The sequence below is a fragment of the Monodon monoceros genome, unplaced genomic scaffold, assembly GCF_005190385.1.
Source record: "Monodon monoceros isolate NGI ecotype Baffin Bay Population unplaced genomic scaffold, NGI_Narwhal_1 Super_Scaffold_7, whole genome shotgun sequence".
Taxonomy (NCBI): domain Eukaryota; kingdom Metazoa; phylum Chordata; class Mammalia; order Artiodactyla; family Monodontidae; genus Monodon; species Monodon monoceros.
In genome coordinates, this window is record NW_021703784.1 from 66,854,648 (window position 1) to 66,926,736 (window position 72,089).

The following is a 72,089-nucleotide window of genomic DNA, read 5'->3' on the forward strand; positions in this document are numbered from 1 at the left end:
CTGCAGTGGAAACATGGAGTGTTAACCACTGGACCACCAAGGAAGTCCCTCTTTGTTTTTTTCTTTTCACCTCTTTATCACTTATTAGCTACTATCATAATATATATTTAATTTGTTATGTGTATCTCATCCTGTAAACAGTGTAAGTTCCATATGGGCAGGAATATGGCTCTTTTGTTAATTGCTGAATCCCCTACACACTAAAGAGTATGCCTGGCATGAGGCAGTACTCAATAAATATTTTTTGAATGAGTGGAGTTAAGTCTTCTTCTCTTTTGTGTCTGTAGTCAACTCTCTGGTTCCTTCTGTGTCTGAGGTATTACATGATCTTAGCCATATCATGTCTCTGCTCTCTTGCAAAATAACCCATCGCTTGTTTCACTCCCAGCTTCCTCAGGGTCTTTGCATTTACTTATTTTTATTTATTTTTTTGCTTAAAATGCTATTCCCCAAAAGTCTGCATGCCTGATTCCCTCCCTTCCTTTAGAACTCTGATGAATCATCTCAGAGAAGACTTTCCTGACCACCATATACAAAAGTACATTCCTTCTCAGATTACTCTCTATCACCTGATTATTCAGTTTAATTTTTTATTCGTAGAACTTACCACTATCTAAAATATTATATATTTATTATTTTTTCTTTTTTTGTCTATGTCCTTCCACCAGCATGTAACTCTATGAGGTAAGTTACATGTATCCTTGACTATATCCCTGGAACTTAGAAAATTCCATAGAACATGATAGGCCCTCAATAAATATTTGTTGAGTTAATAAGTAAATTATGAAACTATGTAATGCTCTGATTTTGTTCTCTGAGTTCATCTTTAACCACTGACATGTTGATATGTAAAGATCTCATATTTAAAATAGTCTATACTTTTTGTTTTGATTTTCACTTTGACTCAAAAGTTATATAGAAGAGTATTTTAAAATTTAAAATAACTTTTAAAACTATACTTCACTTATTCAGTTCCAGGTTTTGCACTGAGGTTTGAGAAAGTAATATCTATTAATTTTTGACTTGGGAAATTAATTGAGATTTTCTATGAGGTTTATTATATGATCCTTTCCCATAAATGATTAAAAGGTATCAGAAAATGAAGTATTTTCCCTCAGGTATAAAATTTGGTAGCTGTAACTATCTACACGTATATCTTTGTTTATATGTAATTAAAGTGATTATGTTATTCATATATATTTTTTTTTGTCTGGGTAGAGGGCAATAAAGTTTCCAAGTATTATTCTATCTCTGTGACCTATCCCTCGCAATTCTAAAAATTGTTAGTTTACACATTTTGAACTTTTTTCTTATTTTTAAAATCAACTTACATAAGGTATAAGTTACTTGATCATCATGTATGATCATTCAGCTTGCTCAACATATCCTTGACAATGCTTGGTATTTTTAGTCTTTTAATTTTAACCATTCTTATGACTCTGGAATAGTATCCCATTGTAGGTTTTACTTTTTATTTCCCTAATGACTAGTGAAAATTAAATATCTTCTCATGTGTTTATTGGTCATTTGTTTATCTTCTTTTGTGTAATTTTCGTTCAAATACTTTGCCCATATTTTCTTGGGCAGTTTTTGTTCTTTTTACTCAGTTGTAGGAAATCTTTTATATTCTAGGTAATAGTCCTGCTTCCTTTACGGGTACTGTTTCACTCACCTGCTCACATTTCCCCTCCTGGATTACTTCCTCTGTGGGCTGCCAGATGCCATGTCATGAGGCCATTCAAGCAGGCTAGGGAGGGGTCTATGTGTCTAGGAATGTAGGTCTCTGGCCAATAGCCAACGAGGAATGGAGTCCTGTCAACAATCAAATGAGTGAATTTAGAAGTGGACTCTCTAAAACCATAATTTGAAAAGATACATGCTACAATGTTCACTGTAGCACTATTTACAATAGCCAAGACAAGGAAGCAACCTAAATGTCCATCAACAGATGAATGGGTAAAGAAGATGTGGTACATATACACAATGGAATATTACTCAGCCATAAAAAGAAACGAAATTGAGTTATTTGTAGTGAGGTGGATGGACCTAGAGTCTGTCATACAGAGTGAAGTAAGTCAGAAAGAGAAAAACAAATACCATATGCTAACACATATATATGGAATCTAAGAAAAATAAAAAGAGGTCATGAAGAACCTAGGGGTAAGACGGGAATGGAGACACAGACCTACTAGAGAATGGAGTTGAGGATGTGGGGAGGGGGAAGGGTAGGCTGTGACAAAGTGAGAGAGTGTCGTGAACATATATACACTACCAAACGTAGAATAGATAGCTAGTGGGAAGCAGCCGCATAGCACAGGGAGATCAGCTTGGTGCTTTGTGACCACCTAGAGGGGTGGGATAGGGAGGGTGGGAGGGAGGGAGACGCAAGAGGGAAGAGATATGGGAACATATGTATATGTATAACTGATTCACTTTGTTATAAAGCAGAAACTAACACACCATTGTAAAGCAATTATACTCCAATAAAGATGTTAAAAATAAATTAAGAAAAAGATGTGGTACATATATAATGGAATATTACTCAGCCATAAAAAATAATAAAATGATGCTATTTGCAGCAACATGGATGGACCTATCATACTAAATGAAGTCAGACAGAGAAAGACAAATAGCATATGACATTGCTTATATATGGAATCTAAAATAAAAAGTTACAAAGGACCTTACTTACAAACAGAAATAGACCCACAGACATAGAAAACAAACTTACGGTTACCAAAGGAAAATGGTAAGGGAGAGGGATAAATTAGGAGTTTGGGATTAACATATACACACTACTATATATAAAATAGATAACCAACAAGAACCTACTGTATAGCACAGAGAACTCTACTCAAGATTCTATAATAGCCTATATGGGAAAGGAATCTGAAAAAGAATAGATATATGTATAGGTATAACTGAATCACTTTGCTATAACCCTGAAACTAATACAACACTGTAAATAAACTATACTCCAGTATAAAATAAAAATTGAAAAAGTAAAATAAGTGGATTCTTCAGCCCCATTTGAGGCTGGAGATGACTGCAGACCTAGCTGACAGCTGGACAGCAACCTCAAGAGAGACCCTGGCTGCATAGCACAGGGAGATCAGCTTGGTGCTTTGTGACCACCTAGAGGGGTGGGATAGGGAGGGTGGGAGGGAGGGAGACGCAAGAGGGAAGAGATATGGGAACATATGTATATGTATAACTGATTCACTTTGTTATAAAGCAGAAACGAACACACTATTGTAAAGCAATTATACTCCAATAAAGATGTTAAAAAAATATTTAACAGCAAAAAAAAAAAAAAAAAAGAGACCCTGAGCTAGAACCACCCAGCTGAACCTCTCCCAGATAACCTGCCCTCAGAAACTGTGTAAGATAATAGATATTTGTTCTTCTGAGCTGCTAAGTTTTTAGGTGATTTGCCCCACAGCAATAGATAACTAATATCCATCCAAACCCTGATAACTTTGGTTCAGTCGCAAAATCTGGAAAGCACTTTCAAGATGAGCAGACCTGAGTCAAGTTGGAAGTCACAGGTCCCAGAAAGGATGCATTGTCAGACTTCTTTCCCCTGGTTCCCAAGCCCAGATCATATTAGGTGCAACGGCATAAGCTGCTCCCACTCCGAACAAAATTAAGTCCTTCTGTTCCTCCTCATTATTGAATGCTTTTTACCAGCAGCCTATTTCTTTCTCTGAGTTCTCAATGCTCTCCATCCTATAGCTACTCTTTCACATCATTCTTTCTGCCTCTAAGATTCTTATGGTGGGAAGAAACCATTAAGATCATGTAGAACAACCCTCATGCTTGAATTATTCTATAACATCCTGAGTGGTCTACTAGCTTATTTTCAAAAATTGGATGTCACTATCTCCTGATGTAGCTCAGTCTATCTTTGGATCACTTTGACTCTTAGAAAATTTTTCCAAATGTGAGTAGAATTCACATTCTCTTCTCTCTTGATTCATCTGGCGAAGAGAAGAGATCAAGAGATTCATACTTGGGCTGACTCCCCAGGGAGAACTGGCTATGAGTGAGATCACATTTCTGCAGCCAAGACTAGGTATTAATTGTTGGGGTTTTAAAGAAATCATATTTTCTTTACTATGAAGTCCCTAGCTGGACTTCCCCCTTCTTCATCACAATCAGATTCCCAGTAATCAAGCCTCACAGATTCCCCCATAATCCCTGTGGGAAAGACCAGAGTAGGGGCTCCCAGGAAGGGACCCCTCATGCCAGGAGATCTGGATGGCCACCGTGGGCTCTCTCTTCCACTGGAGGAACTGCAGGCTTAGGGGAGACCTCTCAGCATGGTGCTGCCCCAGCCTGGGGGAGGGGTAATGCAGTTGGCATGTAGCCATTCCTCTTACCCTTCTGATGTCATGTGTCCTGGTCTCCATGGCACAGTGTGGGTGCATCAGCCTCACCCCCATGTTCTAGGATTCTCTCAGTGGTGTCTTTGTTCACAAATAGTTGTTAGTTTTTCTTCTTGTGGGGGTAATGAAGTCAGGAATGACCTATGTCGCCATCCTGGTGATGTTACTCTCAACAGCGCTGCAGTCTGGAGGAAGACTTTCTTCTTCCTCAGGGAGATATCAGTGTTTACTTTTAAGGCCTTCAAGTGACTGAGTGAGGCTGACCCACATTATTGAGAATAATCTTTGCTTAAAGTCATCCTATTATAGAACTATAAAATATACCTTCCCAGCTAAAACCTAAATTAATGTTTGATTGAATAACTGTGCATTATATCCTTTCCCAGATGACACATAAAACTAAACATCACAAGAGGCTATTATCCCAGGGCATGAGTTGCAAGCCCCAAAGTTTGGACATTAGGCATGAGTGATGTGACTTGCCAAATAGTAAAATTATAGACATACACAGTAGATAAATGATTTCTATCTGCTGTTGTGGCTGAGGGTAAAAATGTTGTGAGCTCACAGTTCAGTGCTCCTTTCTCCTATTGGACATCTCACTCTATCGAGCTAGCCTTGTGCAAAAACAAGAGAGGTAATAGGCTGCTAACTCCCCCAACTTACATCCTTATCTCTTGTAAACCTCTGGCATTTCTTATTCACAGCCTCGGGAGTAACACAAAGTTAGAGGAAGCTGGAACCAAGGACTTGAGCCCAAGTTATCATTCTCATGAATTCTCAAACCTGGAGCAGGCTGGGGCCAGAGATTCTGCAATTCTGGAAACTCTAATGATGCCAATGCTGCTAGACTGAAGACCACACTTAGAGCAGCAAGGTTTAACCACATTATGATTATAGCTCTGGTTATATGATAGTATAGTTGGTGGACATTTATGTCTCCTCTCATATATTCTAAGAATCTTAAGGGCAGGGGTTGTTTTATTTTTTCTTCATAGCCTTCAGAGTGCCTCACATAGCACTCAGTACTTAGAGGATGCTAATTAACTTAATACCTATATTTTACAAAAAAAGAGAATGATGCACAGATTCCTTATACAAGCTGTTAGAGGTAAGTGTGCCTGTTTGAGACTGCACAGTGAGAAGAAGTTTGGAAATTGTACACTGAGATTGAGCAGAGAGAAGGTTTGGAATCAAAAAGGGGTAAGGGACAGGAAAAGAAGCCTTAAACCAGTCTCTTAAGATGAAGATCTAGAAAAGAGCCCAAATCAAGAATTACCTTTTTGTATTTGTTTGTTCTGCATTCTAAAGGTTTTGATCCTTCTTTTTATACCAAAGAAAGTCTCAGGTCAGTGCTAACTTATCTTTAATACCTAACACTGGTGATTCCTTCCATTTAAAAAACTTAGAAAAAATTGTGGTCAAATACACATAAAATTTACTATCAACTATTTTTAGTTGTACCATTCAGTGGTATTATATACATTCGTAATTTTGTGCTACCCTAACCTCCATCCATCTCCATAACTATTTTCATCTTGCAAAGCTCAAATTCTATACCCATTAAACACTAAATTCCCCTTCCCCCTTATGCCTAGCTCCTGACATCATTCTGCTTTTTGTCTCTATGAATTTGACTATTCTAATTACCTCATATATGTGGAATCATACAGTATTCATCTTTTTGTGACTGGCTTATTCACTTAGCATAATGTCCTCAAGGTTCATCCATTGTTGCATATGTCAGAATTTCCTTCCTTTTTAAGGCTGAATAATATTTCTCTGCATGTGAAGAAATTCTTACCATATTTTGTTTATCCATTCATCTGTCAATGGACATGAGTTATTTTAGCGATTGTGGGTAACACTGCTGTGAACATGGGTGTACAAATATCTCTTAGGGATTTAAAAGAAGATTCAATCACCTTTATAGTTATAGGAATGTGAAGATTTCCTATTTCTTTGTGATTTAGTCTTTGTAGATTTTGTGTTTCTAGGAATTTGTCCATTTCATCTATGTTATCCAATCTGTTGGCATACAATTGTTCATAGTACCCTCTTACAATCTTTTTCATTTCTGTAAAATTGGTAGTAGTGTCTCCACTTTCATTTCTGATTTTAATAATTTGAGTCTTCTCTTTTTTTTCTTAGCCTATCTGGCTAGTGGTTTGTCAATTATGTTGCTCGTTTCAAAAATCACTTTTGGTTTTATTAGTTTTCTCTATTGCTTTGTGTTAATTCCGTTTCCTCTTCTCTAATCTTTATTATTTCTTTCTTTCTCCTAGCTTTGCATTTGGTTTGTTCTTTTTTTTTTTTCTTTTGCTGCGCTGTGTGGCTTGCGTGATCTCAGTTCTCTGACCAATGATTGAACCCAGGCCACAGCACTGAAAGCCTGGAATCCTAACCAGTAGGCAACCAGGGAATTCCCTAGTTTGTTTTTATTTTTAGTTCTTGGAGTTGTACAATTAGTTTGTTGATTTGAGAACTTTCTTGTTTTATTATTTAGATATAACCAACATGCAACATATGTATGTTTAAGGTGTACACATGTTGATTTAATACATTTACATATTGCAACATGATTGCCATTGTAGTGTTAGCTAACATCTCCACCACATCTCATAATTATCATTTCGTTTTTGTGGTGGGAGTAATTAAGATCTACTCTCTTAGTTAAGCTGATGTCTATAATACAGTATTGTTGTCTATAATCACTGGACTGTGCATTAGTTCTCAAGGTTTTATTTATCTACTAGTTGCAAGTTTGTACCCTTAAACAACATCTATTCCTCCATAACCCAGCCCCTGGTAATCACCATTTTACTCTGTTTTTAAGAGTATGGCTTTTTTAGATTTCCACATATAAGTTATATCAACAGTATTTGTTCTTCTTTGACTGACTTACCTCACTTCGCATAATGTCCTCAAGGTCCAGCCTTATTATCAAAGATTGCAGGATTTCCTTCTTTTTCAAGACAATAATATTTACATTTTAGTAATGTGAGATCTATCTATCTATCTCGTATTATCTTTATCCATTCATTTATCGATGGACACTCAGGTTGTTTCTATGTCTTGGCTATTGCAAATAATGCTGCAGTGAACATAGGGATGACATACCTTTCCAAGACAGTGAGTTCTTTTCCTTCGAATAAATATCCAGAAGTGGGATCATATGATAGTTTTATATTTAATTTTTTGAGGAATCTTTGTACAGTTTCCCATAGTGGTTTCACTAATTTTCATTCCCATCAACTAGTGCACAAGGGTTCCCTTTTCTCCACATCCTTGCCAATACTTGTTATCTCTTGTCTTCTGAATGGTGTGAGGTGATATCTCATGATTTTGATTTGCATTTCCCTGATGATTAGTGATGCTGAGCATCATTTCACGTACCTGATGGCCATCTGTATGCCTTCTTTGGAAGAATGTCTATTTAGTTACTCTGCCCATTTTTTAAGTTGGATTGTTTGAGTTTTGTTATTGAATTTAATGAGTTCTTTATACATCGTTAATTTTAACTCTTCCAATTGATGGTTTGCAAGTATTCTCTCCTATTCTATAGGTTCTCTCTTGATTTTGCTGACTGTTTCTTTTGCTGTGCAGAAGCTTTTAAGATTGGTGTAGTTACACTTGTTAATTTTTGCTTTTGTTGTTTGTGCTTTAGGCATCATATCCAAAAAATCACTGCTAAGACCAACGTTGAGGAGCTTCTACTCTAGGTTTTCATCTAGTTGTTTTACAGTATCAGGTCTTATGTTTAAGTCTTCTATCCATTTCAAGTTAGTTTTCGTGATTAGTATAAGATAAGGGTCCAATTTCATTCTTCTGCATGTGGTTATCCAGTTTTCCCAACACCATTTGTTAAAGAGACTTTCCACATTGGGTGTTCTTAGCAGTCTTGTCAAATATTAGTTCTCTGTTTATGTGAGGGTTGCATTCTGGTCTCTGTATTCCATTCCATTGTATTTTTATGCCAGTATTACTAGAGCTTTGTAGTGTACTTTGATATCAGGAAGCATGATGCCTCTGGCTTTGTTCTTTCTCATGATTGCTTTGGCTATTTGGAGTCTTTTGTGGTTCCATACAAATTTTACGTTTTTAAAAAACATTTCTGGGCTTCCCTGGTGGCGCAGTGGTTGAGAGTCCGCCTGCCGATGCAGGGGACACGGGTTCGTGCCCCGGTCTGGGAAGATCCCACATGCTGCGGAGCGGCTGGGCCCGTGAGCCATGGCCGCTGAGCCTGCACGTCCGGAGCCTGTGCTCCACAACGGGAGAGGCCACAACAGTGAGAGGCCTCCGTACCGCAAAAAAAACCAAAACAAACAAACAAAAAACACATTTCTGTGAAAAATGCCATTGGGACTTTGAAAAGGATTGCACTGAATATATAGATGGCTTTGGGTATTATGGACATTTTAATAATATTAATTCTTTTGATCCATGAGCACAGGATGTCTTTCTATTTGTTTGTCATCTTTGGGTTCATTCAACAAAGTCTTGTAGTTTTTGTTATATAGATCTTTCCCCTCCTTAAATTTTATTCCTAGGTATTTTATTTTTTTTAATGTTATTGTGAATGGGATAGGTTTTGTAAAATTTCAGATGTTTCATTGTTAGTGTATAGAAATGCAACTGATTTCTGTATATTGATTTTATATCCTGCAACTTTACTGAATTCGTTGATTAGTGACAAGGGTTTTTTGGTTGAGTCTTTGGGATTTTCTACACATGAGCTCATATCATTTGTGGATAATTACAATTCTTCTTTCTGAATTGGATGCTTTTTGCTTCTTTGTATTGCCTAATTGCTCTGGCTAGGAACTCTAGTACTACATTGAATCTGAGTGGTGAAGCCACCCTTGTCTTATTCTTGATTTAGAGGAAAACCTTTTAATTTTTCACCAAGTATAATGTTAGCTGTGGGTCTGTCATATACGGCCTTTATTATGTTGAGGCATGTTCCTTCTACACCCAATCTGTTGTAGATTTTTATCACGAAAGGATGCTGTATTTTGTTAAATGCTTTTTCTGCATCTATTGAGATAACTGTAATTTTTATCTTTCATTCTATTACTGTGTTGTATCACATTTATTGATTTGTGTATGTTGAAACATCCTTGCATCCCAGGGATAAATCCCACTTGGTCATGGTGTATAATCTTTTTAATGTGGTCTTCAATTTGGGTTGCTAATATTGGGTTGGCCAAAAAGTTCCTTTTTTTTTTCCATAAGATGGCTCCAGTAGCACTTAGTTGTCTTTAACTCCATTTGAAACAATTTTGTTAGACTGTATTGTGACAGCTGTCGTATCAGCGTGCATTAAAAAAAAAAAATCAAAATTGATGAATTTTTGTGTAGCCATTTTAATGTTGAAGATGGAAGAAAAAAGCAACATTTTCAGCATATTATGCTTTATTACTCCAAGAAAGGTAAAAATGCAACTGAAACGCAAAAAAAATTTGTGCAGTGTATGGAGAAGGTGCTGTGACTGATTGAACGTGTCAAAAGTGGTTTGTGAAGTTTTGTGCTGGAGATTTCTCGCTGGGTGATGATGCACAGTCAGGTAAACCAGTCGAAGTTGATAGCAATCAAATCGAGATATTAACTGAGAACAATCAACGTTATACCACGTGGGAGATAGCCAACATACTCAAAATATCCAAAGCAAGCGTCGAAAATCATTTGCACCAGCTTGGTTATGTTAATCGCTTTGGTGTTTGGGTTCCACGTAAGTTAAGCGAAAAAAACCTTGACAGTATTTCTGTATGCGATTCTCTACTTAAACGTAACAAAAAATGTTCCATTTTAAAAACAAATTGTGACATGAGATGAAAAGTGGATACTGTACAATAATGTGGAATGGAAGAGATTGTGGGGCAAGCAAAATGAACCACCACCAACCACACCAAAGGCCAGTCTTCATCCAAGGAAGGTGATGTTGTGTACATCGTGGGATTGGAAGGGAATCCTCCATTATGAGCTTTTTCCAGAAAACCAAATGATTAATTCCAACAAGTACTGCTTCCGATTAGACCAACTGAAAGCAGCACTCGATGAAAAGCATCCAGAATTTGTTAACAGAAGATGCACAATTTTCCATCAGGATAACGCAAGACCTCATGTTTCTTTGATGACCAGTTAAAAACTGTTACAGCTTGGCTGGGAAATTCTGATTCATCTGCCATATTCACCAGACATGGCACTTTCGGATTTCCATTTATTTTGGTCTTTACAAAATTCTCTTAATGGAAAAAATTTCAATTCCCTGGAAGACTGTAAAAGGCACCTGGAACAGTTCTTTGCTCACAAAGATAAAAAGTTTTGGGAAGATGGACTTATGAAGCTGCCTGAAAAATGGCAGAAGGTAGCGGGACAACATGGTGAATATGTTGTTCAATGAAGTTCTTGGTGAAAATGAAAAATGTGTCTTTTATTTTTACTTTAAAAACCGAAGGAAACTTTTGGTCAACCCAATATTTTTTGAGAATTTTTGCATCTATATTCATCAGGAATATTGGTCTATAGTTTTCTTTCTTGTAGTGTCCTGATCTGGCTGTGGTATCAGTGTAATGCTGGTTTTGTAGAATAATTTTGGGAGTGTTCCTTCCTCTTCAATTTATTGGAAAAGTTTGAGAAGGACTGGCATTAATTCTTCAAATGTTTGGTAGAATTTGCCAGTGATGGCATCTAGTCCTGGTGTTTTCTGTGTTGGGGAGGTTTCTGATTACTGATTCAATCTTTTTACTCATCTGTTCAGATTTTCTATTTCTTCATGATTCATTCTTGGTAGGCCACATGTTTCTAGGAATTTATTCATTTCTTCTAGGTTATATAACTTTTTGCCATATAATTCTTCATAGTAGTCTCTTGTGATCTTATACATTTCTGTCATATTAGTTGTAACATCTCCTTTTTCATTTCTGATTTTGAGTCTTCTCTCTTTTTTCATAGACTCACTAAAAGTATGTCAATTTTGTTTATCTTTCTGAAAAATTAGCTCTTAGTTTCTTTCATCTTTTTAAATTGTTTTTATGCTCTCTATTTCATTTATTTCCACTCTGATCTGTGCTATTTTCTTCTTTCTGCTAACTTTGGGCTTAATATGGTCTTTTTCTAGTTCCTTGAGATGTAAAGTTAGGTTGTTATTAGAGATCTTTCTCATTTTTTAATATATATATTTATTGCTATAAACCTTTTCAGAACTTCTTTTGCTGCATCTCATAGGTTTTGGTATGCTGTGTTTCCATTTTCATTTGTTTTGAGATATTTTTTATTTCCCTTTTGATGTCTTCTTTGACCCACTGGTTGTTCAGGAGAGTGTTCTTTAGTATCCATGCATTTGCAGATTCTCCAGCTACCTCTTGTATTGATTTCTATAGTTTCTTACCATTGTGGTCAGAAAAGATACTTAGTATGATTTTCCTCTTCTTAAATTTCCTGAGACTTGTTTTCTGTCCTATAATATGATGTGTCCTGGAGAAAGTTCTGTGTGCATTTGAGAAGAATGTGTATTCTGCTGATGTTGGATGGAATGTTCTAAAGATATCTGTTAGGTGCATTTGGTTTAACATATGGTTCAAATCCATTGTCACCTTGTTGATTTTGTCTAGATAATCGATCTATTGCTGAAAGTGAGTTATTGAAGTCCCCTACTATTATTGTATTATTTATTTCTGCCTTCAGATCTCTTAGTATTTGTTTAATATATTTAGGTGCTCTGATATTGGGTGAGTATATATTTACAATTGTTATATCTTTCTGATGAATTGACCCCTTTATCATTATATAATGACCTTCTTTGTCTCTTGTTACATAGTCACTTAAAGTCTATTTTGTCTGATACTTTTAGTTTCCACTTGCATGAAATATCTTTTTCCATCTCTTCACATTGAGCCTATGTATGTCCTTAATGCTTCAGTGAGTCTCTTGTAGACAGCATATTGTTGGGTCTTCTTTTTTATCCATTTAGCCACTCTTTGCCTTTTGATTGGTGAATTCAGTCATTTTATATTTAGGCAATTATTGCTATGAAAGGACTTAGTAATGCCATCTTATTGATTGCTTTCTCATTGTTTTATATTTGCACTATTCTTTTTTCCCTCTGTTTCTACTTACCTTTGTAAATTGTTGATTTTCCATAGTGGGATGCTCTGTTTCCCCTCTTTTTCTTTTGTGAAGCCACTCTAGATTTTTGCTTTGTCATTACCGTGAGGATTTCGTGAAACATCTCATAGGTAAAACAGTCCATTTTATGCTGATAGCAACTTATCTTCGACCTCCTTCAAAGGCTCTACCCTTTTACTTCTCCCTTTTATATATATATATATATATATATATTTTTTTTTTTTTTTTTTTTTTTTTTTTGTGGTATGCGGGCCTCTCACTGTTGTGGCCTCTCCCGTTGTGGAGCACAGGCTCTGGATGCACAGGCTCAGCAGCCATGGCTCACGGGCCCAGCCGCTTCGCGGCATGTGGGATGTTCCCGGACCGGGGCATGAACCCGTGTCCCCTGCATCAGCAGGCGGACTCTCAACCACTGTGCCACCAGGGAAGCCCCTCCCTTTTATATTTTTGATGTCACAATTTACCTACTTTACATTGTACATTCATTAACAAATTATAGTAACTACAGTTATTTTAATACTCTTTATCCTTTATGCTATATTAAGTGGTTAACCTGCCATCCTATTATAGAATTAGTGTTTTCTAAGTCTGACTGCATATTTTTTTCACCTACACAGTGTGCTGTATACTTTCATGTTTTCATGTCACTGATTTTTGTCTTTTCATTTCAGCTTTGAGAACTCCTTTTAGCATTTCTTGCAAGGCAGGTCTAGTGATGATGAACTTCCCTGGCTTTGGTTATCTGGGAAAGTATTTCTTCTTTATACCTGAAGGATAACTTTGGGGATAGAGTATTCTGGTTGGCAATTTTTACCTTTAAGCTCTTTGCATATATCATTCCAATCTCTCCTGGCCTATAGAGTTTCTGCCGAGAAATCTGCGGATAGCCTATTGGGGGTTCCTTTGTAGGTTACACTCTTTTTTTTTCCCCGGCTACATTTAAGATTCTTTCTTTATCTTTGATTTTTCACAGTTTTATTATAATGCGTCTTGGAGAAGGTCTTCTGGCACTAAGAATTCAGAGTGATCTATTAGCTTCGTGAACTTGGATATACAAGTCTTTCCCCAGGTTTGGGAAGTTCTCAGCTATTATTTCTTTAAATAAACCTTCTTCCCCTTATCTCTCTTTTCTTCTGGGACCCTGGTTATTTTAATATTTGTCCTTTGGATGGATTCCCACTGATGGTGCAATCTTTCTTCACCCTTAAAATTCTTTTTTTCTTTGTTTTCCTCTGTGTTATTTCAAACTCTAAGCTACTTTTTCTGTCTTCCATCTGCTCTACTACACATGCTCTCAATTGCATTCTTCATCTCATTTCTTGAATTATTCAGCCCCAGATTTTCTATTTGTTTCTTTTTTATGGGTTTCTATCTCTTTGAAAAACACCTGTTTGATCATATATATATATATTTTAAGATTTCATTGAATTGTCTTACTGAGTTTTCTTTTAGCTCACTGAGTTTCTTCAAAATAGCTATTTTGAATTCTTTATCAGCTAGATCATGCTGTTCCACACCTTTGAGCTCAGTTGTTGGAGAATTATTGATATCTTTCGAGGATGACATATTTCCTTTATTTTTCATGTTCCTTGTGTTTTTGCATTGTTGCTTTCACATTTGAAGTAGCAGACAGCTCTTCATGTTTTTTAAATTTCTTATTTACTTTTTTTAACACCTTTATTGGAGTATAACTGCTTTATAATGTTGTATTAGTTTCTGCTATATAACAAAGTGAATCAACTATATGTATACATATATCCCCATATGCCTTCCTTCTTGCGTCTCCCTCCTACCCTCCCTATCCCACCCCTCTAGGTGGTCAAAAAGCACTGAGGCGATCTCCCCATGCGATGCAGCTTTTTCCCACTAGCTATCTATTTTACATTTGGTAGTGTATATATGTCAATGCTACTCTCACTTCATCCCAGTTTACCATTCCCCCTCCCTGTGTCTTCAAGTGCATTCTCTACGTCTGTGTCTTTATTCCTGTCCTGCCCCTAGGTTCTTCAGAACCTTTTTTTTTTTTTGATTCCATATATATACATGTTAGCATACAGTATTTGTTTTTCTATTTCTGACTTACTTCACTTTGTTTGACAGACGCTAGGTCCATCCACCTCACTACAAATAACTCAAATTTGTTTCTCTTTATGGCTGAGTAATATTCCATTGTATATATGTACCATATCTTCTTTATCCATTCATCTGTTGATGGACACTTAGGTTGCTTCTGTATCCTGGCTATTGTAAATAGTGCTGCAATGAACACTGTGGTACATGACTCTTTTAGAATTATGGTTTTCTCAGGGTATATGCCCAGTAGTGGCAGTGCTGAGTCATATGGTAGTGCTATTTTTTGTTTTTTAAGGAACCTCCATACTGTTCTCCATAGTGGCTGTATCAATTTACATTCCCATCAAGAGTGCAATAGGGTTCCCTTTTCTCCACACCCTCTCCAGCATTTATTGTCTGTAGATTTTTTAATGGTGGCCATTCTGACTGGTGTGAGGTGATACCTCACTGTAGTTTTGATTTACATTTCTCTAATGATTGGTGATGTTGAGCATTCTTTCATGTGTTTGTTAGCAATCTGTATATCTTCTTTGGAGAAATGTCTACTTAGGACTTCTGCCCATTTTTGGATTGGGTTGTTTGGTTTTTTTTGATATCAAGCTGCATGAGCTGCTTGTATATTTTGGAGATTAATCCTTTGTCAGTTACTTTGTTTGCAAATAATTTCTCCCATTCTGAGGGTTGTCTTTTCGTATTCTTTATGGTTTCCTTTGCTGTGCAAAAGCTTTTAAGTTTCATTAGGTCCCATTTGTTTATTTTTGTTTTTATTTCCATTTCTCTAGGAGGTGGGTCAAAAAGGATCTTGCTGTGATTTATGTTATAGAGTGTTCTGCCTATGTTTTCCTCTAGGAGTTTTATAGTGTTGATCTTACATTTAGGTCTTTAAACCATTTTGAGTTTATTTTTGTGTATGGTGTTAGGGAGTGTTCTAATTTCATTCTTTCACATGTAGCTGTCCAGTTTTCCCAGCACCACTTATTGAAGAGGCTGTCTTTTCTCCATTATATATTCTTGCCTCCTTTTTCAAAGATAAGGTGACCACTGTGCATGGGTTGTCTCTGGGCTTTCTGTCCTGTTCCATTGATCTGTATTTCTGTTTTTGTGCCACTACAATACTGTCTTGATTATTGTAGCTTTGTAGTATAATCTGAAGTCCAGGAGCCTGATTCCTCCAGCTCTGTTTTTCTTTCTCAAGATTGCTTTGGCTATTCGGGGTCTTTTGCGTTTCCACACAAATTGTGAAATATTTTGTTCTAGTTCTGTGAAAAACGCCATTGGTAGTTTGATAGGGATTGCACTGAATCTGTAGATTGCTTCAGGTAGTACAGTCATTTTCACAATGTTGATTCTTCCAATCCAAGAACATGGTATATCTCTTCATCTGTTTGTATCATCTTTACTTTCTTTCATCAGTGTCTTATAGTTTTCTGCATACAAGTCTTTTGTCTCCTTAGATAGGTTTATTCCTAGGTATTTTATTCTTTTTATTTCAGTGGTAAATGGGAGTATTTCCTTAATTTCTTTCAGATTTTTCATCATTTGTGTATAGGAATGCAAGAGAATTTTGTGCATTAATTTTATATCCTGCAACTTTACCAAATTCATTGATTAGCTCTAGTAGTTTTCTGGTAGCATCTTTAGGATTCTCTATGTATAGTTTAATGTCACCTGCAAACACTGAGTTTTACTTCTTTTCTGATTTGGATTCATTTTATTTCTTCTTCTTCTTCTTTGATTGCTGTTGCTAAAACTTCCAAAATTATGTTGAATAATCTGCTGAGAGTGGGCAACCTTGTGTTGCTCCTGATCTTAGAGGAAATGGTTTCAGTTTTTCACCATTCAGAATGATGTCGGCTGTGGGTTTGTCATATATGGCCTTTATTATGTTGAGGTAAGTTCTCTCTATGTCTACCTTCTAGAGGGTTTTATCATAAATGGGTGTTGAATTTTGTCAAAAGTTTCTCTGCATCTATTGAGATGATCATATGGTTTTTAATCCTTCAATTTGTGAATATGGTGTATCACACTGATTGATTTGTGTATATTGAAGAATAGTTGCATTCCTGGGATAAACCCCACTTCATCATGGTGTATGATCCTTTTAATGTGCTGTTGGATTCTGTTTGCTAGTATTTTGTTTAGGATTTTTGCATCTATGTTCATCAGTGATATTGGTCTGTAGTTTTCTTTCTTTGTGACATCTTTTTCTGTTTTTGGTATCAAGGTGATGGTGGCCTCGTAGAATGAATTTGGGAGTGTTTGTCCCTCTGCTATATTTTGGAAGAGTTTGAGAAGGATAGGTGTTAGTTCTTCTCTAAGTGTTTGAAAGAATTCACCTGTGAAGCCATCTGGTCCTGGGCTTTTGTTTGCTGGAGGATTTTTAATCACAGTTTCAATTTCAGTGCTTGTGATTGGCCTGTTGATACTTTCTATTTCTTCTTGGTTCAGTCTCAGAAGGTTCTGCTTTTCTAAGAATTTGTCCATTTCTTCCAGGTTGTCCATTTTATTGGAATATAGTTGCTTGTAGTAATCTCTCATGATCCTTTGTATTTCTTCACTGTCAGTTGTTACTTCTCCTTTTTCATTTCTAATTCTGTTGAATTGAGTGTTTTCCCTTTTTTTTCTTGATGAATCTGGCTAATGGTTTATCAATTTTGTTTATCTTCTCAAAGAACCAGCTTTTAGTTTTACTGATCTTTGCTATCGTTTCCTTCATTTCTTTTTCATTTATTTCTGATCTGATGTTTATGATTTCTTTCCTTCTGCTAACTTTGGGGTTTTTTTTTTGGTTGTTGTTGTTGTTCTCATTCTAATTGCTTTAGGTGTAAGGTTAGGTTGTTTGAGATTTTTGTTGTTTCTTGAGGTAGGATTGTGTTGCTATAAACTTCCCTCTTAGAACTGCTCTGCCGCATCCCATAGGTTTTGGGTCGTTGTGTTTTCTTTGTCATTTGTTTCTAGATATTTTTTGATTTCCTCAGTGATCTCTTGGTTATTTACTAGTGTATTGTTTAGCCTCCAAGTGTTTGTAATTTTTACAGTTATTTTTCCTGTAATTGATATCTAGTCTCACAGCATTGTCGCTGGAAAAGATACTTGATATGATTTCAGTTTTCTTAAACTTACCGAGGCTTGATTTTTGATACACGATGTGATCTATCGTGGAGAATGTTCCAAGAGCACTTGAGAAAAAATTGTACTCTGTTGTTTTTGGATGGAATGTCATATAGATATCAAGTCCATCTTGTTTAATGTGTCATTTAAAGCTTGTGCTTCCTTGTTTATTTTCATTTTGGATGACCTGTCCATTGGTGAAAATGGGGTGTTAAAGTCCCCTACTAAGATTGTGTTATTGTCAATTTCCCCTTTTATAGCTGTTAGCATTTCCCTTATGTATTGAGGTGCTCCTATGTTGGGTGCGAAAGTATTTACAATTGTTATATCTTCCTCTTGGATTGATCCCTTGAGCATTATATAGTGTCCTTCTGTGTCTCTTATAATAGTCTTTATTTTAAAGTCTATTTTGTCTGGTATGAGAATTGCTACTCAGTTTTCTTTTGATTTCCATTTGCGTGGAATATCTTTTTCCATCCCTTCACTTTCAGTGTGTATGTGTCCCTAGGTCTGAAGTGGGTCTCTTATAGACAGCATATATATGGGTCTTGTTTTTGTATCCATTCAGCCAGTCTATGTCTTTTGGTTGGAGCATTTAACCCATTTATATTTAAGCTCATTATCGATATGTATGTTCCTATTACCATTTTCTTAATTGTTTTGGGTTTGTTTTTGTAGGTCTTTTCTTTCTTTTGTGTTCCTGCCTAGAGAAGTTCCTTTAGCATTTGTTGTAAAGCTGGTTTGATGGTGCTGAATTCTCTTAACCTTCACTTGTCTGTAAAGGTTTTAATTTCTCCATCAAATCTGAATGAGATCCTTGCTGGGTAGGGTAATCTTGGTTGTAGGTTTTTCCCTTTCATCACTTTAAATATGTTCTGCCACTCCTTTCTGGCTTGCAGAGTTTCTTCTGAAAGATCAGCTGTTAACCTTATGGGGATTCCCTTGTACGTTATTTGTTGCTTTTCCCTTGCTGCTTTTAATATTTTTTCTTTGTATTTAATTTTTGATAGTTTGATTAATATGTGTCTTGGCGTGTTTCTCCTTGGATTTATCCTGTATGGGACTCTCTGCACTTCCTGAATTTGATTGACTATTTCCTTTCCCATATTAGGGAAGTTTCCAACTATAATCTCTTCAAATATTTTCTCAGTCCCTTTCTTTTTCTCTTCTTCTTCTGGAACCCCTATAATTCGAATGTTGGTGCGTTTAATGTTGTCCCAGAAGTCTCTGAGACTGTCTTCAAGTCTTTTCATTCTTTTTTCTTTATTCTGCGGTAGTTATTTCCACTATTTTATCTTCCAGGTCACTTATCCTTTCTTCTGCCTCAGTTATTCTGCTATTGATTCCTTCTAGAGAATTTTTAATTTCATTTATTGTGTTGTTCATTATTGTTTGTTTGCACTTTAGTTCTTCTAGGTCCTTGTTAAACGTTTCTTGTATTTTCTCCATTCTATTTCCAAGATTTTGGATCATCTTTAGTATGATTACTCTGAATTCTTTTTCACGTAGACTACCTATTTCCTCTTCATTTATTTGGTCTGGTGGGTTTTTACTTTGCTCCTTCATCTGCTGCATATTTCTCTTTCTTCTCATTTTGCTTAACTTACTGTGTTTGGGGTCTCCTTTTTGCAGACTGCAGGTTCATAGTTTCCGTTGTTTTTGGTGTCTGCCCCCAGTGGGTCAGGTTGGTTCAGTGGGTTGTGTAGGCTTCCTGGTGGAGGGGACTGGTGCCTGTGTTCTGGTGGATGAGGCTGGATATTGTCTTTCTCCTGGGCAGGACTACGTCTGGTGGCGTGTTTTATGGTGACTGTGAACTTATTATGATTTTAGGCAGCCTCTTTGCTAATGGGTGGGGCTGTGTTCCTGTCTTGCTAGTTATTTGGCATGGGGTGTCCAGCACTGGAGCTTGCTGGTCGTTGCGTGGAGCTGGGTCTTAGTGTTGAGATGGAGATCGCTGGGAGTGCTCTTGCTGATTGATATTATGAGGGGCCAGGAGGTCTCTGGTGGTCCAATGTCCTAAACTCAGCTCTCCCACCTCAGAGGTTGAAGCCTGGCACCCGGCGGGAGCACCGAGACCCTGTTAGCCATATGGATTTTGGGAAGTCTGAGGTCTTCTGCCAGCATTCATTAGGAGTTCTGTAGGAGTTGTTCCACATGTAGATGTATTTTTGATGTATTTGTGGGGAGGAAGGTGATGTCTATGTCTTACTTCTCTGCCGTCTTGAAGGTCCTCCTCAAGATATTTTAGACATGCCCATCTTTTGGGGCCACCAATGTAGGTGAAAGTAAAGGTGGGGTCTGAGTATCTGAAATCTGGCAGGGCGTGGTCATGGAGGGGCCAGAGGTGCTCAAGGCATGGGGCAGTACCATTGTTTACAGTGAAATTGATGAGTATCTTTGACAGTGGATATAAAGCAGGAATGTGGCAGTATGTATTGAGAATCATAAAAATATTCATACCCTTTGACCCAGTAATTTGATTCACTGTAATTTAAACTGAGGAGATAATTTTTTTAAAAAAGGGCAAATTCCTACGTATGAGGCTCTTCTTTCTAGCATTCTCTAAAACAGCAGAAATTGAAAGCACCTAAATGTCCAACAATAGACAGTAATAACAGTGAAGGAAATTGCAGTCCCTTAACTGGACAGAATATTCTGCATCTCTCAAAATAATAATTATGAAGAATGTGAAATACAGCAAGGAGATGTTCAAAACACTTTCATAAAACAAAATATCCAATTATATAGATGTTTTGATTATAACTCTGTAAAATATACCAGACAAGGACTTATAAGGGAGGAGAAAAAATAGACTGTGTTTGCTCCTGCTTCTTCTCTTCAAAATATGAAGTTGGTAAAGTTTCTTTCTGGCATTTACACATCACTCTAACTTCACTGCCACGTCTTTTTCATAGCTCCTTCTTACTCATTTATTGAGGACTCATGCTGCTTCAGGGTACCCATGTCACTTAGACAAAAAGGCAACAGATAAGTGTATTAATTATGGAGGCTGTATTCTGTGTTCAGCACTAGGATACAATCATCATTAAGACCTCTCCCTTCTGCCCAGTGAGCTCACAGTTTATGCACAGATAGATAAGGAGATATTTGCACTATACTACAGAAGGCACAAAGTGGTAGGGGTAAAAAAAGGAAACTAAGTGGAAACCCGAATCCTAAGGAGTCAAATATCTTATCTCTTTAAAGGGATATTACATTTAAAAGGGGCTTACGGAATTTGCTATAGTTATCCCACTTTCCTCCACATCATATATGTCCTTTTTTTGTCTCCTCCCTGAGAGACATACACACGCTCAAGTCTCTCTTCCATGGCAAAAATTACGTTTTGACTCCACACTCCCCTCTTATCATCTGTTCTATAACTCTCTTTCCTCTTTACTCACAACTCCATACTTCTTGTTTCTAATTCCATACTGACCAGTCACTGCTTTGCCCACAGCCATTAACATTGGTTGTGACAAATCCACAAGAAAAGATAGATTACACAGCAAAATGTAGGGCTCATGCAATCCAGGTGGAAGAGATAGAAACTGCACACGGAAGGATGGACTCAGTGTGTCCCAGGCTAGAGAGCAAGCCAGTGTGTCTAGAGCATGGTGAACACAGTGCGGAATGGCAGCAGTTGAACCTGGAGATGTAGGCAGGAACCCCGCCATGGGAATGGAGTCTGTAGATCTGAGTAGAGTTTGCCCTTTAAGTGCAAATGAAATGGCATGGGAAGCCATGGAGTGGAGAAACATCTCTGCTGTTTCTTCTCTTGCCTTAATACTGTATGCACAGCATCTTCATGAACCTGATCTTCATGGCAATAATAGGAAATGAGTAGATTAGGTGATAATACCCATTTGACAGGTAAGGAAACTGATACTTCATCAAGACCACATGACTAGTAAGTGGGGGAAAAAAGAGTAACTGGAAAAATTAACTAGCCTGGGAACTCAAGAGATAAAAAAGATTAAAAAAAAAAAACCTTTTCTTTGTCAGTAATCTGGATAGGTGACCTTTCCCTCATGGCCTGTTGCTTCACCTGAGAACCTTGCTCTGGAGGTGTCCTTCCAGCTGTCCACTATGAAATGATAAGATCTCTCCATTTCCTTTCACAGCCTCCCCACCTGCAGAGCTTCCTAAATCTGATGCGCAGGCCACAAACCAGACCAATTTAATCAAAATGTGGAGAAGAAGGTGGAACTTGGGTATCAGCATTTTGCAAAAGTCCCGTGAGATTCCAATGACCATCTAAAGTTGAGAGCCAATGTATTAGAAATCCCTGAAAGGCAGGCATGAATGAGGGCCACCAGATCTGCCTTACTCTGCTCCACCCCCCCCATATCCTCCATCACCTACTCCTCAGGTGCCTCCTCCCTGTCCTAGGGCTGCTGCTGAAGCTCCAGTCAGGCCACACCCCTTAACTGCTTTCCGCAATATTTACTGTCCCCTCTCTGTTGACAGCCCTAATGCATCCTGCAGATTAAACAATCCCAGCCATTTTGAGCTGTCCTGGGATTAGCCTGTCACACAAAGGCAGAAACTGCCCTTGTTCCTCCTGGTTCTAACTGAATAATTTTCTCTAAATACCTCCCTTTCCAGCAGACACCCAGGCTCCTTAGACAAATAGATGTGAGCAAGGGCTGCCTCTGATGGGATGAAGGACCAGAAATGAGCTGTCCAAATGGAGTGGGTGTCAAAGCAGCTGCTGTATTAAGTGAGAGACACTGAAGGCTTCAAGTCCTTCTTTTAAACTAAACACCCCTGGTCAGGAGGTGCAGCCAAGAGCCCTACAGAACCCAGGCTGCAGGCTCCAGGGTGGGATTTCCTATTAGGACGGGCTCCAGGGGAGGTGATGGGGGTTGCTCTTCCCTGTTCACTTCCTACATCCTTCTCCTCTTCCCCCTGTTCCCACTCCTCCTCTGCACACTCACCCTTGCTCTTCTCTAGTGTCTGAAAAGATTCCTTGGAGCCTTATTCCTACTCAGTTTAAGAGGGAAGTTCTGTTCCAAACCCTTGCTCTGGACTCAGGTGTCCTCCACTAGTGTATGGGGGGAGCCGAGATTAAGATGCCTGATACCACCTGGCACTGGTGCCTTCCTGGGAGCCACGACTCTGAGGACTCACTGATCAGGGAACATTTTCCATGCCCATAAACTTTTCCATCAAAAGGGATGCTGCTCAGCGTTATCCTTTTTATTCATCCATTATTAATTCACTCATTCAGTAAATATTTTCAACACAAACAAGGTGAATCCCATGTTTCTTCTACAAGTTGTGTACAGCCCAGCAGCAGAGATAAATATGTGCACATGGCAGGACACTCACTGGAGCTGGAGCTCAGATGCCACAGAGATGGCACTGACAAGATCCCCTTGTCAATATGCTCAAGCTCATGTTGCTTGGTCACTGGAGACCACATCAGTTGCAAGAAGGAGATTTCTGGGAGGAAAGAGAATTGGATGGTGGCCATTCCCCTGGTTGTTGTCCAAACACATTGTATGCAGTGGGGCTCTCCTAGTCAAGGCCAGAAAGCAGGAAAAAGCAGACTGGGCCCCAAGGACTTGGCCAGCAGGAAGAAATGTTGCTTCTGGGAATCGTGTGCTGCTGGAAAGAGGAAAATCCCAAACTAGCGGCTTATGTGCACACTGGGGGAAAGGAAGAAAGGTGTGTGAGTATAACTCAGAGCTGTTACAGGAGCAGCTTAAGACTGAGTTTCAGAGCAGAAATCTCCCTTGCACTCAGAAACAAGACATCAGTGGCTCCCCAGTGCCTGGAACAGTGAGTTACAACCAAGGCAGCCCCACTCCCCAAGAGGAAGGAGCATGCAGTCCCCCCTAAAAAAACATTATTCATGCCCAGTCTTCAGGCTGAGAAAAACAGCCATGGTAACTCACTTTAAAAAAAAATTATTATTTTTTAAAGTTTATTTATTTTATTTATTTATTTTTGGCTACATTGAGTCTTCGTTGCTGCGTGTGGGCTTTCTCTAGTTGCAGTGAGCGGGGGCTACTCTTCCTTGCAGTGCACGGGCTTCTCATTGCAGTGGCTTCTCTTATTGCAGAGCATGGGCTCTAGGCGCATGGGCTTCAGTAGTTGTGGCACGTGGGCTCAGTAGTTGTGCTCACGGGCTCTAGAGCTCAGGCTCAGTAGTTGTGGCGCACGGGCTTAGTTGCTCCATGGCATGTGGGATCTTCCTTGACCAGGGCTCCAACCCGTGTCCCCTGCATTGGCAGGCAGATTCTTAACCACTGTGCCACCAGGGAAGCCTGTGATTCACTTTTAAATCACATTTTCTAATGAGAATGCATCAGAATCATTAATTATGTTGTCACAGAAAAAGGGTGAGAACCACAAGTTAGAAGATAAAGTCCACTTAGCAAGGCATACAGAGCCCCTCACAATTAATTTCAATCTACCTTTTAGCCTCTTCTCCAGCCTCTGGCCAGTTTTCCCCCTAATGTCGATTCTGTTCAGCTTTGTGGTTTGGGTGACAATGATTCTCCTTCCCCCAGCTGTAAGATGGGTGTGATGATTTGAAACCATCACTAATTCTTACAGATCTTCCCATCAAGAGGTGGGGACTTGGTTTGACCAATATAATGTGACAGAAATTATGTTGCACAGGTCTCAAGTTTGGATGTCAAGGGTCCTTGAGCCTCTGTTCTCACGTTCACGAGGCACTATGTGCATGAGAACATGCCCCAGCTGGATGGGTGGAGAGGACACACAGAAGAGAACCGAGGCAACCCAGATGACTGGCAGACGTAGGACCGACAACATCCAGCACTGGCTGGCCCCGAGCTGACTTATCAAGTGACCCTAAATGTATGAGTGAGCCCAGCCAACACCACATGGAAGAGAGTGAGCCATCCCAGCTGAGCCCTGTCCAAATTCCTGACCCACAGACTCATGAACTAATAAATTGTTGTGGTTTTGAGACACTAAATTTTGGAGTATTGTTTTTATGTAGAAAAAGCTAATGGAAAGAGTGGGCTAAGCCAATCAGGGTGAATCCTTCCCTCCTGTCACAGCTGATCCAGACACAGGTCAGATGATCAACGCAGGCTCAGGTGTGGTCCAATCAGTGCGAACCTCAAGGCCTTGGCTGGGGATACCTGGTCAACGTTGTTCCTCCCTATTCTGCATAGTGTGCTGTGAGGTGAAGCTGGAACTATGCAGCCATTTTGCCACCATTACAGGAGCAGCCTGATGACGAAACCATTACATGACAACTCTCCAGAAAACTGCAGAGAAATGGAGTCAGAGCCTTGGTCAATGTCTCTGTCAAAGTGCACTGGAAACTTACATCTTCTCTAGACTTTTATAATTATAGGACCCATAAATTCTTTGGTTATTTAGGACATTTGACCTCAGCTTTGGTTATTTGCAACTGAAAGTGTCCAACTTTTACACTCTCAAAGCTCTAAACCTGTGGTTTCATGTTCATTTCACCAATGAAACCCTGCTTTTCAAACAAAACCTTAAGCAGAAGCATAAAATGAAAGAAAAATGTGTTTAAAGTAGGAGTGGGCAGCCCAGAATCCTGAGACCAAACATCTTAACTCCTGTATTTGATTCCTAGGGCTGTTGTATGCAAGTAGCACCAACTGGGTGACTTACAACAACAGAAACTTATTGTCTCCTAGATTTGGAAGCTGGAACTCAGATATCAATGTGTCAGAGGTGCCGTGCTCCCTCTGAAACCTGTAGGTGAATTCTTCCTTACCTCTTCCTAGCTTCTGACTTCCAAGGCAGCAACGGAGCTCAGAACGTTACAGATTATGGAGAAACTACCTAGATTCACAGAATGTTATATTTTATTTTATTAAAAAAGAAGCCTGGTATCTATAGAGCAGAGTGCTCATCCAAAGGTTCACAGCTTATTCACTGACAGAATTGCAAGTAGCATATGCCTCAGTGGTAGAGGGACCACACATCCCCGGTTTGTCCAGGATCATCCCAGTTGCCATCCTGGACAAAGGATGGATTCACCTGTTGCCAGAATGTGATGATTAATCTATCCTTACTCTATCAAAGTGGTCCTGATATGAACGATAAATTATATGGACTGACTTTCAAAAAAGTTACTTTGGAAGTTTTCGGTGAAGATGCTTTCAGCTGCAAGTAAGCGAAAATCCAACTCACATTGGATTAAATAATAAAAGGGATTTATTAGCTCATAAGGAAGGTGGGAACACCAAAAGCTTGGTTTATTTTGACCTGTTTGATGCACATGGCACTTCCTCCAAAAGGTGACTTCACTTCACTGGGACTAAATAGCAACAACCTGCTTCCTCATCCATACCCCTGTGCTACATGATTCCTCATTCCATTCCCAGAGGATAAAAAAAATCTCTGAACCCTGCCCTCCACCAAGAAAAAGCAAAGAGCCATATTTCTCAGAGGCTCCCAGCAAAGAAATCCTATGCTTCTTCACCTAATTTTGCTTGCATGCACACCCTGTCACTAAAATGTGTGACCAGAAAGTAGTCTCACCGGTCTGAATCAGATGTCCTTCGCCAAGGACGAGGGGTGGAGTCAGCTTCAGCCAAAGTGCTTGGGCTGGGCAGGGTTGGCACAAATACCCAACAAAAATCAGGGTTAGTACCAAGAGAAAGGGAAATGGATATTGGGGAGTCACCCTCTTGTCCATTCACTATAGAGATTGTTGTCTTCAAAAGGCAACTGGGGGGACTTCCCTGGTGGTGCAGTGGTTAAGAATCCGCCTGCCAATGCAGGGGACACAGGTTCCAGCCCTGGTCCGGGAAGATCCCACATGCTGCACAGCAACTAAGTCTGTGCGCCAAAATTACTGAGCCTGCACTCTAGAGCCTGTGAGCCACAACTACTGAGGCTGCGTGCCACAACTACTGAAGCCCGTGTGCCTAGAGCCCATGCTCTGCAACAAGAGAAGCCACCACAATGAGAAGCCCGCACACCGCAATGAAGAGTAGCCCCCGCTCGCAGCAATAGAGAAAGCCCGCACACAGCAACGAAGACCCAACACAGCCAAAAATAAATAAATAAATATACTAAAGGCAACTGGGGTTTTGACCTTTAAACAATGAGTGCACCAAAACACAACCCCAGAGAGGAGGAATTCCCATCAGGTAGGATGATTAAAGGGGGGCTGTGGGGCATTTCCTCTGTACTCACCCAATGGGTCTGGTAAGAGATTGGGTCAGGGCATCAGATACATTTGGGTTTGAATCCCAGATCTGCTACTACTTACGTTGTAACCAAGTGTGTAGCTTAATCTCTCTATGGGTCTCTCATTCCCACTTGTAAGATTGGGACAATAATGTCTACTTCATAGTGTTTTGAGAGAATTAAAAAACATTAGCATTTAAATTATCTAGCAGAGTACATAGGTAATCAATTTTCTTTCTTCATGCTTTAATAACTTGTTTAGAGAGAACAGAATCAGGGCACAGGAGCTATAACAGCCTGAGTCAATGATCTTTACTGAAGAGAAGATCCTATTATCTTGGTTTATGAGACACAGGTTGCACCTACATCCCCCTGGTCCTTGCTGCAAACATGCTGACTAATTCAGTTTGGCTGTCCTTTTTCTGGACTTGGTTGCCTATCATCTCTGTGTGATTCTTTCATTAGTGTGTTAATTAATGATGTCACAGTCTTCTTTCAGATCAGTTCCTTTTAGAGTCTACACTTTGGTCTCTACAGATGCCTGATCTCAGACATTATATGTGAGATTACACATTTTAACACAACGTACTGGGAAAAGCTCACCCTAGTCCCAATGAACCTAAACACCTTCCTACCCCATCTTTCCTCTTGGTGGAGAGGGTCAAATGTGCTTAGTGTGAAATCTTTCCATAAACTGAAAACACTATGCACTAAGGGTAGTGGTGTATGCACTGCTAGAGAGCCAAGAATTCATGGACCCCCAAGTCAGGCAAACTTCCCTGCTCCCCTCACTACACTCCCCTTAAATGGACACTACAGTCAAACCGTGTACAACCTCTTTCTTTTCAAATTTGATTTTGAAATAATTTAGATTTTTCAGATGAGATGCAAAGATAGTACAGAATTCCCATATACCCTTCAACCACCTTCACACGGTATTAAGATCTTATATAACCACAGCCCATTTATCAAATGAAGACATTAACAGTGGTAGAATGAAATTAACTAAAGTTTAGATTTTATTCAGATTTCACCAGTTTTTCCACTATTATCCTTCTTCTGTTCCAGGAAACCATGCTGCATTTAGTTTTCATATCTCCTTAGTCCCCTTTGATTCTCTTACAGTTTCTCAGTCACTCCTTGTTTTTCACGACCTTGACATTTTGAATACACTGGTCAGCTATTGCTTAGGTTATCTGATGCTTTCTTGTGATTAGACTGAGGTTACTGTTCTTTGAAAGAATACCTCAGAAGAGAGGTGTGTTTCTCATTGTATCACATCAGGGAGTCCGGGATGTCAACATGTATTACTGGTGATGTTAACCTTGATCACTTGGTTAAGGTAGCGTCTGCCAGGTTCCCCCTGTTATTAAAGTTATTCTGGTTCCTTTTCCATATTCTGTCTGTTAGATGAGAATCACTAAGTTCAGCCCACACTTATGGCCACTGGAGCACTTCTTTATTTTCTAGCCCTACATGATGCTCCAGGTTCATATTTTACCTGCCCCAGCCTTAGAATCAGCCATTTCTTTAAGGCTTTCTGCTCCATTTTACTAGAGAATGATATTGAGAGACTAAGATCTGGGTGCTAGGTGTGCTTAATCTTTTGAAAAGTTTAAATGTCAAAGAATACAACATCACTTTGTGATTGATTTCCTCATCTCTTTATTCCTGATCTTTCCCCTGAACAATATCCTACCCTGAATCTCCCCAACACACCTTCATTTACTCACTCACTCACTCTTTTATTCAGCAGCATTTATTGAGCTCCTACCATTTGTCAAGTACCCTTTTACTTGACACTGGGAATATGATTGTCATTTAGATAGCCTAGGTGCACATTGTCTGAAGTGATAGCCCTGCTGACATGTAGAAGATGGATAGGAATTAGCCATAAAAGAGTGAAGAGCTGAGAAGGTAAAAGAAAGGAAAATAAAGACATGTGCTCCAACAGAGCATATGCCCAGAGGGACATTTAGAGAATCAGAATCATTGTTATTTTAATTCTCTTATTTAATTAGATAATATCATGTTATACCTGAGAGTAGCCCCAATCCCTGACCAGTTGTAATCACCCTGGAAGAGAAGGTAGAGGATTTATAAAATCTCCAACCACTCCATAATGCTATGTGAAAGGTACAAATGGCCAAACAAAGCACCAAACCAATGAGAATCAACTGTATATTCTGGTGTCATTGTGTGTAATTTAAATAAATCAATACATAGAGCAAATAACCACCAGTAGTGTTTACAGTGCTATGTGCTGGGGTAGAGAAGCAAACAAGACAGACATAAAAATGTGTGTCATCAAAGTATAATGAGCATTATAGAAGGTAAGTGTATATAGGTAGCTCTATGGCACACAGCAGGGGTTTTAACTACCTTGGGAATTGAAAAGCTTCCTAGAGAAAGTGGCACTAATGCTGAGGCTTGAAGGAAGAGCAGGCTCTAGTAAAGAGAAGAAACCAAGATCTGGGTTCTAGATGTGCTACATCTTGCAATCGACAAGAACTCATCTATTATCAGAATTTTGTGATTAATTCTCTAATCCCCTGACTACTCCTAATCTTTCTCCTGAACAGGATCCTATCCTGATACCTCCAATACCCCTTATTCATTTACACATTCATTCAACAGTTAATGAACAGCACTCCAAATTTGAAAAGAGCCTGTAGAAAGGCAGGATATGAAAAAGGACATGGTGAGTGCTAAGGAACTGAAGGAAAAGCATTATACCAAGAGAGAAGAGAGTAGGAGAAAGAGAGGCAAGAAATGAGGCTGGAGACTTTGAGAAACACCAGATCCAATAGTAGTCAGTTGAGGGTTTTAGGCATTATTCCAAGGCCAGTGGAGAGTCATGGAAGGCTGCTAAGCCAATGAGTGACCAGACCAGGTCACCTGGCTGCAGTGCGGAGGATGAGTCAGAAGGGTGTAAGGAATCAACTTCTGTAAACCTTAGTAAGATTAGTTTCCTTCCTGCCTTACAAGATTGGGGAGAAGATTGAACAATGGAACATATACAAAGTTCTTGGAATGACGTTTGGCACATGGTGCTCAATCAGGAAATGTTGGTACCTTGTTAAGTGCAACAATTTGGATTCTTTTTATCTAATCTCATTTCCCTTTATTCCCCTGACCACATTTTCAAGAAAAAATTACCATTTAAACTTATTGCTCCAATTAAAATTGATTACTGTGAATGAATGTGAAGAAGACCTGGGCCCTTCCTTAACACATATACAGTGAGCCACAACCTGATATGATATGAACTATACTGATGACATGAACTCAGAGGGCAAGGACAGCATCTGTCACTGCTCTGTCCTTAGCATCAGGCAAAATGTGTGACACTGTGGACATGAACACAGACTTCCTGACCAAATGACTGCATGCTCTGGGAGTTCAGAGGACAGAGTAGGAAGATTGCATAAAATGAAAGTTTAATCTCTGAGGATTTCATATGAGCTCACTGAGAACGTACGTGGCTTTCTTTCTTTATATTTTGTTGATTAATATTTGGGATTATTATTAGCATCATTTCTTTTTTGTTTCTATTGTTCATGAAAATGTTTTCAGAGTGATTGTTTAGTCATGTTTTCACATTAAAACTTTCCTAGGGCTTCCCTGGTGGCGCAGTGGTTGAGAGCCCACCTGCTGATGCAGGGGACATGGGTTCGTGTCCCAGTCCGGGAAGATCCCACATGCTGCGGAGCGGCTGGGCCCATGAGCCATGGCCACTGAGCCTGTGCGTCCGGAGCCTGTGCTCCACAACAGGAGAGGCCACAACAGTGAGAGGCCCGCGTACCACAAAACAAACAAACAAACAAAAAACCCCAAAACTTTCCTATCATGAAACATGGTACAAGAACAAGAAAACATCAAATCTATAGTAAGATGCATGGTTTGATCATATTAAATTCCTAATTATCTATCATATTTCCATCTGAGTCACAGAAAATATGAGGCTAATTTCACTCTCTATTGCTGACCTTCCCCACCACCTACCTGCACCCTGGCCACCTACCCTAACCCCTAGCTGACATGTGTTTACATAATCAGAGTAATTTTACCCTTAGTCTGAGCAATACACCAGGGAACTGATATGAGAATTCTGTAATGTCAGTAAAGTATATAACTGTGGGGTCATAACTAACACATATTCCCTTAATGGGAATATGGCAAGATTTTAAAAAACATATGGGATGGGAAATATTATTTCGGCCAATATTGGAAAATACAATCTGCCACAGTCAAAAGATACCTTCTTCAACTAAGGTAGACAGTTCATAATAAAATGGTATTGCTGACTTTTTAAACAAGGATACCTAAATTTTGTTGTTTTTCCTTTGATCTGATTCTGAAAAAATATTTTACTAGAACCATCAGTTTGTCTTCTTCCTGGAGATGTAAAACTCACATCTACTCCCTATTATGGCTAGAAGCTATGGCAGTTGCATGATCACCAATATTTCTTTAATGGATAAGAAAAAGTTGTTTTCCTATTCACCTTTCATTTAACACAGCACTAACGATTATCAGCTGTTACTATTATTATTCTATAGGAGATAGTGTATAGAGATATTTTCACTTAATAAAATCTGGATGTGGAAAGATGAAACAAATTATTTCTAAATCACAATTAAATCTGAACAAAAATATAGCAATTTTTTTCTAAACTTACATTAGTGTTGCAGCTGGGATTTGAACCTAGATCTCTGTTCTAAGCCTAGATTCTTACTCTTAATTAAAATCTATCTAAAGCTTTGGGCCAAGAACTTCATGTCAAGCTTATCAGTAGGAAAATCCTCAGTCAAGGCTCAATCCAAGGAGCTGTGATACCGTTCCAAAAAACTGTATCCTAGGATCTTTCATACCAGGGGTGTGTTACATACAGATTTGCATTTGAATATTTCTATGTCTGTTGTTCTGTCTGAGAGAATACCTGAACTAATATAACAAAGCAAGATCTAAAGAACCAATGTGGAGAGAACCAAAATATTGTGTTGTTTCTTCTCCATGCTTCTCCCACCTCAATTTCATGGTTCTATAAGATAACACACTCTGATTAAATGTCATTTTAAGGTAAGCAATTAGTAGATAAAAGGAAACAGAAATTTTGCTAGTAGGTAAAAGAAATCACAGGAAGCCGCAGGAAGCTGACTTCAACTACTGAGATGAAGGAAAAGAAAGCTATATTGTGAAGACTCTGACATTTTAGAGTTAGTTCTCCAAACTGGCTTGCATCAGAATCACCTGGGGAGTGTAGAAACTATTCAATGCTCAGACCTGACTCCTGGAGATTCAGATTCATTTGGCATAGAGTGGGACCTCTGAATAGGAATATGTGTCTTTATCAATACCCAGATGATGCTGATATAATAATTCTTTAGACCTCTTGGAAATTGTAGCATTAGGGCAAAATTAAGGAGATTTTTTAAAACTTCAACTTTTAGCATTTGAAAAACGTTTTGATGTCACTTTTCTCATCAGATTTTTCCCCCTGGCTTTCTTTTTTGGTGGGGAATACCTACTAGGTGATGTCTGTTCTTTAGTAGAAGACAAGATTCTGATATTCTTTTTCCATTATCATATTAGGTTATTGTAATATTCTTTGAGCTGAATCAGATGAAGTTCCATTTCCATGTTTTCATTAGAATTAAAAAATGGAATAAGACTCCTAGGGCATATGCTTATGAGGTTCTTGATATTTTAATATTTTTATTTCCTTTAAATGTCAACATGAATTGCCACTGAACAGGACCAGTAGTATTTGGTTGATCTTTTCTTTTTAGTACAGAAATGACTGCCTCCTAGATCAGCTTGCTTTCTTTCAATGTTTGCTACAACTTTGAAAACTGGAAGGATACTACAATGACTTACTGAAACGATAATTTCTCCTAAGACTGATTTGTTACTATTTGGCATTTTTGAGAACCTCCTAGAAATATCTAGAAGGCTTTTAACTCATGTCTTCCCCACTCCTATAGTGCACTAAGCAGGGTTCCCCAAATTTGTGCTGAGAATTTTCACACTGGCCTTCTTATATTCTTTAATCCTAGTAGAAATTTATTCATTCATTCAAAAGTTTTCTTTGAGCATATACTACATTCTAAGCACTAGATACAGGGGTGAAATAGGCAGATACCATTCCTGGTTTAATAGTACTTATAGTCTGATATAAAAGAGACAGATAATCTGCGTTGTAATTATATCAAGCAGAAGTAGGAATAAACTTTCTTGACAACCTCGCCCTTATCCTACTTCATCACCTGCAGGAACCTGGCATCTCTATCTTCCTAGAGAGAGAGAAGAAAGGATTTCTTAGTAGTATTTTGGCCAATGAAAATTCTTGAACACCTGAGACAAAGGTGAAAGGGAAAAGTTGTCCCAGAATGACTACAAGACAAAGTAGGAAAAGAAGAAAACAACAATTCTCTAACCTGTGGTCTCTGCTCAGCCCTTGGGATCTTCCACGAGCCCATTCTTCACATTCTTATTTTAACTGGAGGTTTGCTGTGGATGGCACTTATTGGTGCTGAAGAGAAGTTAGGCACTGATTGCTTAAATGTGAGGGACTACTGCTTACTGCTTAAGGTGTGCTGAGAACAACTGGCCCAGGGCTAAGGGGTTTCCAAAGGACCTAGAAGATCCTTTTGGTCTTTGTTGCCAAAAAGTGACTTTGAATTACAGAAATCAATACAAGATTTGACATCTGAAAGTTAGTTGATATCACACCAGCTACAAGGATATTTGTCTAGTAATAGGAACACAATTTCTACTCATGTCCTCAGAGCCCTATTATCCAGGGACATACTCCTCATACGACTGCAGTCTGGATCACAGAGCCCTTCTCACACTACAGACTTTGTCTTTACCATGATTGTGCCTCCTGAAGGAAACTACAAAACACCCACTCATCAGGTGTCCCCTGCCTGATGACCTCCCTTAAACCAAACAAGGCTGAGAAGAAGAGACCAAGAAAATAGCCTCTGGATAATTGAAACAGGCACCACAACAATTCATTACTGCCATCCCGACCATTACTAAGTTCTCAATGTCTGTAGGCTCTTCATTCACACCCAGCTCTAACTTGTTTGGCTGTCATTACTAAAGACCATGAAGAAGGATTCTGGGAAGATGGCAGAGTAGGAAATATCAGGTATCTGTGTCCCCACATAGCCAACAACTGTGCTGGTAAACCTGTCTAATGTAATTACTCTGGAACTCTGGAGTCTGTTGAACGCTTGCAACACTAAAGGGAAGACCTGGACTGAAAACTACAGTTTATGTTAGCCAATTCCAGCTCTTAGCACCGTTGCAGCTACCAATCTCCCATCCCCAGGTATATGGCAGTCAGCTGTGCATGTGTTCCTGGACTAGGTTGCAAACAGCTTGTGGTAGCCAGAGTGGACCAAAAGGACCCTGCTCTGCAAGTATCAGGGATCTGTGCTCTGATGGCTGATTGCTGGTTTTATCACAGAGGTTCAGGCAAGTAGGTGGGTCTGAGAGCCATTGTTGTTGCATCTCCCCTCATTGTTGCATCTCCCCTCATTGTGGCAAGCTCGTTTTCTCTGCCAGAACGACTGCCAAAAGATTTAAAGGGCCAGCACTCTTTTTCTGCCCCCTTCAGTCTTCTATTTTTCCCACTGGAAAACAGATTAAAGATGAGGATATTCAAAAAAACTGCAAATACAGGGGAATTAGAAAGTGACCACACATGCCCAGGGAAAAATTCAGACAGACCTGAGGAAGACTTTAAGTTTATGCCTCAGGTTGATCCTCAGCACAGATTCAGCCTACACTAACAACAATGAAACAAAAACAATTACAAACCCCAGCAAACCTTGAGCAAGGAGGAGAATCTGATTTCCAGAGTTATAATATTATTAGATTCAAATGTTTTGGTGTTACCAAAAAATCAGAAAGCATACAAAGAAACAGGAACATATAGCCCATTCAAAAGAAAAAATAAATCAACAAACGTTCCTTGAAAAGACCTGATGGCAGATATACTAAAAAAGATTTAAAACAACTATCTTAGGAATGCTCCGGTCTTCCCTGGCAGTCCAGTGGTTAAGACTTCATGCTTCCAATACAGGGGGCATGGGTTAGATCCCTGGTCGGGGAACTAAGATCCCCCATGCCGCGTGGCACAGCTCCCACCCCACCCCACCCCACCCCGCCCCCAAAAGAAAAGGAAAGAAAGAAATGCTCAAGGAATTAAAGGAAGATGTGACGTGCAGAAAGTTAAGAAAATTATGTGTGGGGAATTCCCTGGCGGTCCAGTGGTTAGGACTATGCGCTTTCACTGCCGAGGGCCTGGGTTCATTCCCTGGTCGGGAAACTAAGATGCCACAAGCCGTGAGGCACCGCCAAAAAAAACAAAACAAGACAAAACAAAACAAAACATGATGTGTGAACACAATGGGAAAAGCAATAAAGATATTAGAAAATCTAAAAAGAATTTATAAAAGCAATTCTGGAACTGAAAAGTACAGTAACTGAAACGAAAAATTTACAAGAGATTTGAAGGTAATCTGAGCAATCAGAAGAAAAGTCAGCAAACTTGAAGATCTGAAAATGGAAATTATTGAGATTAAGGAGCAGAAAGAAAAAAGAGTAAAGGAGACTAAACAGAGTCTAAAAAACATGCTGGAAATCACTAAAGGGACCAACATACATACGGTGGATGTCCCAGAAGAAGAAAGGGAGAAAAGAGCAGAAAGAATATTTGAAAAACTAAAGCTGAAAACCATCACATTTGATGGAAGACATAAATATAAACAGCCAAGAAACTCAACAAATTCCAAGTAAGATGAACTCAAAGAGACCTACACCAAGACACATTATAATCAGACTTTAAAATGCCAAAAGCCAGGATAGAATCTAGAAAGTAACAAGAGAGCAGCAAATCATTGCATGCAGGGACTCTTCAATAACACAGTCAGAAGATTTCTCATTAGAAACTGGGGGCCAGAAGGCAGTGGGCCAATACATAAAAAGTGCTAGAAGATAAACACTGTCAACCAGAACTCCTATATCTAGCAAAACTTCTGTTTGAAAATGAGGGATAAACAAAACTGAGGGAGTTTGTTACCACCAGTCCTGCCTTACAAGAAAGGCTAAAGGGTGTCCAGCAAGGTGAAATGAAAGGACACTAGACAGTAACTAGAAAGTGTGTGGAGAAATAAGATTTCAATAAAGCAATTATAAAAGTGAGTATTATCGTAACAATGGTTTGTGACTGCACTTTTAGCTTCCTATATATTTTGAGAGAGTAATACATTAAAAAACTATAAAGGCTAGTATTACTGTAACTTCGGTCTGTACCTCCACATTTTGCTTTCTACATAATTTAATACTGATGCATTTAAAATTATTATTAGGTCATGTTTTGGGGCACAAAATGTAAAGAATGCAATTTTGTGGCATCAACAACTGAAAGGGGTAGGGATAGAGAAGTAAAGGAGCTGAGTTTTTATATGTTATTGAAGTTTAGCTGGTGTAGATTCAAATTAGAGTATTTAAGTATAGGATATTAAATGTATCCCCATGGCAACCACAAAGAAAATAGTTACAGGATTACAAAAAGGAAATGAGGGGGGCTTCCCTCATGGTGCAGTAGTTAAGAATCCTCCTGCCAATGCCGGGGACACGGGTTCGAGCCCTGGTCTGGGAAGATCCCACATGCCACAGAGCAACTAAGCCCATGTTTCACAACTACTGAGCCTGCACTCTAGAGCCCACAAGCCACAACTACTGAAGCCCATGTGCCACAACTACTGAAGTCCGTGTACCTAGAGCCCATGCTCTGCAACAAGAGAAGCTACTGCAATAAGCCTGCTCACCACAACAAAGAGTAGCCCCCACTCGCCACAACTAGAGAAAGCCCGCGCACAGCAAAGAAGACCCAATGCAGCCAAAAATAAACAAATAAAAATAAATAAATAAATAAAAAATTTTAAAAAAGGAAATGAGAAAGGTATTTAAGCATACGTTTCAAAAAATCAAGTAAACACAAAAGAAGAAGGTAATGCAGGATATGAGGGACAGAGAAGCTATAGGCATCTAGAAAGCAAATAGCAAAATGACAGAAGTAAGTCTCTCCTTATCAGCATACTTTAAATATAAATGGATTAAATACTCCAATCAGGAGACAAAGATGAGCAGAATGGATAAAAATACATGGTTAACTTACAGGCTATCTACAAAAGACGCCCTTTAGATCCAAAGACACAAATGCGTTAAACGTAAAAGGATAAAAAAAGATATTCCATGCAAATAGTAACCAAAAGAGAGCAAGGGTGGCTATACTAATAGCAGACAAAATAGACTTTAAATCAAAAAAAGTTACAAGAGAAAAAGAAAGACATCCTATATTAATAAAAGGCTCAATACAGCAAGAAGATATAATAATTATAAATATTTTCACATGTAACAACAGATCAGTATAATATATGAAGTAAAGCTGACAGAACTGATGGTAGAAATAGACAGTCCTACAGTAGTAGTTGAAGACTTCAAATTCCCATCCAATAATTGATAGAACATCCAGACAGAAGATAAATAAGGAAATAGAGTACTTAACACAATAAACCAACTAGATCTAACAGACATCTATAGAACACTCTACCCAGAACAATAGCATACACATTCTTCTCAAGTGCACATGAACATTTTCCAGGGCAGACCATAAGTTAGGCCACCAATTAAGTCTCAATTGATTAAAAAGGTAGATATTATAAAAGGTATCTTCCCCAATCACAATAGGATAAAGTTAGAAATCAGTAACAGAAAAAAATAAATGACAAACTTGTGTAAATGAAACCACACTTTGCAACAAGCAATGGATCAAAGAAATATCATAAAAGAAATTAGAAAATGCTTACAGATGAATGAAAATGAAAATTCAAAATACCAAAACTTATGGGATGCTGTGAAAGCAGTGCTAAGGGGGAAATTTATAGCCTTAAATGCTTACATTAAAAATCAAGAAAGATCTCAAATCATCAACCTAACTTAATAACTTAAGAAACAGAAAAAGAACACACTAAACCCAAAGCTATCAGAAGGAAGGAAATAATAAAGATTAGAACAGAGATACATAAAATGGAGGTTAGAAAAACAGCAGAGAATATCAATGAATCCAAAACTAGTTCTTCGAAATCATCAACAAAAGTGACAATTTTTTAGCTAGATGGACTAAGTAAAAAATAGAAGACTCAAATTATTGAATCAGAAATGATAGCAGGGCCACCCAGAGCTGTCCCAGCTCTGGCGCCCAGGCTGCCGGCTTTTGGGTGCAGAGTCTTTGCTGAGGAATACTGCTTCTGCTCTCTGGGTGTGGTCGCCAGTAGGCACAGCATTCTGAAACTTTTTGGTCATTGCAATGATCTTGATCAGGAGAGGAGAAAATGCTTGAAGAATGAGTACATGGAAAAGAGGAACAAGAGCAAGGAGCATGGCAACACAATGTGAAATAGACTTTTTAATCCTCCAGAGGACTCTGAAAAATAGATCATATTTTCACTGGATGCCTTGGCTGAGAGAAGACCCAAAGACTCTTGGTTGGTAGCTGAAGGAATCCCATTGCATTTGGTCTCCAGAATCCTTTGAATGGAAAGTGACACATGAGAAATAGAGCCTTAGAGAAGTACAGAAGCCCTGGATCCGGAATGTTGGTTGGGCAGAGCTGTTAGTACTCTCGCTCCTCTACTAGCACACCTGAGACTTTTAATGTGTTTCTTCCCTTTGCCTACGGCCCGTTAATATTTGAGTAACTTATCTCCCTCAGTAAAATCATTGATTCTAAAAAAAAAAAAAAAAAAAAAGAAACGATAGCAGGGACATTACTACCAATTCTTTAGAAATAAAAAGGATAATAAGAGAGTTATGAAAAATTGTACACCGACAAATTGGATAACCTAGAAGAAATGGACAAATTCCTAGAAACAAAACCTATCAAGTCTAAATCATGAAGGAATAGAAAATCCAAATATACCTATAATTAGTAAGGAAATTGAAACAGCAATCAAACATTTTCCAAGAAAGAAAACCCCTGGATCTGATGGCTTCACTGGTGAATACTATTAAACATTTAAAGAAAACTAGTACCAATATTTCTCAAAATTTTCCAAAAAACTGAAGAGAAAGGACCATATCCTAACCTATTCTATGAGGCCAATATTACCCTGATACCGAAGCCAGAGAAAGATTCTGCAAGGAAAAAAAATCCGTACAGACCAATATCTCTTACGAACATGGATGAAGAAACCCTCAACAAAATACTAGTAAGTTGAATTCAGCAGCATATTAAAAAGATTATACAACATGACCAAATGGGATTAATTCCTGTAATGCAAGGATGATTCAAAATATGAAAACTGATCAACTGGTTAAACCACAATAACAGAATGAAAGGAAAAAAATGCACATAATTCCCTCTGCTGATACAGAAAATGTATATGGCCAAATTCAACACACTTTCTTGATAAAAACTCTCAACAAACTAGGGGTAGAAGGAAACTATTTAAATACAATAAATTATATATATAAAAACCAAGAGCAACACCGTAGTCAATGACAAAAAACTGAAAGCTTTTCCTCTAATATCTGGAATAAGATGAGAATGCCCACCTGAAACCATAAATCTCCTAGAAGAAAGCATACGCAGTAAACTCTTAGCAATATCTTTCTAGATATGTCTCATCAGGTAAGGGAAACAAAAGCAAAAATAAACAAATATGACTACATTAAACTGAAAAGCTTCTGCACAGCACAGGAAACCAAAAACAAAATGAAAAGGCAACCTACTGAATGGAAGAATATATTTTCAAATCATATATTTTATAAGGGGTTACTATCCAAAATATATAAAGACTCATATAACCTAATAGCAAAAAATAAATAAATAAAAAGAACAATTCGATTAAAAAATGGGTATAAGAACTGAATAGACATTTTTCCAAAGAGACATATAGATGGCCAACAAATACATGAAAAGGTGCTCAATATCTCTAACCAGGGAAATACAAATGAGAACCACAATGAGATATCACTCACATCTGTTAGAAAAGGGAACCCTTCGGCACTATTGGTGGGAATTTAAATTGGTGCAACCACTATGGAAAACAGTATGGAGGCTCCTCAAAAAATTGAAAATAGAACTACTATATGATCCAGTAATTCCACTTCTGGGTATTTATCCAAAGAAAACAAAAACACTAACTTGAAAAAATATGTGCAACCCTTTGTTCATTGCAGCATTATTTACAATAGGCAAGATATGGAAGAAACCTGTTTCTACTGATAGATGAATGGATAAGGAAAATGTGTAATGTGTTTTATATACACACACACACACACATTATATATATAATATACATTTATATATATACATAAAATGAAATATTACTCAGCCATAAAAAGAAATGAAATCTTGCCATTTGTGACCACATGGATGAACCCCTTGAGGGCATTGTATTAAGTGAAAGAATTTAGATAGCTCACTGATACAAAGAACGTAGGGGTGGTTGCCAGAGGTGGGGGTTGGAGAATGGGCAAAGTGGGTAAAGGGGTTCAATGGTACAAACTTTCATATATGAAATTAAAAAGTCATGGGGTGGGCTTCCCTGGTGGCGCAGTGGTTGAGAGTCCGCCTGCCGATGCAGGGGACACGGGTTTGTGCCCTGGTCCGGGAAGATCCCACATGCCGCAGAGCGGCTGGGCCCGTGAGCCATGGCCGCTGAGCCTGCGCATCCGGAGCCTGTGCTCCGCAACGGGAGAGGCCACAACAGTGAGAGGCCTGTGTACCGCAAAAAAAAAAAAGTTCAAGGAGATACCACCTAACACCTATTAGGATGGCTACTATTCAAAAACCCAGAATATAACAAATGTTGGTAAGAATGGAGAAATTGGAATTCTTGTACACTTTTAGTGCACAATGTAAGTGTAAATGAATGTACAGCTGCTGTACATGTATAGCCTTTATGTAAAAAGATACAGCTACTGTGGAAAACAGTAGGACAGCTCCTCAGAAAAATTAAAAATAGAATTACTATATGATCCAGCATTTCTACTTCTGGGTATATACTGAAAGGACTGAAAACAAGGTCTCAGATATTTGTACACTCATGTATATAGCAGTATTATTCACAATAGCTAAAACATGGAAGCTACACAAGTATCCATCAATTGATGAATGGATAAGCAAAATATATATACATACAGTGGAATATTATTCAGCCTTAAAAAGGAAAGAAATTCTGACATATGCTACAAGAGGGATGAACCTTGAGGACCTCATGTTAGGCAAAAGAAGTCAATAAAACAAGGCAAATGATTCTCCTTATATGAGGTACTTAAAGTACTCAAAGTCATAGGGACAGAAAGTAGAATGGTGGTTGCCAGGAATGGAGAGTTATAGTGTTATGGGTATAGAGTTACAGTTATACAAAGTGAAAAGACCTATACATGATGAAAAGCACTCCTAAATGCTTACGCAGGACTTGTTTGCTCTGTGTTTACATATAATTCTGACAAGCTTTATTTCTGTTCTCTTGAGTACAGATTAACTGAGCAGATGACCACAGAGACCCTTTTTATATTGCTTGAGCAGTTTTACAGGGTCTGACTTAATATCTATAGGTTCTTTTTTCCTATACCAGTATACTAAGTTTGGTTTTTGTTGGTTTTGCTTTCTTGTTAGCTTTATTGCACACCAAATGGAAATGCAAGTGGGTAGACTGTTGCTAAATACAGTCACAATGACATCAGCAAGAAGGGATAGTTGACAACTTCTTGGGAAGAAATGAAAGCGAATAACCAAAAATTATATAGATATTAGGCATCAAAAAGAACTGACAGCATGATATTGTCTAGTTTGGGGCTACTGGCCCTACACATCACATAACCCTGAGAGTAGCACTGTCTCACGCCAGTGTATTAATAATTTTATGATACTGTCAGTGACCTTCAAGAAAGGATTTAAATTGTATTCAGTTTAAGAAAGTAGAGTAGTATGCACTGCATTTTACTAGTTTTCCATACAAATTGATATGATTTGGCACTTGAGGGGTAGGGGTAAACTTTTGTTATAATATCCACCACTCCTGAGTGCCTTTTCCATGCCAGGCAATGTGCCAGGTATTTAATATAAGTTGTCATTAATCCTGCTGAGTAATGAGCCTGCAACATGGACAGGTATGTATCTGAGAGGTTTGGGGAAGGCAGATTCATTCTGTTGTGGCTCTGGTAATCGGTTTTATACTGAGAATGAAACACTTACAGATTGCCTTCCTCTTAAGAAGGTAGAGGAGTGTGTATTGATTTCACTTATCATACTGAGCTGATATAGTCAGACAAGCTTTCGTTATAAAATAATAGCCACCACTCTTAAGTACCTCCTTCGTGCCAAGCAATGTGTCTGGTGTTTAACATAATATATGTTATACATGTTGAGGAACTGTGGCTCAGAGAGATTATCATCTGCTTAAGGACATAAGTGAGTGGCAAAGGCAGGACTCAAATCCAGTTGTAAAAGACCCCAAAGTCATACTCTTCCCAACCCCAGGAGACTTCAGCTACAGAGGAAGTCCCCTCATGTGCACAGTATGGTTCACCAACAGAGCCCATAAAGGAGCTGTCTGTGTAAGGAACTTCCTCATACAGTGAGAAGATTCCTGTTTCTATCCCTCTTCTCCATGGATCACTGTTTCTTACTCAGGGAGAGGAGAGCCATTCTGGATGGCTCTGAACCAAGGGAGAATTTGAGTCATCTCAGAGGAACCCACCCAGAGTAGTTCCTTGGTGTTACCTGCTGAGCCTGTCCACCCCTCAGAGTGACCAGCCTGGCCCTGGTTTACCACACTCAGCATTTTCCCTGGCAGCTGAAGTCACCCTAGAAATGGCCTCTGGATTTGGGAAGGAAACTCTCCTGGTACCTGCCACAAAGAAGGTCCCTGTGTGGTTGGGAGGAGCACCCCAAGGGCAAGTCAACTCAGCTCTGTAGGAAAGTCAGCTAGGCCCTCTCATATTCAAGAATGAGAAGACAGGAAGCCCCCACGGATGTGGCATCCTCTTTGTTCCTGCTGCCATGAAAGCCTTTCTGATTCTTTGTCTAAGCTAACAATCCACTGGTCCCTGGTCCTAGACTCCTTAATGGCAGTTGGAAGCCTAGAGCTGCCTGTAGTTGGGGATTTCCCTTCCCCTGGTCAGTTGGCCAGGATGATATGCCTTCAGGCTAGGCTCTGGTTAAGTGGTGTCTCCTGAGGGCAGGCCTTCTTAGGAACATGGTGATTTGGTGTATTTCCAAATGGTTCCTTTCCCCTCCCTCTCTGGATGCACAAGGGGATTTTTCTCTGTTACCTATTGTGAGAACCAAGTGCAGCTTGTAGAGGCAAATCCCACCAGCGTATATTTCTCTCCTATGTACTGTGAGAACCTGTTGAGCACCAGGACTTAAAATTCACACAACTGTAGGGGACCCCTTATGACTGGGTGACGGAGTTTTTAACTCTCAGAGTTGTCCACGCTGTGTCTCTAGCAGTTCTTCAGTTACAGTTCAGGTTTTCCTACCACAGCACTGGCTCTAGGCACTTGTTCCCACTGAGGTTTCCCCTTGTGATCTCTGCTCCAGTAAGCCATCACCTGGCCTGTCTCCTCAGTCTTGGGGGCAAAGGTTTGCTTTGTATTCGCGTTTCTTAAGGATTCCAGAAGAGTTGTTTTTCCAGTCTCTTCAGCTTTTTACTTGTTGTTAGGACAAAGTAGTGACTTCCAAGTTCCTTACATGCAGAACCCAGTCCAATGAATTTTCATTTGAAATTCTCCAGTGAATTGGGCTGGTCTGAACTTCCCCCAGGCTGAGGAGAATGAATTTGTGTTGCTACTACTCCTGAGGTTGTCACTATTGTGGTTTTATGGTTGTTGTTGAGTCTATTTCATACACAAAATGTATATAATTAAAGGAGTAAACATTTAGGTATAACCTTTTTAACTACATGTAAATTCACAGAAGATTTCTCAGCCATCTGTATAAGATGGTAGATGTTCACTAAATTTATTGTGATAAACATTTCAAGATGTATGTGTGTCAAATCATTATGCTGTATACCTTATGCTTATACAATCTCGTATGTTAATTATATCTCAATAAAACTGGAAAAAACTTGAAAAAAGAATTTTCAACCAGATATGGGTCTCTGGCATAGCCTGAGAAATCATCTTTCTAAAAAATTTTAAATAAAAAAGCACAGGAATCTAATTTAAAAGAATGGAAATATCATAGCAGCTAGAGTTTATCAGAATGTTATAAAAATTTTTTTTCCAAACTAGATTATTTTTACCTCATGCTGATTCCCAGGTTTAATAGTTATGAAATAAGATTGTCCAATGAAGTGCCAAATAATCAAGTAACTATTTTAAAATCAGTTACTTTCCTTGGTGACTTTCACTAGATCATGCTCTGTTTAGTGCTTCAGTTCTAAGAAGTTTCAATGAGGGCTGGATGCAGTATAAGCAAACTGCACATGCTAAGGTCTAAACTTTTTTAGTTCACTTGGTAAATCAGGGATGGGCTCAGGGGAGAATGGTTTTGCATCTCACACTAGGAGGCCCTAGACTTTAGAAAATGTTTATTTGCACTCACAATTTCAGAATCCAAGCAAATGTTGCTCTGTCTAACTAGGTCCAAATTCTCCACAGGTCGGGATTAGAGCCGTATAATAGCGGTGAGGTTGGCTGGTAAATCTGCCAGAGGAAATTGATTTCCATTCATTCAACAAACTCTGGGTGAGTGCCACCTTACGTGCAACACATGGTGCTAAGTGCCAAAGAAAAGTTTTTTTTTTTTTTTTTTTTCTAAACTTGTCCCTGTCCCAGGGACTTCTTAGAAATTCAGAGTAATTGAGGGATAAATTAATCTCAGTCCCCATCTGGAGGGACTGACTTTTAAAGTAAAGTTTGAAAGTGCTGGAGGCTAACTTAGCACCCTCTGGGTACAGACCCTGATGATTCCTGTCTCACACCACCAGCCCTTTGTTTGTAGCCTGAAAAGATTTCAAAGTGAGGAACCAATATAGGCTTTGAAGGCTGAAGGCCCACATGGCACGGCACTCAGAGGTAGAGTTCTGAGCCCACAAAGTGACATGGTTACAAATTTGGCTTCTAAAGTTGTCCTTTCTTAAACATTCTGCAGTCACCACTGCACTGGTGAAAGCTGTGGTTCTCTCAATAGGAAAAGGCAATCCACGGACATACATACTTACAAATGATTTCAAAAGATTGATATGTCAGAAACCTCAGGAATTGGAAGTCATTTAGGCAAAAGTTATTTGTCACCTGAGTTTTAAAGACTCACCTGCAAGTCTAAAGTGGCAGAGCCCAATTTACATGCCGCACAGTATCGGCTTTGCCGTGTTCGCCAACTTGGTCTTGCAACTCTTCAGGGAAAGCCTAGGCCAGAGCTCAGGACCCTAACTGCTGAGCCCCCAAACCCCGGTCTGGTTCTCAGCCCTCGGATTTCTCCTTCTAGACTCCAGGATGCACTGGGCCTGCAATCCACCATTCTGAGCCCTTCCCTTGCACATCTTGCCTTTCCCGGCTCTGTGCCTAAGCACACCTGAGCGCTACCAACCAGTTCTTTCATTCCCAGGGTCCCCCACTGGCCTGTCAGTCTGCCCTGAGGAGAGGGACTTTCAGGCACCCAGTTCCCCAGCTCTGAGATTTTATTCCCTTGCAGCACCGCCGCACCTGGGATTAAGAAGCAGAAAAACTGAACAAGGACATCTTGGAAATTAGGTGTCCTGAGCCCGGAGACCACACTCCTACAAAGGTAAGAAATGTGGCACAAGACAAGTGTGTCGAAGGAAATATTGAGGTTTCCGGACCCTGAGGCCTGGGTCACTCATGGCACACCTGAGGCTAATTTCAGTTCCGCCTGGGAGAAACACTTACCTGCTCTGTGTTCTTCCACCGGCCGCTGATGCCGCTGCAGTGCTTGCCGCGCTGGAAGTTCTCAGGCTGCTGTGGATCATGTGCTGTGCGTTCAGACACGGTGATTCTGCGGACAGTGAGAAGCTTCTTTTTTTGCACTCTACCCGCTGTGTACAGTAAACCAGGACCTCGGATCTTCCAGGAGGGCTTCGAGCAGTAGCTCTGACAGAGAGATCCAGAAACCTGTTGGACAGGGTGTAGGATGGTGGAGGTGCTGGGTAATCGGCTGTTACCGTGCAGGCTTATTCTTGAGTCAGTGCAGGTTTCACGAACGCAGTTCATTTTCATCCTGATGTGTGCGCACACACACACACGCATGCGTGCGCGCTTCTGGCACGATTGAGGGCGAATGACACGTCAATGCCCCTGTGCCCGTGTCCTTTTGTGTGTGCCTGTGGTTTGGGAGTGGGCACACGTTTGGAGGCATTACTCAAGTTTTGTGTGTGAGAGAATGACTGGAAGTAAATGTGAGGATTACACTCAGCCGTAAACGTAGATCTGACCATGTCTCCGGGAGGCACAAAATATCCCATTGACAATCCATCTCAAGGAGTAAACAAACACCTGGATCATTGCAATGGCTTACAGGGCCTGAATTTCCCTTCCCTTTCTCTCATCACCAGTCCCACTACCGCCTGGTCTCACATTCTACTTCTCCCTCCCACTGGCCTTCTTTCTACCCCTCATTCTGTGTCCACCAACACCAACATCCTCAAGTGTTTGCACCTGCTTGTACCTCTCTGCAGAATGCTCTTACTCAGCGGCCCCACCACCTCCGGGTCTTTATTCAAATGTGGCCTACCCGGGAAATCCTTTCTGAAATTGTACCTCAGGCTGCCAACACACCCCAATGCTCTTCTTCTTTGCTTTATTTTTTTTCCTCTTTATACCTCATTATATACTATATCGTATATATTTGTTTACTTTTTTGGTTTATTGTTCACACCCTATGCTGTGAACAGTGTAAGTTCCACATGGATAGGAATATAGCGATTTTGTTAATCTGCTGAATCCCCTACACACAGAATAGCATGCCTGGCACAAGGCAGTACTCAATAAATATTTATTGAATGAATGGAGTCAAGTCTCTTTTGTGTTTGTGCTCAACACTCTGGTAAAACAACTGATAGAACTATAGGAGAAATACATATAAATCAAGAACTGTTTTTAGAGAATTAAGGCACCCTTCCCAATAAGCCATGGCTTCTGGTATCAATTCCCCAACGTTAGGTCCCACACTGACTCTGCAAACGTCCCCTGACAATATGATGTATTTCAGAAACAATACAGTGGTTACACCCACAAAGAGGTGATATATTTTATTACTGATCAGATTATGTCTACTTGTTCCAATACCATTTATTTAAAAAACCAAGTTGTCCCACGTTGATTTGAAACACCATTCTTATCTTTGCTGATCATCTTCTGGCCTTTTTTCTCCTCTATTGATATGTTTATACACCAGTAAGACAGTTTAACAACTAGTAGGGCAAAGTTGCCCTTATATTTCTCTTTTTCAACATGCTCTTGGCAAAGCTCACAAATTTATTTTTCCAAAGGGAAGTTAGGATAATTACCAATTTTTCAAAAGTCCTATTGGATTTTGATTTGCTTGGGCTTTCCAGGTAGACAGTTTTATCATCCACAAATAATAGTAAATCTTATTTCTTATTTGTGCTCTTATTATATGAAGTAGTACTTCTTCCATACTCAAGAATATATTGAATATATATATATATGAATAAACTCTCTTCTTACTGGATATTCAAAGATTTTTTAAAATCATAAATTGATATTTTTATCAAATATCTTTTGTTATCTAAAAAATTATGGTTTTTTTCTTTGACTTATTAATATGACTAACACACTTCTAAAAATAAAAACTAATGTTAACAGATAATATTTTTTGAGTGGTTACTACATGTTTAGTAAGTGCATTGCAGATATTAACTCTTTTAATCTTTACAACAACTAGGCCTATTTTATACATAAGGGAACTGAGGTATGGAGAGATTAAATAAGTTGATTAAAGCCATACAGCTATCAGATCCATCTCAAGATGCAAACCATTTCCTAGGCTATCTGACTCCAGAGTCTGCACTCTTAAATCACTATACTGCTACTTCATAAACTCTGCTTTGTCAGAGGATATGTACTAAAATACAGTTCTAAATTCAATTTGCTTGTGATTTATTTAGGATTTTGTACTCCCTTTGTTCTGTTTAGAATTGGGGCTATGCCAATGTTATTAAATGAGTTGGCAAACTTTTGAACTTCTGTTTTAGATCATGAAAACTTTCTGTGCCTTAAGCTTGATGTAATTCACCTGTGAAACTTTCTCACCGAGTTCTTTTTATAACATAGTTCTTAGCAAGGTTTTCAATTTCTGTCCTGGTTATTCAACATTACTATCGTTTTATTTTATTCTACCTATTTTTGATTTACATATATTTTTGAAAACAGTTTAATTTTAAATTTTTTGCATGCATTAGCAAATTGTACTTTTTCATTATAATTTAAAATCTTCATATTTGAGGTTATATATTTTTTTTCATTCTGGATGTAGTATATCTGTATTTTCCCTTTTCCTTTTCCTCATTCAAATTAACAACAATTTCTATTTTATTGAACTTTTCAAAGCACTGGCTTTAATATTTATTTTTCATTTCCACTGTCCTTCCGGTTTCTAATTCATTAATATCTTCCTGGCCTACTTAATTCCCTTATCCTACGTGATTGCTAAAAACATTGTTTAGCTGGTCTCTTTCTAGATTTCTGTGTTGAATTATTGAATTAAATTGCTTACCTTTTCTTTTTCTTGGTTAGTTGTTAACTAATTAGTTAACTATTAGTTAACTAATAGTTAACTAAGATTAGTTAACTATTTCCCTCCACCTAACTGATTAGATCCTGATCATGTTTATGATCATAGAATATCTGCAATGCACTTACTAAAATGCCTAGCAGGTAGTGACCAAGTCTCCATCATGTTTTACCTGAACTATTACAACAACCTCCCAATTGATCTCCCTGTTTCTACCCTTTTTGCTATGTAGATAATTCTAGAGTGATCTTTTAAAAATATAACTCATACCGTGTCTATCCTCTGTTCAAATCCTTCCACAGGCTCCCCACCTCCTCAGAGTAAGCCAAAGTCCTAATGGTAGCCTAGAAGGTACTACATGATCTGACCTTATATAATTTCTCTAATCTCCCTTCCTGTCAACGAATCCATTGCTTGCTCCACTCCCAGCTTCCTCAGGGTCTTTGCACTTACTATTTTCTCTGCCTAGCATGCTATTCCCTCAAAGTCTGCATGATTGATTCCTTCCCTTCCTTCAGAACTCTGCTGAAACATCACCTTCTCAGAGACGGCTTTCCTTACCACTATATGCAAAAAGGCATCCCTTCTCTGATCACTCTCTATCCACCTTACTCACCTTTATTTTTTCCAAAGAACTTATCACTATCTTAAATATTATATATTTAGAGTGGTTTTTTGGTCTATGCACTTCCACTAGCATGTAACTCTATGAATGAAGTTACATGTTTTTTTATCTATGTCCCTGAAGCATAGAAAAATTTTTAGAACACAGTAGCCCTTCAGTAAATATTTGTTGAGTTAATAAATAAATTATGAAACTATATAAGACTCTGATTTTGTTCTCTAAGTTCATCTTAACCATGTGACATGTGATGTAAAGATCTCATTTTTAAAATAGTCTATAACTTTTGTCTTGAGTTCCACTTTATCTCAAAAGTTAGGAAGAGCATTTCTATCTTTAAAATAGTTTTAAAAATTACGTCAGTTCCAGGTTTTTTGCACTGAGGTTACATAAAGTGACCTCCATAAAGTTTTTACTTGGGAAAATTATTGAGATTTTTCTATGAGACTTATTATGTGATTCTTTCCAAAAAATATTTGTTAAATAATAGAAGAAGTATTTCCCCGAGGTAAAAATATTTATATCTCTATCCAAATCTATGGATATGAAATTAACATGATTCATGATATTATTCATATATATTATCTTTGCCTTGTGGTTGATCTTGCAAAGACTAAGAGAGGGCAATAAAGTTTCCAAATACTACTGTTTTTTCTGTGAACTACCCCTTGCATTCCAAAACTTTTCAGTTTACACAGTTTTAACTTTTTCTTACCTTTATAAACAACTTTAATAAGGTATAAATATAAAATTATATACTTTAAACTATGTTATTTCAATGAATTTTACCAAGAATATGCCATATAAACCATGTAACAATACCACAAAAATGTACAGGATATTTCCATCATCCCAGCATGTTCTTTATGCCACTTTGAAATCAATATCATCCAAATCACTGTCTCACACAATCACTGGTGTGATTTCTATCACTGTGGATTCATTTTTCAATAGATATATAATATGTACTCTCTTTTACCTAGCTTCTTTCCCTCAGCATCATGTTTGGGAGATTGTTTTTTATTGCTGCATATATCAGTATATAACTATTTGGGGAATTAATCAGGTATTAATTCCAAAGGATTGGGGAGAAAGAATTAGGTAGCATGCCAATGTATACTAAAGATGTATTGTTGGACAGACACATGTATTGTTTCTAGCTTTTGTTATTATGCGTGACACACTTATGAACACTCATGTACAAGTGTTTCTATGAAGAGCTGAAATCATTTCTCTTGGATAAATAGCTAGAACTTGTATGGTAAATGTCTGTACACCTAACCTGACTATGCCAGTTTACAAATGGCTTTGTCATTTTATACTCCCAGCATAAACTTCAGTTCATTTAACTTGCTTGACAAAACCTTGACAATGATTGCTATTTTCAGCCTTTATAATTTTAGCCATTCTTATGATACTGTAATAGTGCCTCATTATAGATTTTGACTTTTTTTTTTTTTTTTGTGGTACGTGGGCCCCTCTCACTGTTGTGGCCTCTCCCGTTGCGGAGCACACACTCTGTTTGTGCAGGCTCAGCGGCCATGGCTCACGGGCCCAGCCACTCTGCGGCATGTGGGATCCTCCCGGACCGGGGCATAAACCTGTGTCCCCTGCATCGGCAGGTAGACTCTCAACTACTGCGCCACCAGGGAAGCCCTAGATTTTGATTTTTATCTCCCTAATTAATAGTGATAATTGAGTATCTTGGCCATTTGTTTATATTCTTTTGTAAAGTTCCTGTTCCACTATTTTTCCCATTTTTAATTGGACACCTTATCTTCTTACTATGTAGTTGTAAAGATCTTAATATATTCTAGATACAAGTCCTGCTTCCTTTGGGGGCACTATTTCACTTACCTGCTCACATTTCTCTCCCTCCTGAATCACTTCTTCTGTGGGAAACCAGATGCCATGAAATGAGGCTGTTCAAGTAGGCTATGGAGGAGTCTGTGTGTCAAGGAATGTAGGTCTCTGACCAATAGCCATGAAGAATGGAGGCCTGTCAACAACCAAACGAGTGAGTTTAGAAGTGGATTCTCTAGCTCCCTTTGAGCCTGGATATGACTGTAGGCATAGCTGAGAGCTAGACAGCAACCTCAAGAGAGACCCCAAGCCAGAACCACCCAGCTGAGCCTCTCCCAGATAGCCTACTCTCAGAAACTGTGTGATATATTGTTCTTCAGAGCTAAGTTTTGAGATAATTTGCTACACAGCAATAGATAACTAATATTCATCCAAACTATGATAACTTAACCCAGTTTTGGGATTGGATCCAGTTTTGGAAAAGCATCTGAAAATTCCTGTAACAGTTGCTGCACATAAGTGGTTGATAGAGCTAACAAAGGTCTTGCCTTTGTCTCTTGTAGGGCCCTGAGCCAAGTACTATAAATCTGGGCCTCATCTTTCCTACTCAGGCTTGCCAGGACAATGATGAGATTAATTGTTTCCATAAAGAGGAAAACTCTAGGAACTTCCTGGAGAGTTTGGCTCATGCGTAGATCTAGGAAAATTGTAAAAGTAGTTTCTTGCCTACTTAAATGTAGCCAAAGTGGCCAAGTCCTATACAAAACCTTTAATATAGTCCACAAAGCTATGTATGAAGTGGCACCTGACTACTGTTCCAGTCTCATTTCTCACCATGCTCTCTCTCCCATTCTGAACTCCAGTTACACTGGCATTCTTTCAGTTTGTCAGAATTTGCATGTTCTTTCTACCACAGGGCCTTTCCACATGCTATTTCCTTGTTCCAAAGTTCCTATATCTTCTATGTTTGCAGTTAATTCTTACTCACTTCTTAGATCTCAGCTAAGTGTTGCTTCCTTAGAGAAGCGTTTCCAGACAACCGCCCTGAGTCTAGGTTGTATTTCTTTCTTATTTGATTTCAGAGAGTGTACATACCTTTCCTTAGTTCACCATTTTAGTTTTAGTTTATGAATTTATTAGTGTGAATATCTGATTACTATCTAATGCCTTAGCTAAAAGTTCCATTCACACAGGAACTGCATCCATTTTGCTCTCCCCTGTAACATTTAACATAGAATAAAGTATAGTAGGTGCTCAATAAGTGTTTGTGATATGAAGAAAAATGGCAATTAGAACCCATGTTGGCCAAAGCAATCTTAAGAAAGAAAAACAAAGATGGAGGTATCACGTGCCCTGATTTCAAACTATACTACAAAGCTATAGTAGTCAAAACTGTATGGTACTGGCACAAAAACATACACATAAATCAATGGAACAGAATAGAGAGCCCAGAAATAATCCCATGCTTGTGTGATCAATTAATTTACAACAAAGGAGCCAATATACAGTGGGGGAAAAGACAATCTCTTCAATAAATGGTGTGGGAACAACTGGATAGCCACATGCAAAAGAATGAAACTGGACTATTTTTTCACCATATACAAAATAAAATGTATTAAAGACTTAAATGTAAGATCTGAAACCATAAGACTCCTAAAAGAAATCATAGGCGGTAAGCTCCATGACATCACTCTTAGTGATGTTTTTTCTTGGATCCGTTTCCTCAGGCAAGGGAAACAGAAGCAAAAATAAACACATGGTACTACATTAAACTAAAAACCTTTGCACAGCAAAGGAAACCATCAACAAAACAAAAAGGCAAACTACTGAATGGGAGAAGATAGTTGCAAATGATATGTATCTGATGATGGGTTAATATCTAAAATACATAAAAAACTCAGCTCAGTATTAAAAAAAAATCTGATTAATAAATGGGCAGAGGACCTGAACAAACATTTTTCCACGGAAGACATACAGATGGACAATAGACACATGAAAAGATGTTCAACATCACTAATAAACAGGGAAATGCAAATCAAAACCACAGTGATTTACCACCTCACAATTGTCAGAATGGCTATCATTAAAAAGACAACAAATAGCAAGGATGTGGAGAAAAGTGAACCCTTGTGCACTGTGGAAGCTATGTAAACTGATGCAGTCACTAAGGAAAACAGTATGGTGGTTCCTCAAAAAATTAAAAATAGAACCACCATACAATCCAGCAGTTCCACTTATGGATATTTATCTGAAGTAAACAAAAACACTAATTTGAAAAGATATATGCACCCCTATGTTCATTATTTACCGCAGCCAAGATACGGAAAGAACCAAGTGGCCATCAATAGATGAATGAATAAAGATGTGGTATATATAGACAATAGGATATAACTCAGCCGTAAAAAGAATGAAATCGTGCCATTTGTGAAAACATGGATGTACCTAGGGGGCATTATGCTAAGTGAAATAAGTCAGATGGAGAAAGCCAAATACTGTATGATTTCACTTACACATAGAATCTAAAAAACAAATGAACAAACAAAACAAAACAGAAACACTCATAGATACAGAAAACAAATGGGTGGTTGCCAGAAGGGAAGGGATGGGGAGGGTTGGGCAAATAGGTGAAGGGGATTAAGAGGTACAACTTCCAGTTATAAAATAAATAAGTCACAGGGATATAATGTACAACATAGGGAATATAGTCAATAATATTGTAATAACTTTGTATGGTGACAGATGGTTACTAGACTTATCATGGTACTCAATTAGTAATCCCTCCTATATAAATGTCAAATTGCTATGTTGTATATCTAAAACTAATATGATATTGAATGTCAACTATACTTCAATTTTTAAAAAGGTGATAATATGATTGCAAAAAAAAGGAATCCATTTTAATAAATGGTACCCTCTGAGTAGCACAGGGGCTATGTTCTAATCTAATCCAGATGGAGAAAGATTTCCTGGAATGTGATATCCCATCACGTCTCTAAAAATGAACAGCATTCTGTCAGAAGAACATAGCAACCACAAAAGTAAGAAATAACAAGAGCCTGAATAAGCTCACAAGTCACTGGATCCAGGTATAGTCAATTATTTCTTTTGTGAAAATGAGAACTATCAGTCCATCTATCTGGATATAGGAAGTTACTGAAGGTCCCGTAAAGAATGGTAGGAGCTTCAAAACTGAATGGGAAATAAGCTTGTAAGGTGGCAGGTGAACGCCAAACAGATTTTATGACATAGCCAGATCCCTTCCCAAGCATAGCTAATGAAGACCACCTTTGTTGAAGAGCTGCCTACTCAAGCACTCGTGACTGGAATTCTGGAAATGCCAGAACACCCAACAGCCAGACCTGAGGATTTGAAAAGGAGAAGAGGTGATGCCAAGGTACGACAGGATCACTAAGCTATTTGTCCTTTGGTCTCTTGAAAGTTGGGCCCAAGACAGGACCCAGGAATGCAAAGGCAACTCCACAGAACCCTAGAGAAATCAGAAGGTACTGTCACATACACTAGACCTGGGGAGCTGTCAAGGAATGCTGGGCCTTTCTGTAAGGCAGGTATGTAATCTTGTGAGCTGGTGCTGAGCTCAGTTGATTTCCAAGGGTAATCAAATAATTCAGCCTCATTCAAACTTAAATGTTGAAGCCCTAATCCCTAAGTGATGGTGTCTGTAGATGGGTTCTTTGGGAAATAATTAGGTTTAGATGAGGTCATGAGTGTAGGCCCTCATACTGGGATTAGTACCCTTTTATAGAGACACCAGAGTTGTCTGCATTACCCTTACCCCTTTCTGTGCCATGTGAGCACACAATGAGGTGGCTGTTTGCAAGCCAGGATGAGAGATCTCCCAAGAACCTGATCATGCTACCACCCTGATCTCCAATTTCCAGTCTACAGAACTATAAGAAAATACATGTCTGTTGTTTAAGTTACCCAGTCTATGGTATTGTGTCATGGCAGGCCACAACTAATACAGTGGCAGCGATACAGTGATGAATAGAAGACACACAGTCTCTACTCTCATTGGAGGATGAATAGGGAAGTTCGAAACCAACCATTAGCATAAAATATGAGTAATAATCAGAGTGTACAGTGCAGCACAGGTATATGTAACAAAGATGTAGCCTTGCCAGGAACTACGGAAAGAGCTATTTTAAGAAATAAATTTTAATTTGAGATCTGAAGATTGAAAGGCACGGGAGGGACATTAAAGGGCTTTCAGGCATAGAGACCAGGGGCACAGTCATAGTATCAGTGGCATGATGGAGCCTGCTCATACCAGCTCATGCAAGCCATTGTTTGCATCTCTTCCCAAATACTTTGTGTTCAGTGATATCTCATTGGTAGATTGAAAGTAGACATGTTGGGAGGATTTACACAGTGGAATTTTTTAAATGCTACAAATCAGGACTTTCTTCCCCCCCAGAGAACTACCAGCTGTTAAATATTTACCACAACAGCCACAAAGCATGTTTAAGAAACAGGGAATAAGGTCGGAGACAAAGAGTAAAAAAAGTGGAAAGATATGAGGATAATATTAAACTTTTAGGAATGATGTGTGATCAGTAACTCAAAAAAAAAACTTACTCAGTTTTTATAAACAAGGGTGGGAACCACTGGGTAAGATTTAGAGGGCCTTGTAAGCTACGGTAAGAGGTTAGTTTTTAGGTTAAGATCAAAGGGGGGTGGGGGAGAGGATTCTGGGAAGATGGCAGAGTAGGAAAATCCAGAATTAAAAGATTAAAGCCACTGCACATTCAGAGTGAATCTCCAGGGAAGTGGTATTCCTCAATGTGGTACATTTCTATTCAAGATTGCCTTTAAAATGAATGTATAAGACTTGAGGACTGGTTGCCATCCTTTCAAGAAGTATAAAGGAAAACTGGATTCACAGACTTCATAAATGTAAGTGTCACCTGAAATGACTGTCATTTCTCATAAGCATTTTTAAAGTTCCGGTTTTCTTTCTTTTTTTTTTTTTTTTTTGTGAGCACACATCTCCAAATCATAACATAAGATCGTGGAAAAGTAAGATTCTATTGATAAATAAGCCATTCAAACAACTTTCTACAACCTTCCAGAAGTACAGGAGATAATAGTCTCCTCCCACTTCCTAAAAAGGTATAGTATTTTGACAACTCATACCAACTTTGAGACTTTGTCAAAATTGGAAAATACCTAAAACAACAGAAGACCTGTAGGGGTGTTTCACAACTAAGATAAAGAGCAAGTAGCTTAAAGGATTAACACCTTAGACTTAACTTGAAAACAACCTAAGGCAGAGTTAGGCAACAATGCCTTCAATGCATACATCCTTTCTCACTTTTGCTCCTTTCTCTTTTTTCTCTGTCCCTCTTGCACCTAATAGCAACCCTATTCGATTTATAGTAAAGAGCCCTCTTTGCAAAGTGCTATGGTTACCTCACATAGTTGTACCAGCAATAAAACTGGTTACTCATGCCAAATTTTTATCCAGTGTACCAGATCTACCTATGCCAAGATGACAGTCTTCCAGCACACTTATAATTTGCAATTTATTATGAGACTAAATTACCCCTCTCCCAAAGAATGTTCATAGTAAATACAGAGTTCCTTTCAGTTCAAATATCTACGTATGAAAAACAATTTCCTATTCTGCATGACACCTTTTCACATAACTGGTCTAAAAACACTTTCTACTTTGTAGGCCTAATAAGTTGTTCTGTAATTAATAACTAACATTTACTCAAAGAACATTTGAGTAGCACTTAACTGTGTTCAGTTATTATTATTACCATTACGCGTATCGCGAAAACTTAAGATTCAGACAAGTAAAGGTCAAGTTTTACCTGATGAAAGAGGACTCAACCTCTCGTCTTGCACTTTCACATCTTATGATTTCTCTAAATATTAGTGATGCTTTGTACACCAGAGATCAAATATATTCAATGGAAATCATGGAAATACACTCAATTCCTGAGAACTGGAGGGTTGAAAATAGTATCTAAGAATTATACAATTTTCTTTATCTAAGCCCAGCCTCCCTTTAGCAACATATACCATCAGGGAACTGCAGAAACCTAGAATAATTATTGTAAAAGCTGGTTTAAATACGGATGTAAGCCCAAACCTGAAACACCGCAATTGCCAGGCAGCCCTGCGGTACTTTTCCTTCAAAACACAATTTGTGGTCGATCGTTAGATTCGTTTTTTTCTCTGGCTAGACTGTAATTACCTAAAATTGGGCTGTGACTGCCTTCTTCATCTCTCTCTCCCCAGCACCTGGCAGAGCCTGGCTGGTCGTTTCCTATAAAAGAATGGATTCAAAAGGAAACAAGTGAGCCGTGTTAGTGCCAGTGTTCTGGAAACTTCTGCCTCCTCGAGGTCAGGACACCCTTCCGAACACAAGCTAGCGTTTTGGCCTTTCCCCTGCTAGTTCGCAGCGGCGTGGCTGCCTGCAAGTCACTCAGCTGGTCTGTGACGCAGTTTCCTCCTCTGTAAAACGGGGGGGACCAGAGGACCTGCCCCCGGGCGCCCGCACTGCAAGGGAGGCTGGCCCACGGCCGGCGCAGTCTCCGTGTTTGCTGCGGGGACGCTCCTGGCTCCGGACAGACAGGCAGGCACTGCGACTCCGCACTGATTTTCACTCATTAGTTCATTCTCTCTTTCACGGTCATTTCCCAGAGGCCTTCACCTGCGCTCTCTCAGCCTCTCGGCAGACGCCTAGACCAGCTGTTCTCAAACGCAAACATCCAGCGACCTCCTATTAACCATTAACTCGGTCCTAGAATTCGGACGCCTGGCTTTGTAGAGAAGCGGTGGGTGGAAGCTAACCTACGCACGGCGCGCGGCTCCGTAGGCTCAAGAGGCTGGGCGCGCTGAAGGTAGCGCCTTACACTCCCGACGGGGCGGCCTGCGCGAGTCCCAGGCCCCACTGCGCAGGCGCGGGAGCGGCTCCTCGTAGTTCTCGGGTACGCGAGATTCCTTCCGAGATCCAGCTGGTGTCAGGTGGTAGGGGCTCGCGGCTGGGCGGGGCTCTCCCCCAACCCCGCGGCGGCACCGCCCGAGTACCTCGAACCCTGGCCTGGGAAGCGGGCCTCATTCCACGCTGCGGACACACGGAGAGGGGTCCTGACAGCTCGCACCCACAAGCGTCAGCCCACCCAGGAGGAAGGCCCGGGCCCTCCCTGCCCGAGGTAAGTCAGGCTGTACCTGTACTTTTTCATGTAGACATAGGGGAGCTCGGCCAAGACGGCCAGCGAGTACATGTCGCCGGTAAATGGCAGCCCCGAATGCCATACTGGCGAACCCCCAGCGCAAAGAGTAGCAGGAAGAGAGTGCTGCTGAGGGCTGCCGCGAAGGCCTCAGCTCCGCGAGGTTCCCACCATGGCCCGGGGCTGGAGCTGCGAAGTCTTGTCGTATCCAATTGCCCCGGAGACCTCGAGGTCCCGTCCCACTTCCATGGCCATTGGCTGGCTGAGCGTAGGGCCCTTGGGCCCAGTTACTCCTGGTTTTTCCCAGCTCACAGTCCGCTGTCCGGAGGGTGTGCCGCCCGCTGGATCTGGGCGCGGCTCTAGGCAAACCCCAGCCTGGCTGGGTACCGAGCCTGGAGGCCTTTTCCAGGGTGTTGAGACCTGGGCCTGGAAGACATGAGAGTATAGCCGCCCTCACTGGGCCAGGGGCATCCTGCGGCCCTGGCAGCCAGCCCTTTCTGTGGGTATCTTTTTAGGAACGAGGTCTGCTTATTTCAGAGTAGAAAAGTGGGGGCGGGGCCTCCCTGGTGGCGCAGTGGTTGGGAGTCCGCCTGCCGATGCAGGGGACACAGGTTCGTGCCCTGGTCCGGGAGGATCCCATATGCCGCGGAGCGGCTGGGCCCGTGAGCCATGGCCGCTGGGCCTGCGCGTCCGGAGCCTGTGCTCCACAACGGGAGAGGCCACGACAGTGAGAGGCCCGTGTACCACACACACACACACACAAAAGTGGGGCGATTATCAGCACTGTGGTCTTTAGCTCAGCGGGATAATCTTTAGAATCTCCATTAGAGAATTGACCCATCAGTGTAAAAAGAAAGTAATCATATTACTTTGCGTCTTTTACTAGTCAGACTTTTCCTTCTTATGGTATGAGGCATTTTTGTTTGTGATGCCTTAACAATTGTGATGATCGTGCAGTATTTATGTGATTAACTGACGTTACCTATCTTTTCAATCACTGGTCTTCTAGGAAAATGGAAAAAATAGTATGAGAGGTCATTGATAAACTTAGCCCTCAGTGTCTAACCAAAGGTCAGTGGAGATGGCCCAGGTAGGATATTGGCATTGCAGGTGGAGCACAGTGATGCTGAGGCACCAGGAGTGGAGTGATATCACCTACTGGAGGTCTGAGGTCACCCCTGCCTGCCTTCCCCAACATCAGTCAGCTTGCATTGTCTGGCTGGCCACAGCTGTTACGCAGTATGGTACTCGGTTCAAGAGTGGCCCCTTTCCATTATTTATTTTCAAAAACGATTAATTTCCATTTCAAAAATATCCTCCCATTCACTTAAGGTAAGGAGCATTTCTCCTTTGGCATTCTGCCCCTGCCTACGTTAGCGGAGGAGGGCTGTAGCCTTGACAGCAGCCTGACTCACTAACGGCACTGATGAGATGCCTCATCTCCACCTCCACTGCCCCTTGGGGACAGTGTGTGTGGGAGGTCTTCATGACTCACTAAAAGTCTCTCAGAACACAGTTCCTTCCCTGTCATCATTTTCATCATTTATTATGTTCTCTCAGCGTTCAGCAAAGAGAAATAGCTTTCTTTGTCTCCCTTCCATGCATTTGCTCCTAGGGTGATAGAAAACAAGCAATATTATGTTTGTGGATTTTTTCAGGACAGGGAAGTTTTTGTAGAACAGGAAATGGAGGATTTCACTGTTTCATGGCAGAGATCCCGTCTTTAGTATGCCGGGCGGAATGTGAAAACCCTGTACATGGCTCTGACATTTCTGTGTGCTGGGCGCGTTTATGGTTTCAACAGGTTTGTTGTGCTCCAGTGAGCGCCTTTCTTGGGCTTTGGGAACCTCCCTCCAGGATGCATTCTGAGGGCTCCCTGCCCTTCCTGGATGGCTGCTCCCCTGGCCTGAGCCCTGGGTGCTCTCCCAGCCCCCCACCCCAGCACACAGTGATGCAATCAGCACAAGGTGCCTCCTTGGCACATTTCATTATGTGCACTCACAGTGGCACTTCATCAGAATGGAAGGGAGTGAGAGTCAAGGAAGTGCCTAGCCAAGCCATATTGGAGCCCGAGGCAAAAGAAAAAAATCAACAATACTGATGTTTGCTCATTAAAAATTTGATATCTTGTTCATCATGGATTTTTTGCATTAATTTTGATTTTAAAGTGTTACATTAGAATATTATCTTGATTACTAAGTATTTCAGTACCCTCTTATTTTGCTCCCAAGGTTAGTGCCTCACATGCCTCACCAGAGTCCCAGCCCTGGGATGTAGGGAACCTAAATGATGATTTTAATGGCAAAGTGGTATGTAGGAACTGGGTTTGTGCACTTGGATTTTCCTGATGCTCCTAGGAGCCAGGTACTGAGGTGAAGCCGGTGGAGCGTGGCACCTCTGCATGGGATTTGAGGAGCCTTATGAAAGTCTCCCTTTGACCACTACAAAAAAGTCCCCACCTTGCCTGAAGTTCAATCTTTATCATTTAATTTATTCCCCCAAAGAGGCTAAGTTGGAAAATGCAAACCCTGATGGCAGGAGAGTAAAGTGTTAGAAGGTTACTAAAACTGCATTTACACATGAATGTGTTTAATTCCAGCATTTTCTTAGAGGCAGGACAGAATGGGAGGCGTGATGACACTGATTTGCTGGAGTTGTTGGCATGGTCATGTTGAAGGTGGTAGGTGTGGGGACTTAAGAAAGGGGTACAGAAAGGAAAAAAGAGGTTTTCAATGAGAAACTTCTTTCCCTTCACAATTTTCCAAAGGTTGCAGACAGATCACACTTCTCCCAGGAGTCATTCCTGCCATTTCCTGGGGATGCTCAGCCAACCACCCTCTGCCACTGTCTCTCTTCCAGCACCCTACTGGTCCATCTTCTAATCTTGACATCTTTTGTTTCTTTTCTTGTATTTAAAGAGATTAGAAGTCTAAAGTGGATGAACACTTAGTCACCATCTTGTTGAGACCCTCTTCCAAATATGGTATCTGAGACTCAGTGGAAATGTAATTCTCTGTCCAAGGTCACACAAGGTAGCACCAGTGGAACCAGAAGTCTGGGCTCTGGACTTGCCACCTGTTTCTTCAGTCATTCATCACAGAATTATTGAACACCTACTAGACTAGATGCTGGAGATGTAATGGTGAGCAAAACCAGTCATGGTCCCCACTTTCCTGGGGCTTATAGTCTACTGGGGGGATGACTATATCAATCAAATAATCACATATAGCATTACAAACGGTTAAGTTTTCTGATGTAAAGGAACAGTTCTATAAGCCTGTATAACAGGAGATGTGATAAGTGTTGGGATCAGAAATTGCTGTCTGGGTCATAGAACCAGTTTATACCCAAGGACTTATTATCCCTCTGATGTGCATGGCAAGTTTTACTGAAATACTTCTCAAGTTTCTGGTCTTATATGGGACATTGTGTTCCAAGTAGAAAGGGAAAGGAAAGTGGATGTAACAAAATCCATTCTTTGATGTCTTTAAGGACACACCCAGAAATGGGCATCCCTTGGCCCAGTCAAGTTGACACATGAGATTAACCATCACATTATATTACTGCCAGATCATTAAGTAAAATTCCCATTTGGCTACCCTGCTACCTGGATTTGTCAGCTTCTCCAAAGACAGGTGCCATCGTTCTCTCTGATAATATCCTAATATACACCAGGCTAGCAACCACTTCATTTTCTTTCTACTTTCTCTCACAATAGGTCCTTTGATAGAAAGCTTTCAGCTCTCTACTTCAAAAACTATAATCTCTGTACAATTTGGAAGTTTAGTTAATTAGAGATCTTCAAATCCTGCCAAGAGAGAGGAAGAGCCAGACTTAAAAAAAAAAAACAGTGTCTTGCTTGCACATGGATTGATCGAAAAGCAGTATTTTAACCTAATTTCCTAAATACAGTTTTTCAGTAACTATTTTCCCAGGGGAAATGAAAACTTTGAAAAAAAGGCATTTTAGCAGCATTATGCTGTGATTTATAATGAGAAATATATAGTTGGCCTTTGTCCTGTTTCCAGCACAGAACTAGTAAAACCCTAGGAATTTCCTAAGCCTTGAGAGTGACAAAGGTGTCTGTTATGTTAATGCAGTGACTTTGGACTGATCCCAAAGATGCAAGCTAGTTGCCAGTAGAGGTAGCTAAGTGATTAGAGGTTGGAACTTTCAGTCCCACTCCCTGACCTCCTGGCAGGGGAGAGGGGCTAAATTTGAATTTAATCACCAGTGGCCAATGATTTAATCAATCATGTCTCTGTAACAAGCACTTCATAAAACCCCCCAGAAAGATGGGGTTCAGAGAGCTTCCGTGTTGGTGAACATGTGGGGATGCAGGGAGAGTGGTATGACTGGAGAGAGCATGGAAGCTCCATGCCCCTTCCCACATACCTTGCCCCATACATCTCTTTCTTCTGGCTGTTTCTGAGTTTGTACTTTTATAATAAACTGGTAACTCTAGTAAGTAAAATGTTTCCCTGAGTTCTGTGAGCTGCTCTAGCAATTAATCAAACTCCAGGAGGTCATGGGAACCTCTGATCTCTAAGAAGCACAGGTGACAACCTGGACTTGTGGTTGGCGTCTGAATTGTGTGTGGAAGGGTGCCGTCCTGTGAGACTGAACACTTAAACTGTAGGCTCTGATGCTATCTCCAGGTAGACAATATCAGAATTTAGTTGAATTGTAGGACACCCAGCTGGTGTTGAAGAATTGCTTGGTGGTGTAACCCCCCTCCCCCATTGGAATTGGTAATCAGAATTAGAGGCTTCTCTTTTTTAAATTAATTTTTATTGGAGTATAGTTGATTTACAATATTGTGTTTCTGCTGTACAGCAAAGTGAATCAGCTATACATATACATATATGCACTCTTGTTTATATTCTATTCCCATATAGGTCATTACAGAGTATTGAGTAGAGTTCCCTGTGCTATACAGTAGGTTCTTGTTAGTTATCTATTTTATATATAATAGTGTGTATATGTCAATCCCAATCTCCCAATTTATCCCTCTCCCTCCCTTTCCCCCTTGGTAACCATAAGTTTGTTTTCTACATCTGTGACTCTATTTCTGTTTTGCAAATAAGTTCATTTGTACCATTTTTTTTAGATTCCACATATAAGCAATATCATATGATATTTGTCTTTGTCTGACTTACTTCGCTCAGTATGACAATCCCTAGGTCCATCCATGTCACTGCAAATGGCATTATTTCATTCTTTCTTTATGGCTGAGTAATATTGCATTTTATATACGTACCACATCTTCTTTATCCATTCCTCTGTCGATGGACATTTAGGTTGCTTCCATGTCCTGGCTATTGTAAGTAGTGCTGCAATGCACGTTGGGGTACATGTATCTTTTTGAATTACGGTTTTCTCCAGATATATGCCAGAATCAGAGGCTTCTTATTACTCAATTTCAGAACTTTATAATAAGCTCTCAGCTATGAATCTAGTGATAGTGTAGAACTTACACATGAATTTAAAGTAAAATTTAAACCATTTTGTCTCTGTAAAGTTTTGTAAATGTGTGTATGTGTATTTCTGTGATAGTGCTATTAAATTTCCACAGAGAACAAAAAAATTCTTTATATATAGTTAATCCTCTTAGATAATTTCAGAATATATTATAAAATAGAACTTCTATTTTATAAGTAAATTTTGAGATTTGGCCATTACTGTCCCCCCCAAAGTAATAAAGATAGTTAAATACAAACTACAAGTAAGGTAGTTATGGAAGGAATACCTTTACTATTAAAAAAGCTCTTAAATTTGTATAGAAAATGCTTGAAACTCCAAGAAATTATTAAGCAAATGTCATGAGTAAATATATAATTCCTTAAAGAGAGATTACAACTGGTAAATAAATATAATGAAAATGCATAACTTCACTCATAACAATAAATGTGAGATAAAAATCTCTGAAATTCTTAACAGCTTTATTCATAAATGACAAAAAATGGACAAAGCCCAGGTGTCCATTAACAGGAGAATCAATAAATACCTGTGGTATATTCATGCTATGGAATACTACTCAGGAATAAAAAGGGAGAAGAAAACCTGCTAGTACATGAAACAACAGGGATGAATCTCAAAGACATTATGCTGAGTGAAAGAATCCTCATCCCCAAAACTTACATACTGTGTAATTCCGTTGATATGAAGTTCTGGAATTGGCTCGTGTAAACTATAATTTAAAAAACTAAAAATAGTGGTTGCTTCTGGGAGGGGGACATGTATTGGGGGCAGGGTTTAATGGAAGGAGGCATGAAGCAACTTTATGGCATCATGATAGACATTTGTGTTTCATAGGTGTATGTGTTTGCTAAAACTCAGCAAATGGTACACTTAAGATTTATGCATTTTATTGTATTTAAATTTTACATTTTAAAAGACCAGTAAAAAAATATTGAACTCTGTGTAGTGGTACACATGCTAAAGTGAGGAATGAAGAATGATGTTGAATACAACTTACTTTGAGGTAAATTTAAAAAATAGGTATTGATGGATAGAGGGATGGCTAGATATCAACGTAAGTGTTAAAGCAAATATTGCAAAATGTTTAAGTCCAGGTATTGGGTATATGGGTATTTGCTGTACAGTTCTTTCAATTTTTGTGTGTTTTAATCTTTTTTTCATAAATTGTTGACTAAATCAACTCTGATGTACTATTTTGCTAATTAAATGAGAAAAAATAATTTAAAACATTTAAAAAATACGAACCACAAAATATTTTAAAAAATAATACACAGTAATGGCCATGATGCTGTGAAACTGGTATTCTCTTGTCTCTGGGTATGTAATTGATACAATTTTTTGGGAAAACAACTTGGCAGTTTGTATCAAAAGCCATAAAATTGGCCTACCTCAACTAATAATTCTACATATAGAAATCTACACCAAGGGAATTGACATCAATCATAGAAAATCCTGTATAAAGGAAGATGTTCATTATAACATTATTTAAATAGCAATAAGTCAGAAACCTAACTGTTTAACAGTAAATCAGTAGAGAAGTTTGTATTTCATTGTTTCCACAGAAAATTTGAGGAGCTGGTGAGAAAATTATAGATGATAAAATAGTAAAATAGATATAGAAATAATGACTGATGAGGGAAATGAAATCATTACGTAAAATACATCTGCCCTTGAAATAGTGCATAGAGTTAAAAAAGGATAGCTATGGAGACAATACAGTTAAACTGAAAATGTCTATGATATGACATCAGGTGTAAAGTAGACAACAAATCTATATATATGCAGCATAATTCCAACTATGTAAAAGTATTACGTGTCTGAAGCTCCTTGTAGTAGTTGCTGTCATTTACCATCTAAATGCCTTCAGACTGAGGCTTACACTGTTCCAGCTCTCTGGAGTATGGGTGGCTGATAGCTCCCAGATGAGTCACTTTCTGAGAATGGCTTTCAGACAAAAGAGGTTGCCTTGTTCAAGGTCTGGCTCCCTCCCTGAGAATAACTCTCATCGAATGTACAGTGGAGGACAGGACTAACTATGTAATTTGCAGGGCCCAGTGAAAATGAAAATGTGGGGCCCCTTGTTCAAAAATTAAGAAAGTAACAAAAATTTTAAAAATTTTTAAAAATTAAAAAATTAAGAAATTTTAAGAAAAATTAAGACAAGTGTCTGTGACAGCTGATAATTAAACCGAGACATGGAGTTCTTCTGAGTGTGGGGGGCCCTGTGTGATTGCATAGGTCATATGCCATCAAAGCTGCACTAGTCCAGGGAGGTGTAAAGGCTCAGGTTTCTTGTCTGAAGGAGGTACAAATCTGAAGTCCTGGCCCAGCTTTGGAGCTCCCTGGGGACCAGCCCTCCTTGTGCAGTTCAACTTTCCTCTCTGCCCAATACCCTTTTTACACTCCCTGACAGGTGTTGATCTAGGAGAACACCCTAGTACACTTTTTGCATGCAGATCTCCAGCTCAGCTTCCCAGGGAACCTGACACAGTACATTATTGTTAAAGAAAACAAAAATAAATGGGAATAAAATCTGGGAAAAAATACAGTAATTGTTTAAAAGTAATTTTTTCTCCTTTCTGAATTTTAGTGATATGTTTACATGACATTTAAAATCAAAACAATTTAAAATTTTAAAAATGATACTTCTAGTTATATACCCCAAATAATTGAAAGCAGGAATTCAAGCAGATATTTTGTACACCAGTGTTCATAGCAGCATTATTCACGATAGCCAAAAAGTGGAAACAACCCAAGTGTCCATCAACAGATGAACAGGTAAATGAAATGTGTATGTACACACAGTGGAATATGATTCAGTCTTTAAAAGAAATTCTGTAACAGCTACAATATTGATAAATTTTGAGGATACTATGCTAAGTGAAATGTCATACACAAAATGACAAATAGCGTATGATTCTACTGATGAGAGGTATGTATCTAGAATAGGCAAACTCACAGAGACAGAAAGTATAACAGAGGTTACCAGGGGCTGCAGAGAGGAAGGAATGGGGAGTTATTATTTAATGGTTACAGAGTTTCCATTTGGGATGATGAACAAATTTTGAAAATGGATAGTGGTGATGGTTACTTAACATTGTGAATAAACTACATGCCACTGAACTGTACAATTTAAAATGGTAATTAAAAAAAGTTCCACTCCTGCTTAGGATTTAGAAAGCAGTAAGAGTGTCACTCCAACCCTAACAATGAGAAAAAGCTGGATAATCTACAAAATCATAATTTTTTGAACCCACTGGAGAGCTGGAGTCACGAGGCAAACCAGGTGTACTGAATCAAAACTGACAAACACCTCCTACAAGAAATGGATCACATGAGCTGTTTCAACTTGGAAGAAGCCGTTGTACTTGTAAAAGCTGGTAAGCAGGACTGGATTAGGCTGAGCAAGTAAGGCATTCTCCTCTAGTGCCAAATTTAAGGCAGTGACAAAAACTGAGAAAGCAAAATATATATTGATTAATAAAATATTTCTAAAAACAAAAATTAATGTAAAAATCTGTGATGAACAAAATATCAGCATTTTAAATGAAGGCAGCATGGTACATGGCATTTACATGAACCTGCCTTGCTCACCTCACCCTATTCCTTGTCCTGTCAGATCTCATCTTTATTCAAAATTTAGATGTTTTAGACAACTAGCTGCTGGACAGTCATCGACAGGAAGACACTGGAACTCACCAAAAAAGATATCCCACATCCAAAGACAAAGGAGAAGCCAAAATGAGATGGTAGGAGGGGCGCAATCACAGCAAAATCGAATCCCATAACTGCTGGGTGGGTGACTCACAGACTGGAGAACACTTATACCACAGAAGTCCACCCACTGGAGTGAAGGTTCTGAGCCCCATGTCAGGCTTCCCAACCTGGGGGTCTGGCAACAGGAGGAGGAATTCCTAGAGAATCAGACTTTGAAGGCTAGTGGGATTTCATTGCAAGAATTCGACAGGACTGGGGGAAACAGACTCCACCCTTGGAGGGCACACACAAAGTAGTGTGCGCATTGGGACCCAGGGTAAGGAGCAGTGACCCCATAGAGACTGAACCAGACCTACCTGCTAGTGTTGGAGGGTCTCCTGTAGAGGCAGGGGGTGGCAGTGGCTCACCGTGGGGACAAGAACACTGGTAGAAGAAGTTCTGGGAAGTACTCCTTGGTGTGAGCCCTCTCAGAGTCTGCCATTAGCCCCAGCAAAGAGCCCAGGTAAGCTCCAGTGTTGGGTCGCCTCAGGCCAAACAACCAAGAGGGAACCCAGCCCCACCCATCAGCAGTCAAGCAGATTAAAGTTTTACTGAGCTCTGCCCACCAGAGCAACACCCAGCTCTACCCACGACTAGTCCCTCCCACCAGGAAACCTGCACAGGCCTCTTAGATAGCCTCAACCACCAAAGGGCATACAGCAGAAGCAAGAAGAACTACCATCCTGCAGCCTGTGGAACAAAAACCACATTCACAGAAAGATAGACAAGATGAAAAGGCAGAAGGCTATGTACCAGATGAAGGAACAAGATAAAACCCCAGAAAAACAACTAAATGAAGTGGAGATAGGCAGCCTTCCAGAAAAAATTCAGAATAATGATAGTGAAGATGATCCAGCACCTCAGAAAAACAATGCAGGCAAAGATCGAGAAGATGAGAGAAATGTTTAACAGAGACGTAGAGGAATTAAAGAACAAACAAACATAGATGAACAATACAATAACTGAAATGAAAACTACACTAGAAGGAATCAATAGCAGAATAACTGAGGCAGAAGAACGGATAAGTGACCTGGAAGACAGAAAGGTGGAATTCACTGCAGCAGAACAGAATAAAGAAAAAAGAATGAAAAGAAATGAAGACAGCCTAAGAGACCTCTGGGACAACATTAAATGCAACAACATTCGCGTTATAGGGGTCCCAGAAGGAGAAGAGAGAGAGAAAGGACCCGAGAAACTTTTGAAGAGATTATAGTCGAAAACTTCCCTAACGTGGGAAAGGAAATAGCCACCCAAGTCCAGGAAGCGCAGCGAGTCCCATACAGGATAAACGCAAGGAGAAACACACTGAGACACAGAGTAATCAAATTGGCAAAAATTAAAAACAAAGAAAAATGATTGAAAGCAGCAAGGGAAAAACGACAAATAACATACAAGGGAATTCCCATAAGGTTAACAGCTGATTTCTCAGCAGAAACTCTACAGGGCAGAAGGGAGTGGCATGATATACTTAAAGTGATGAAGGGGAAGAACCTACAACCAAGATTACTCTACCCAGCAATGATCTCATTCAGATTCAAGAGAGAAATCAAAAAAGTTTTACAGACAAGGAAAAGCTAAGAGAATTCAGCACCGCCAAACCAGCTCTACAACAAATGCTAAAGGAACTTCTCTAAGTGGGAAACACAAGAGAAGAAAAGGATTTCATTGTTTACAAAAACAAACCCCAAACGATTAAGAAAATGGTCATAGGAACATACAGATCGATAATTACCTTAAACGTGAATGGATTAAATGCTCCAACCAAAAGACACAGGCTTGCTGAATGGATACAAAAACAAGACCCATATATATGCTGTCTACAAGAGACCCACTTCAGACCTAGGGACACATACAGACTGCAAGTGAGGGGATGTAAAAAGATATTCCATGCCAATGGAAATCAAAAGAAAGCTGGAGTAACAATACTCAGATAAAATAGACTTTAAAATAAAGAATGTTACAAGAGACAAGGAAGAACACTACATAATGATCAAGGGATCAATCCAAGAAGAAGATATAACAATTTTAAATATATATGCACCCAACATAGGAGCACCTCAATACATAAGGCAATTGCTAACAGCTCTAAAAGAGGAAAGCGACAGTAACACAATAATAGTGGGGGACTTTAACACCTCACTTACACCAATGGACAGATCATCCAAAATGAAAATAAATAAGGAAACAGAAGCTTTAAATGACACAATAGACCAGATAGATTTAATTGATATTTATAGGACATTCCATCGAAAAAGAGCAGATTACACTTTCTTCTCAAGTGTGCATGGAGCATTCTCCAGGATAGATCACATCTTGGGTCACAAATCAAGCCTCAGTAAATTTAAGAAAATTGAAATCATATGAAGCATCTTTTCTGACCACAACGCTATGAGATTAGAAATGAATTACAGGGAAAAAAACACAAACACATGGAGGCTAAACAGTACGTTACTAAATAACCAAGAGAACACTGAAGAAATCAAAGAGGAAATCAAGAAATACCTAGAGACAAATGACAATGAAAACACGACAATCCAAAACCTATGGTATGCAGCAAAAGCAGTTCTAAGAGGGAAGTTATAGCTATACAAGCCTACCTCAGGAAACACAAAAAATCTCAAATAAACAATCTAACCTTACACCTAAAGGAACTAGAGGAAGAAGAACAAACAAAACCCAAAGTTAGGAGAAGGAAAGAAATCATAAAGATCAGAGCAGAAATAAATAGAAACAAAGAAAACAATAGCAAACATCAATAAAACTAAAAGCTGGTTCTTTGAGAAGATAAACAAAATTGATAAACCATTAGCCAGACTCATCAAGAAAAAGAGGGAGAGGACTCAAATCAATAAAATTAGAAATGAAAAAGGAGAAGTTACAACAGACACCGCAGAAATACGAAGCATCCTAAGGGACTAGTACAAGCAACTCTATGCCAATAAAATGGACAACCTGGAAGAAATGGACAAATTCTTAGAAAGGTATAACCTCCCAAGACTGAACCAGGAAGAAATAGAAAATATGAACAGACCAATCACAAGGAATGAAATTGAAACTGGAATTAAAAATCTTCCAATAAACTAAAGTCCAGGACCAGATGGCTTCACAGGTGAATTCTATCAAACATTTAGAGAAGAGCTAACACCCGTCCTTCTCAAACTCTTCCAAAACGTTGCAGCGGAAGGAATACTCCCAAACTCATTCTATGAGGCCACCATCACTCTGATACCAAAACCAGACAAAGATGCTACAAAAAAAGAAAGATACAGATGAATATCACTGATGAATATAGATGCAAAAATCCTCAACAAAATACTAGCAAGCAGAATCCAACAACACATTAAAAGGATCATACACCATGATGAAGTGGGATGTATCCCAGGGATGCAGGGATTCTTCAATATATGCAAATGAATCAATGTGATACACCATATTAACAAATTGAAGAATAAAAACCATATGATCATCTCAATAGATGCAGAAAAATCTTTTGACAATACTCACCCATTTATGGTAAAAACTCTCCAGAAAGTGGGCATAGAGGGAACCTACCTCAACTTAATAAAGGCCATATACGACAAACGCACTGCAAACATCATTCTCAATGGTGAAAAACTGAAAGCATTTCCTCTAAGATCAGGAACAAGACCAGGATGTCCACTCTCACCACTATTATTCAACATAGTTTTGGAAGTCCTAGCCTCAGCAATCAGAGAAGAAAAAGAAATAAAAGCAATACAAATTGGAAAAGAAGAAGTAAAACTGTCACTGTTTGCAGATGACATGATACTATACATAGAGAATCCTAAAAATGCCACCAGAAAACTACTAGAGCTAATCAATGAATTTGGTTAAGTTGCAGGATACAAAAGTAATGCACAGAAATCTCTTGCATTCCTATACACTAATGATGAAAAATATGAAAGCGAAATTAAGGAAACACTCCCATTTACCACTGCAACAAAAAGAATAAAATACCTAGAAATAAACCTACCTAGGGAGACAAAAGACCTGTATGCAGAAAACTATAAGACACTGATGAAAGCAATTAAAGATGATACCAACAGATGGAAAGATATACCATGTTCTTGGATTGGAAGAATCAATATTGTGAAAATGACTATACTACCCAAAGCAATCTACAGATTCAATGCAATCCCTATCAAATTACCAATGGCATTTTTTACTGAAGTAGAACAAAAAAATCTTAAAATTTGTATGGAGACACAAAAGACCCCAAATAGCCAAAGCTGTCTTGAGGGAAAAAAACAGAGCTGGAGGAATCAGACTCCCTGACTTTAGACTATACTACAAAGCTACAGTAATCAAGACAATATGGTACTGGCACAAAAAGAGAAACATAGATCAATGGAATAAGATAGAAAGCCCAGAGATAAGCCCACACACCTATGTTCCACTAATCTATGACAAAGGAGGCAAGGATATACAATGCAGAAAAAACAGTCTCTTCAATAAGTGGTGCTGGGAATACTGGACAGCTACATGTAAAAGAATGAAATTAGAACACTCCCTAACACGATACACAAAAATAA